Source organism: Arachis hypogaea, chromosome 11 (genome assembly GCF_003086295.3).
Source record: "Arachis hypogaea cultivar Tifrunner chromosome 11, arahy.Tifrunner.gnm2.J5K5, whole genome shotgun sequence".
Taxonomy (NCBI): domain Eukaryota; kingdom Viridiplantae; phylum Streptophyta; class Magnoliopsida; order Fabales; family Fabaceae; genus Arachis; species Arachis hypogaea.
In genome coordinates, this window is record NC_092046.1 from 120881382 (window position 1) to 120953470 (window position 72089).

The 72089-nt window shown below is 35.0% G+C and overlaps 3 protein-coding genes across 5 annotated transcripts; 2 read left to right on the forward strand and 1 right to left on the reverse strand.

The window, feature by feature from the left end:
* Positions 1–28704: 28704 nt before the first annotated feature.
* LOC112722453 (protein NRT1/ PTR FAMILY 4.6) lies at positions 28705–34794 on the forward strand. The gene is made up of 5 exons (XM_025773472.3): positions 28705–28873; positions 28982–29084; positions 29175–29392; positions 32284–32730; positions 33479–34794. The coding sequence occupies exons 1-5, from the start codon at positions 28871–28873 to the stop codon at positions 34484–34486; spliced, it is 1779 nt and encodes a 592-aa protein (XP_025629257.1). The 5' UTR covers positions 28705–28870; the 3' UTR covers positions 34487–34794.
* Positions 34795–35511: 717 nt separating this feature from the next.
* LOC112722454 (hypersensitive-induced reaction 1 protein) lies at positions 35512–38438 on the forward strand. Of its 3 annotated transcripts, none has more exons than XM_025773476.3 (6): positions 35512–35565; positions 36642–36840; positions 37124–37244; positions 37345–37436; positions 37528–37624; positions 37759–38438. In XM_025773476.3, exons 2-6 carry the CDS (start codon positions 36652–36654, stop codon positions 38124–38126), a joined length of 867 nt encoding a protein of 288 aa, XP_025629261.1. In that variant the 5' UTR covers positions 35512–35565; positions 36642–36651; the 3' UTR covers positions 38127–38438. The 3 variants fall into 3 exon arrangements, with proteins under 3 accessions (XP_025629261.1, XP_025629259.1, XP_025629260.1); XM_025773474.3 differs by lacking the exon at positions 35512–35565 and adding an exon at positions 35608–35900; XM_025773475.2 differs by lacking the exon at positions 35512–35565 and adding an exon at positions 35921–36077.
* A 1490-nt stretch (positions 38439–39928) lies between these two features.
* Positions 39929–41257, reverse strand: LOC112721697 (uncharacterized mitochondrial protein AtMg00810-like). The gene is made up of 2 exons (XM_025772735.1): positions 40784–41257; positions 39929–40687 (listed from the first exon to the last, which is right to left on the reverse strand). Exons 1-2 carry the CDS (start codon positions 41255–41257, stop codon positions 39929–39931), a joined length of 1233 nt encoding a protein of 410 aa, XP_025628520.1.
* Positions 41258–72089: the final 30832 nt, after the last annotated feature.

Below are 72089 nucleotides of genomic sequence, written 5' to 3' on the forward strand. Positions count from 1 at the left end.
ATGGTTGGACTCACAACCTAAAGATAGCCTGAACTCTTGGGAAAAGTTGGTCAATGCTTTCATGGCCAAATTCTTTCCACCTCAAAAATTGAGCAAGCTTAGAGTGGAAGTCCAAACCTTCAGACAGAAGGAAGGTGAATCCCTCTATGAAGCTTAGAAAAGATACAAGCAATTGATCAGAAGGTGTCCTTCTGACATGTTTTCAGAATGGAGCATCATATGTATATTCTATAATGGTCTGTCTGAATTGTCCAAGATGTCATTGGACCACTCTGCTGGAGGATCTCTTCATCTGAAGAAGACGCCTACAGAAGCCCAGGAACTCATTGAAATGGTTGCAAATAACCAGTTCATGTACACTTCTGAAAGGAATCCTGTAAATAATGGGACAACTCAGAAGAAAGGAGTTCTTGAGATTAATACTCTGAATGCCATACTGGCTCAGAACAAAATATTGACTCAACAAGTCAATATGATTTCTCAGAGTTTGTCTGGAATGCAAGCTGCAACAGGCAGTACTAAGAAAGCTTCCTCTGAAGAAGAAGCCTATGACCCTGAGAATCCTGAAATGGAAGAGGTGAATTACATGGGAGAATCCTATGGAAAAACCTATAATCCTTCATAGAAGAACCATCCTAATCTCTCATGGAAGGATCAATAGAAGCCTAATCAAGGCTTCAAAAATAATAATGGTGGAAGAAACAGGTTTGGCAATAGCAAACCTTTTCCATTATCTTCTCAGCAACAGACAGAGAATTCTAAGTAGAGCCACTCTGACTTAGCAACTGTAGTCTCTGATCTATCTAAGACCACTTTCAGTTTTATGACTGAAGCAAGGTCCTCCATTAGAAATTTGGAGGCACAAGTGGGTCAGTTGAGTAAAAGAGTTACTGAACTCCCTCCTAGTACTCTCCTAAGCAATACAGAAGAGAATCCAAAAAGAGAGTGCAAGGCCATAACTATAACCTACATGGCCAAACCTGGAAAGGAAGAAAAGGCAGTGATTTCCAGTGAGGAAGGCCTCAATGGACGTTCACTGGACTCCAAGGAGTTCCCTAATGAGGAACCAAAGGAATCTGAGGCTCATACAAAGACCATAAAGATTCCACTGAACTTACTGTTGCCATTCATGAGCTCTAATGAGTATTCTTCCTCTGAAGAAGATGAAGATATTATTGAAGAGCAAGTTGCTCAATATCTAGGAGCAATCATAAAGCTGAATGCCAAGTTATTTGGAAATGAGACTTGGGAGGATGAACCTCCATTGCTCATCAAAGAACTAAATGATCTGGTTCAACTGAAATTACCTCAGAAGAAACAGGATCCTGGAAAGTTCTTAATACCTTGTACAATAGGCACCATGACCTTTGAGAAGGCTCTGTGTGACCTTGGTTCAAGTATAAACTTCATGCCCCTCTCTGTAATGGAGAAACTTGGGATCTTTGAGGTGCAAGCTGCAAGAATCTCACTAGAGATGGCAGACAATTCAAGAAAACAGGCTTATGGACATGTAGAGGATGTCTTAGTGAAGGTTGAAGGCTATTACATCCCTGCTGACTTCATAATCCTAGACACTGGGAAGGATGAAGATGATTCCATCATCCTTGGAAGACCCTTCCTAGCCACAGCAAGAGCTGTGATTGATGTGGACAGAGGAGAGCTAGTCCTTCAATTGAATGAGGACTACCTTGTGTTTAAGGCTCAAGGATCTTCTTCTGTAACAATGGAGAAGAAGCATGAAAAGCTTCTCTCAATACAGAGTCAAACAGAGCCCCCACACTCAACTTCTAAGTTTGGTGTTGGGAGGCCAACATCAAGCTCTGAGTCTTTGTGAAGCTCTCTAAGAGCTTCACTGTCAAGCTACTGACATTAAAGAAGCGCTTGTTGGGAGGCAATCCAATGCTATTTAATTATATTTATTTATTTCCATTACTATTTTATGTTTTCTTTAGGTTGATGATCATGTGAAGTCACAAAAACAACTGAAAAATCAAAAACAGAATGAAAAACAGCATTAAAAATAGCACACCCTGGAGGATAGGCTTACTGGCATTTAAACGCCAGTAAGGATAGCAGAATGGGCGTTTAACGCCCAGCCTGGCAGCATTCTGGGTGTTAAACACCAGAATGGGCAGCACTCTGGGCGTTTAACGCCAGAAATGGGCATCTGGCTGGCGTTTAACGCAGAAATGGGCATCTGGCTGGCGTTTAACGCCAGAAATGGGCAGCAGACTGGCGTTTAACGCCAGAAATGGGCAGCAGACTGGCGTTTAACGCCAGAAATGGGCAGCAGACTGGCGTTTAACGCCAGGAAAGGTAGCAGGGCTGGCGTTTAACACTAGAAAAGGTAACAGAGCTGGCATTAAATGCCAGAATTGGCAAAGAATGGGCGTTTGAACGCCAGATTAGTGCAGGGACTCAAATTCCTTGACACCTCAGGATCTGTGGACCCCACAGGATCCCCACCTACCCCACTTCTTCTTCTCTCCTCTTCACACATTTCCATAACACTCTTCCCCATACACCCTTGACCAATCACCTCAATACCTCTTCCCCAAACACCATTCACCTATCAAATCTTACCCTCTTCTCCATACTCTCTTCACCACTCACATCCATCCATCATAAAACTCCACCTACCTCACCATTCAAATTCAAATCATTTCCCTCCCAAACCCTCCCCTTCATGACTGAAACCCCCCCCCCTCTCTCTTACCCTATAAATACCCCTCCTCACTACCTTCAATTTCACACAACATTCACACTACAACCCACCTTGGCCGAACCTACACCAACCCTCCATCTCCTCCTTTTCTTCTTCTTCTACTCTTTTCTTTCTTCTTTTGCTCGAGGACGAGAAAATCTTCTAAGTTTGGTGTGGGAAAAGCTAAAACTTTTTGTTTTTCTATAACCATCAATGGCACCAAAGGCCGGAGAAACCTCTAGAAAGAGAAAAGGGAAGGCAATTGCTTCTATTTCCGAGTCATGGGAGATGGAGAAATTCACCTCAAAGGTCCATCAAGACCACTTCTATGAAGTTGTGGCCAAGAAAAAGGTGATTTCCGAGGTCCCCTTCAAGCTCAAAAAGAGTGAATATCCAGAGATCCGACATAAAGTTCGAAGAAGAGATTGGGAAATCCTCACCACCCCCATTCAACAAGTCGGGATCTTAATGGTTCAAGAGTTCTATGCTAATGCATGGATCACTAAGAACCATGACCAAAGTGTGAACACAAACCCAAAGAATTGGCTCATAATGGTTCGGGGAAATTACTTGGATTTCAGTCCGAAAAATGTGAGGTTGGCATTCAACTTGCCTATGATGCAAGGAGATCCTCACCCTTTCACTAGAAGGGTCAACTTTGATCAAAGGTTGGACCAAGTCCTCATGGACATTTGTATGGAAGGCGCTCAATGGAAGAGAGATTCAAGAGGCAAGCCGGTTCAACTAAGAAGGCTTGACCTCAAACCAGTGGCTAGGGAATGGTTGGAGTTCATCCAACGCTCTATAATTCCTACTAGCAACCGGTCTGAAGTTACAATAGACCGGGTCATCATGATCCATAGTATCATGAATGGAGAGGAAGTAGAAGTTCATGAGATCATATCCCTAGAACTCTACAAGGTGGCAGACAAGCCCTCTACTTTGGCAAGGTTAGCCTTCCCTCATCTCATTTATCACTTATGCAATTCAGCTGGAATTGTCATAGAAGAAGACACCCTCATTGAAGAGGATAAGCCCATCACTAAGAAAAGGATAGAGCAAACAAGAGAGCCCACTCATGGACCTCAACAAGAGCATGAGGAAATTCCTTATCATGAAATCCCTGAGATGCCTCAAGGGATGCACTTTCCTCCACAAAACTATTGGGAACAAATCAACACCTCCCTAGGAGAATTAAGTTCCAACATGGGACAACTAAGGGTGGAACACCAAGAGCATTTCATCCTCCTCCATAAAATTAGAGAAGACCAAAGAGCCATGAGGGAGGAACAACAAAGGCAAGGAAGAGACATTGAGGAGCTCAAGCACTCCATAAGATCTTCAAGAGGAAGAACTAGCCGCCATCACTAAGGTGGACCCGTTCTTTAATTTCCTTGTTCTTTATTTTTTATTTTTCATTTCCTATGCCTTATATTTTATTTATGTTTGTGTCTTTATTACATGATCATTAGTGTCTAGTGTCTATGTCTTAAAGCTATGAATGTCCTATGAATCCATCACCTTTCTTAAATGAAAAATGTTTTAAATTGCAAAAGAACAAGAAGTACATGATTTTGAATTCTGTCTTGAAATTAGTTTAATTATTTTGATGTGGTGGCAATACCTTTTGTTTTCTGAATGAATGCTTAAACAGTGCATATTTTTGAATTTGTTGTTTATGAATGTTAAATTTGTTGGCTCTTGAAAGAATAATGAAAAAGGAGAAATGTCGTTGATAATATGAAAAATCATAAAATTGATTCTTGAAGCAAGAAAAAGCAGTGAATACAAAGCTTGCAGAAAAAAATAGCAAAAAAAAAGAAAGAAAAAGAAAAAGCAAGTAGAAAAAGCCAGTAACCTTTTAAACCAAAAGTCAAGGGTGGAAAAAGGATCCAAGGCTTTGAGCATTAATGGATAGGAGGGCCCACAGGAATAAAATCCTGGCCTAAATGGCTAAACCAAGTTGTTCCTAACCATGTGCTTGTGGCGTGAAGGTGTCAAGTGAAAAGCTTGAGACTGAGTGGTTAAAGTCGTGGTCCAAAGTAAAAAGAGTGTGCTTAAGAGCTCTGGGCACCTCTAACTGGGGACTCTAGCAAAGCTGAGTCACAATCTGAAAAGGTTCACCCAGTTATGTGTCTGTGGCATTTATGTATCCGGTGGTAATACTGGAAAACAAAATGCTTAGGGTCACGGCCAAGACTCATAAAGTAGCTGTGCTCAAGAATCAACATACTGAACTAGGAGAATCAATAACACTATCTGAATTCTGAGTTTCTATAGATGCCAATCATTCTAAACTTCAAAGGATAAAGTGAGATGCCAAAACTGTTCAGAAGCAAAAAGGCTACAAGTCCCGCTCATCTAATTGAAGCTAATCTTCATTGATAAGTTTGGAATTCATTGTATATTCTCTTCTTTTTATCCTATTTTGTTTTCAGTTGCTTGGGGACAAGCAACAATTTAAGTTTGGTGTTGTGATGAGCAGATAATTTATACCCTTTTTAGCATTGTTTTTACATAGTTTTTAATATGTTTTAGTTACTTTTTATTATATTTTTATTAGTTTTTATTCAAAAATCACATTTCTGGACTTTATTATGAGTTTGTGTGTTTTTCTATGATTTCAGATATTTTCTGACTGAAATTGAGGGACCTGAGCAAAAATCTGATTCAGAGGCTGAAAAAGGACTGCAGATGCTGTTGGATTCTGACCTCCCTGCACTCGAAGTGTATTTTCTAGAACTAAAGAAGCCCAATTGGCGCTCTCTCAATTGCGTTGGAAAGTAGATATCCTGGGCTTTCCAGAAATATATAATAGTCCATATTTTTCCCGAGATTTGATGGCCCAAACAGGCGTTCAAAGTCAGCCTAAAACATCTTGGCTTAAAACGCCCAAACTGGCACCAAAATTGGAATTAAACTCCCAAACTGGCACCAAAGCTGGCGTTTATCTCCAAAAACAGCCTATGCACGTGAAAGCTTCAATGCTCAGCCCAAACATACACCAAGTGGGCCCCAGAAGTGGATTTCTGCACTATCTGCACTTAGTTACTCAGTTTCTATAACCCTAGGCTACTAGTTTTAGTATAAAAACTACTTTTAGAGATTTATTTTGTATCCGTTTTCATATTTCAAAGTTAAGATCATTGTACACGTTTGGAGGCTGGCCTCACGGCCATGCCTAGACCTCTTTTCACTTATGTATTTTCAACGGTGGAGTTTCTACACCCCATAGATTAAGGTGTGGAGCTCTGCTGTACTTCATGAATTAATGCAATTACTACTGCTTTTCCATTCAATCCACACCTACTTCTTCTCCAAGATATACTCTCGTACTCAATTCAGTTAAGTCAGAATGAAGGGGTGACCCGTGACAATCACCCAATCTTCGTTACTCGCTTAGCCAAGGTTGCGTGCCTGATAACCACAAAGCGATCTACATGATGTTCAACGTAGTCATTGGACAACAGCTGGAGTATACTCTCTTGGGTTTCTAATCTAAGATTCGAACCTTCGTGGTATAGGCTAGAATTATTGGCAACCATTCCTGGGATCCGAAAAGTCTAAACCTTGTCTGTGGTATTCCGAGTAGGATCCAGGATCCGAAAAGTCTAAACCTTGTCTGTGGTATTCCGAGTAGGATCTGGGAAGGAATGACTATGACAAGCTTTAAACCTGCGAATGTGGGGCACAAGTGACAGTGTGCAAAAGGACAATGGTCCTATTCCGACGCTAGCGGGAACCGACAGATGATTAGCCTTGCGGTGACAGCGCAGATGGATTTGTTTTCATCCGAGAAGATCATACAGCTTGCCATGGAAGGAGGTAACGCATGGTTGGAAGAAGGCAGTAGGAAAGCAGAAGTTCAGAAGCAACAAAGCATCTCCAGACGCTTATCTGAAATTCCCACCAATGAATTACATAAGTATTTCTATCTTATTTTATATTTTATTTATCTTTTAATTATTAAAACCTTATAACCATTTGAATCCGCCTGACTGAGATTTACAAGGATGACCATAGCTTGCTTCAAGCCGACAATCTCCGTGGGATCGACCCTTACTCACGTAAGATTTATTACTTGGACGACCCAGTGCACTTGCTAGTTAGTTGTGCAAAGTTGTGAAAAAGAGTTGAGATTACAATTTTGCTTACCAAGTTGTTGGTGCCATTGAGATCACAATTTCGTGCACCAATTGTCATTTTGATGAATCAAAATTTTCAACATTAGGAGGAGAGAATAAGCTTCTTGAAAAGGAACTTAATTGGAATGCATCATCCTTGATGCATTTAGATCCTCGATCAGGGCAATGTGAACTAGAAGTTCAAAAGATTATACATTTGCAAAGAATAGCAAATGAATTGCCTGATGCATTTCTGATACAAAGAGGATAACCAAATCCTATATACCAGCTGAAAATTCTCCAATTCAAATTGAGGTCCCAGTCGAACAAAAAGCCATCGAAACAAATTCACGCCAGAAGCGTAGCAGGCCTATCGGTTCCAAATACAAAAATCCTCGAAAAAAAAAGAGGTAATCCTATTGAAAAAGATATAGTAGAGACACCTACAGTTGTCCGAAATTCTGATGTATTTTTAACGCCAGAAGACGTTCAGGTATCTGAAAATTGTGAAAATGACGAGATCTCGATTATGTCTTTATAGGAGAAAAATGGGACCAAAATAAGACAATTATCAATGAAATATTTGCATATAATGTGGCATTAAATATCATGCATGAAAGTAAGGATCTTGAGCCAAGATCAGTCGAAGAATGTTGACAAAGGAATGATTTGCCAAAATGGGAAGAAGCCATGAAAGCTGAGTTAGACTCACTTGCAAAACGTGAAGTTATAGTCTGTACACCAGAAGATGTAAAACCTGTTGGATACAGATGGGTATTTGTGAAAAAACAAAATGAGAAAAATAAAGTTGTACGCTACAAAGCTTGACTTGTGGCACAAGGTTTTTCACAAAGGCCCGATATAGATTATGAAGAAACATATTCCCCGGTAGTGGATGCAATAACATTGTGTTATTTGGTCAGTTTATCCGCATACCATAAACTACATATGTACCTAATGGATGTGGTAACAGTCTATTTATACAGATCATTAGATTGTGATATCTATATGAAATCCCTAAAGGACTAAAGATATCTAAACCACCCAATGAATATTCACAGGGGTTATACTCAGTCAAATTGCAAAGATCTTTATATGGTCTAAAATAATCTGGACAAATGTGGTATAATCGTCTTACTAAGTATCTTGCCAAAAATGGATTCAAGAATGACGATATCTGTCCATGTGTTTTCATAAAGAAATCTGCATCTGGATTCATTATAATTGTTGTGTAGGTTGATGATTTAACTATTATTGGAACTCTTGAAGAGATTCCAACAATTATAAAAACTCTAAAAGAAGAGTTTGAGATTAAAGATCTTGGAAAGACTAAATTTTGTCTCGGCCTACAAATCGAGCATATAAAAAATAGGATTTTTATTCATCAAACAACATACACAGAAAAGATCTTGAAGATATTCTATATGGATAAGTCACATCCATTAAGTACCCCAATGATCGTAAGGTCTTTGGATGTGAAAAATGATCAATTTCGTCCTAAAGAAGAAAATGAAGATATCCTTGGTCCTGAAGTACCATATCTTAGTACCATTGGAGCGCTAATGTATCTTTCTAATAATACAAGACCCGATATATCATTTGCTGTGAATTTACTAGCAAGATATAGTTCCTCTCCAACTAGAAGACATTGGAATGAAATCAAACAAATCTTTCGATATCTTCATGAAACGGCTGATGTGGGATTGTTTTATCCCTATAAATCCAAGTCACAATTAGTTGGCTATGTAGATGTTGGATACTTGTCTGATCCACACAAAGGGAGATCTCAAACAGGATACATGTTCACATATGGTGGTACAGCTATATCATGGAGATTCACAAAACAAACAATTGCGGCAACATCCTTTAATCATGCTGAAATACTAGCGATACATGAAGCTAGTCGCGAGTGTTTTTGGCTCAGGGGTTTGATCCAATATATTCTGTCATCATGTGGACTGATTGACTATAAGATAGCTCCAACTGTCCTGTTTGAAGATAATACAGCATGTATTGCTCAACTTAAAGGCGAATATATCAAAGGCGATAAAACAAAGCATATTTCTCCCAAATTCTTCTTCACTCGTGATCTTCAAAATTAAGGGACAATTGATGTCCAACAGATCCGCTCAAGTGACAATCTGGCAGATTTATTTACAAAGTCATTTCCAAAATCCTCCTTTGAAAAATTGGTACATCAGATTGGAATGCACCGATTTCGAGACATTAAATGATGTCGACAAGAAAGGGAGACTATACTCTTTTTTCCTTGGTCAAGTTTTTTTCCATTGGGTTTTCTTGACAAGGTTTTTAATGAGGTAGTCCCATCATAAAAGATTTTGTACTCTTTTTCCTTCACTAAAGTGTTTTTCTTTAATAAGGTTTTAACGAGGTATAATGCTAAATGGACATCCAAAGAGAAGTGTTATAATATGGATGCCCATTCAGTGTCTACTCAGCATAATTCATTCCTCTAATCAAGCACTTTTGGGCGATAGAAACATTAAAGAATAAACAGTGCAAGATTTCCAACATTTGAAAAAGTTACACCTTGCACGTGTATAAATAGGGACATAAGCTGAGACATTTGGAAACACACAATTAATAAAATCTCTTCTCTCTCTTTTTTATACTGCTAAACACTCTTCTCTCTTTCTCTCTTTTATATACACTACTATATATTGGCAATATATATAAATAATTTCTATTATATTGAGATATTAATTGTGGTGAATATTAATACTAGAGTTTTCTACTTATATTTTTTTATTTTATATTTATTATATCTTTCTTATTTATTTATTTTACGACAGTTAATTTTGTTGAAGTAGGTCTCGTGTTTCAATTTATCAGCAATAATGAGTTACAAAATTTTGAAAGAATTATATATTATCACATCAAAAATTAGTTCTTATAAATTATAATTTTTTTTTAAATATTCGCCTCCGGTTTAAGACTTTTTTTTTTTTAGATATTGATCCCGCGAGACTCATAATATAGACATATAGTATTCTCTTGTAAGAATTTAGATATTAGTCCCGCGAGACTCATAATATATTATTCTCTTTTAAGATTCTTAAAAAACAATACTAATATAATGAGTTATAAAACTTTAGAAGAATAATCATCATTATAAAAACTAGTTCATATGACAAATTAAAAAAATCCAAGACTTTATAAAACTCTTTCTCAAATAATAACCCTCGATGTGAGACTTCTTTTTAAGTATTAGTGCTGCAAAAACTCATAACATCAGTCTCCTCTGATCACATATCAGTATTATGCAAAGCAAGGATTGATTCCTATTATTCTCGCTGACACGAACAAATTATTACACACTCTAATTTGGAATAACTAGTTAAAAAATCCTGGTATTATTGGATGATTGGTACATTATCTACATATCTAGTGGCCTTGAAGGGGTCCACGGTGAAATAAATGTAGATTAATCGCTCAAAACACGCTTAACTCTTGATTCGTTGTGTTTTTTATACCGAGTGTGGAAGGCAAGTTATATGGAGTCACACATTAACAATTAACAACTTATAATCTTAGTTTGGTAACTATTCTCGTGAATATATTTTTATATGAAAATAATATTATCAATTGTTTAATAGTTTAATAAATTTTATTAAATTATTTTTATATAAAAATATCTTTATTAAAATAACCACCTTTTAGTTTTCACTCATACCGTATTTACTACAAATAAAACTCTCCTTTTAAGTAGAATAATTTTAATTATCGATAAAAAAATATAATTAATATACATATATATTTGGATAAAACACACGATTAAACCAAATCCAACTCAATATTACACAATTCACTTAAATAAAAAAATGTTACATGAATCTCTCCAATCACCTCTCTATGTAAATCGAATGAGCCAAACTAGATTTAGATGCTCTATGTAAATCGAAACAAACTGGTTCGATTTATGCAAACATGCATACTGTCCTAGTAAATCTAATCATCATGTTTCGATTTAGCATGTCCTAGTAAATCTAATCAACCTGTTTTGATTTAGTCCTGCACGTGAGCCCATAGTAATTCGAAACAACCTGTTTCAATTTACACCCAGTGTGTTGTCTATAGTAATTTGACTATGGCTGTTTCGAATTACACACGATTTCTTGCCCATGGTAATTCAAATGAGTCTAATTAGATTTACTAGGAGGATTCCTATAAATAGAGTTCGAATTGAACTCATTCGAATCACGAATTCAAAATTCTGCCCCACAAAATCCTAGAGAAACCTCAGCCCAAATATTCCAACATTTGAAAAATCACCTGATGGGGGATAACCCGAATCGTCTTTATCGTTTGGACGGAGTTGTCTATATTACTGGTGTCATCAATGAAGAGGTTAGTACATACATTTTTTTTAAATAATTAAATATTTTACTTTAATGTTTTTTTTAATCTCTTTTAATGATGCTCATTATTACAATTGTTAAACTAGATAGAGTGGTTAGATTAGTGGCTTAATAATCTCTAGAGGTTTGACCGAACAAGTTCTAATTTAGATAGTGGTTACAAATAAGTAGAAGAATATGAGTAGTAAAGATAATGTCTAGTAAAACTTAGTTAGAGTAAGAATAGTCAATGGAATCGATGTTGTGATTTGGGTTGTTAGTAAAAAAATTTTATTAGTATTAAACTTATGTTTACTCGACCCAATTTGATAAATATATGATTTTATTTTGTGTTTGTACCCGTAACATTATTTAGTTGCATTTATGGCATTATTTGGATTAAGAGATGCATTAGATGCTATTGTTATGTAAATATATTTTGATGTGGTCATAAGAGACAATTTGTTATGTTGTTTATGCAGCCTCACCGATGCATTGGTAGCATGAGACGACAGCAAGGTATGCATCTAGACGGGAGGATTGTTCCATACTTGCAGATGACCGCTTTATACCATATTGCGAGGCTGAACGAGACTTGGTTTAGGTTGGATGAGCTGTTGGTGAGTGCATTCGTGGAAAGATGGCGTCCGGAGAGGCACACGTTTCATATGCTGTTTGGGGAGCGCACGATTACATTACAAGACATGACGTACTAGTTAGGGCTACCGGTTGATGGACAGTACGTCAGTGGATGCCTGACGGAGTTTGAGCGATACATCGAGGGTGGTTGCCCAGCTTGGGTGTGGTTCCAGGAGCTGCTGGGTGTTTTGCCTCCTGTGAACTGCATCAACAAGTTTACGGTGAGATGCAGTTGGATGTAGGACACATTCGGAGAGATTACTGATGGCGCCAACGACACCACTACTAAGTCCCTGAACTAGACGCTCCATCACGCCCCCGCATGATTACTAGCTGCTATGTCATCACTACTATTATCGACAATGATGTCCGTCTCGACATCATCCCGTAGTACATCCTCTATACCATCTGGGGTTCCACCTTGTAATGAAAATGATGTCGTATCAGTAATACATACTTCTCGTCACCACTGTGGGTTAGATCTGCTACGAAGGACGGTGAGGCAACCAACATTGCCTCAGGTGCAATCACAAGCACAGATGAGGAGCCACCACTATGCCTGGAACTAGAACAGGCTACCGTTGCTGGAGCTTGGGGATTCCGGTTCGAACCACCTGAGTTAGAGACCATGTCTACAAGCTTGGCTAACAGCTCAGGGGTCCTGACCTCGGGAAACTAACAACGACAATGGAATAGAACTTCCAAATTTTTGTCACTCCCTATGACGAACGAATCATACTTCACGTCATCCTGCAAAATTGAAATCAAAATTCTATAGAATAACTTCTCAACCCGTTTCACGCCTTGCAACCCCAGTTTTTGGATTATAGAGTTCAGGAACTCAGTGAAACTCGTTGAAGGTTTCAAAAAAACACTAAGAAAATTCTTATCAGTAAACTTAATTCCAGAACGTGTTTTTTTCTTAATCGACCCTCTATAGTGCACCAATAATTAAAAACTATCCTCATTAGCCATTGTGTTTCACTTTCATACAGAATTCACGTTCATATCATATTTATATAGGTTGGCCTCATAGTAAATATAATTTGCCTAGTTCGATTTATGTATGCATGGTAAATCTAATTAGTACCATTCAAATTATATAAGGACAATAGTAGGATTAAATCGAAACAGGTTTATTAGATTTACTAGGACAGGCTAAATCGAAACACGGTGATTAGATTTACTAAAACAGCATGCATGCATGCATAAATCAAACTAGTCTGTTCTAATTTACATAGAACAGCTAAATCTAGTCTAGCTCATTTGATTTACATAAAAAGATGATTAAGGAGATCCATATAACTTTTTTTATTTAGGTGAATAGTGTAATATTGAGTTGGGTTAGATTAATTGTGTGTTTTACCCTTAAGTTTTCATTGTAATAAAGGTTAAACAAGAATGAAATAATTTCTCCAACAAATTTATTGTGATCTATATTTAAATAAACAAAGTCTCTGCCTAAAAGAAACAGAAAATGTAATCAAACAAAGACAAAGGTGAGCAACGGCAGAAAAATCAACGTCCAAAGGGATTAAAGTTGTTATATTTATTTCTCTCACTAGAATAAAATTCTTTTTAGTTTTAACTAAAAAATAATTAAAATAATAAAACACATAAATCAAAATAATTAAAATAATAAAACACATAACTAAATTTAATCTGCTTATTTCGATTTATGCATACATGCATGCTGTCCTAGCTAGTAAATCAAATCATCCTATTTCGATTTACTGGGACAACATGCATGTTTGCATAAATAAAAACAAGGTGATTAGATTTACTAGGACAGCATCCATATATGCATAAATCGAAACATGCTGATTAGATTTACATAGAGAATTAAATCTAGTCTGACTCACTCGATTTACATAGAGAAGTGATTGGAGATATCCATGTAATATTTTTTTTATTTGGTTGAATTGTGTAATATTAAATTAGATTTGGTTTAATTGTGTGTTTTACCCAAAACTTAAGCTTCAATGGTGAAACCTGTATCTTGTTATTCTTACTAAGAGAAATTCAAAAATTTTTGGCCGAGAAATATATTTGAATAGCATACGAGTTTTGTATAGTGAGAGATAAATCCATAGTCACCAAAAACATGAAAAATCATGGACAAATAAAAGAGATATGGTTGTTGGCCCGTTTCTTATTGGTTGAATCACAAATCGGATCTAATCACCCATCTAAAGGTTGAAGATGATGTTACTATATTGTGTGAATATCAGTTACGAGCAATAGCGCGTGAACATGTAGATATTTATTATGGACTCGAAATTTGAATTTTTTTTTTTCCAAAATTAAATCATAGTTGAACTTAAATTATTAGTGAAATTTATCTAATTTTTTCAAATGCCAAAAATATGTTTTTGTGTATTTTAACTCTTTATGTAAATCTAATTAGTCTGTTTCAATTTATGCATACATGCATGCTGTCCTAGTAAATTTAATCACCCTGTTTCGATTTATGCATGCTAGCGTAGTAAATTGAAATAGGGTAATTAGATTTACTAGGACAGCATGCATGCATAAATTGAAACAGGCTGATTAGATTTACATAGAGAGCTAAATCTAATCTGACTCATTCCATTTTCATAGAGAAGTGATTGGAGAGATTCATGTAACGTTTTTTCATTTGGGTGAATTGTGTAATATTGAGTTGGGTTTGATTTAATGGTGTGTTTTACCCTAATTATTTTAGATGTTGCTTATTTAGTGTTATATATATTGAATAATTTGATAATTAATTTTTAGTATGTATAAAATATTTTTATAAATTTAGTCAATATATATATACACCAATAAATTTATAAAAATATTTTATGTTCATTAAAAATAATTATTAAATTAATTAAATATATATAATATTTTAAATTTTAAATTCTAAATTTTAATCATAGATTCTAAATTATTTAAAAATTAATTCTTTATATTATTTATTTATATTTATATTTATATTATGACGAAACAAGTTTTTTCTTTTATTATTATTTTCATAAGACTTGAATAAATTTGAATATAAGTACTACTGCCCGAGAGGAATCCAATATGCAACCCTTGAATTAACCAAATTGATTCCAAATCCATATGGATATATTCTAATCGGATAAATAAAATTCCAAGAGATAAAATATATTTGATCCGGCATATATATATATAACACAGATAATTAATAATGAACTTTATCCACAGTACAATAATGCAACAAGACATTGCTATCACTATATACTGTGGCATGGGTTCAAGGGACAGATGGAATGGCACCCATTAGCCCGCTAAAAGAGTGGGAAACATTGTGGGGAAGAAGACAAATAGTTTCAGGCTATTCATCTGCAACCGTGTTCTCATGCTTCCCACAAATAGTTTTAATTATGTCAAAAGGCAAATGCTTTCTCGTAATAAAATGAAGTTAGGACAATTTATTTAAATAAAACAATTAGAATTTATATTTATGTAAATACACTAATTTTACCACCATTTATGAAGAGATAAATTTACACATAAACTGAAAAACTTCTATTACGATTTATGAAAAGACATGTTTAATTTGATCATAAACTGTCTATTCTTATCATAGTTTATGAAAAACTACGTCTTTATCACTTTATGTATAATAGCTGAAGAAAATTATTTTTTTCTTAACATAAAGATAATATCACGGTAAAAAAAAATATTTTGGTAAAAGGTAAAGATCATTTTTTTTAGAATAAAAGGAAAACCTAAAAAAAATTATAATATACGATTCATATATTTTTTAAAAATTAAGTATAAATTTTTATTTTTCACTCCATTTTATTTTTTATCAAAAAGTTTCTTTAAAATAAACCTAAGTATCCAAAGTCTAGAACAATTAAAAAAAACACAGCTAGAAGCTAAGCCTAGAACAATTAAAAAAAAAATAATATAGTTCTTTATTCACAAGAAGATCATTTCCTATCTGAAATCATAAGATAAAAACCAAATGAACCTATTCATGATTTACTAGTACATAATCACTCACCTAAATTCAAAAAATCCCTACTACTATCACTTTAACATGGTTCATGGTATTTCATTTTTACGTTACAATAACTAATTATAGTTTAGTAAGATGGTTCGCACTTACATTTTTTATTGATTGATCCTAATAAACACTCTTTACACAATAATTACTAAGAGAAAAATTACAATTAATTTATCTCAATAAACACTTTTTTATTGTTTATTCATTATATATCTAGACTTATTTATATCAACAACAATAATAACAAAATCTTATCCCATTAGGTGGGATCGATTACATGGATCAAATGACGCTATTGAATTATATTATGATTTAACCATTTTATGGATGATCTTCCTAGGTCTTCTTCTACCTTTTATCCATTGTTCATCTTTTATCTCATCTATTTTTCTGACTGAGTGCTCTGTTGATTTTTTTTTTTACATGTCTAATCTACCTGAGATGTGATTTTATCATTATTTTTATAATAGATGTTACTCCAACTCTCTATCTTATATAGAGATGTAGTTCTTCGTAAATAGTAGTAGAAATTTTATAATTTATATGTAAATCCATCTTTTCATAAACAATAGTAAAAATTTCATAATTTATGTGTAAATTCGTTTTTTTATAAACCATGATAAAAATTGTACGGTTTATGTGTAAATAGTAAAATATAGTAAAAATTTTGCGATTGGTATAAATTTAAAATAAGACTCGCATATAATCAATTTGAAATTATTATATTTACATAAATATAAATTTTAATAATTTTATTTAGATAAATTCTCTTTGATGAGATAGAAGAAACTATTGCATATGGATATATAGTAGAAATAATGGGGTAGGGTCAATGACTCAATGGTGAGGTACAAGCCATTTATGTGAGGGGCTTTTAGCCACTCAACTTGGACATGACATACATAATGAAAATAATGTGTGGAAAACAATAAAAAAAATTAGTCTAAATAATTTAAGTTAATTTATTTAATATTTATAAATTATTATTAAAATAATGATATAATTTTAAATATAATAAATATATAATTATAAATATTATGTGTATAAAATTATAATATTATATTATATATATAAGATAATTTTAGATATTATTTTTTAAATATTATTAAATAATAAATCAATCATATATAGAGTAAGTGTTATTTAAGCACAAAGTAAGGGACATTAATTATGAAATTTGAAGTGTACGGATCTCCTTAAATATTAATTGGTGAAAGAAAAAGAAAATATTTTCCAACAGGGATGACAATTTGATATGATCGCTTTAAATGGGGTGAGTTTTTGAACGATTATTTAAAGCTTTGGGATGGGCATAAACCTGATAATAATTGCTGGGGTATAGAATGAGTATAACTGCATAAGTAACAAGAGAAAAGTAGAGGAAAATAACGTTTTTTTTTGTAATGTAAACAATAAATTAAAAAAATTAATTTTAATTTTAAAATTTAAATTTTAAATTAATTAGATTTATTCGTGTTTAGTAAATTTAGAATGTGGTTTATGTTAGGAAATTATTTTAATTTTTTAATTTGTTTGTGGACAATATATATATTAGTTATAATCACATATATGCTATTTTAAATTAAATAACTTATATAATGGTAATCTCATTTATTATTATAAATACTAAATTGAATAAGTCATTATTACTTTTGATTTGGAATTAAATGAGAATAAAACCGGATATTATCTTTTGTTCCTTAGATAATTATCATTTGGATTTTAGATATATTATCTTTTGGACTTTAGATACTATTTTATTTGGGTTTTAAGGTTTAATGGTACCATACTCAAATATAAATAAGCCTTCAGGTTTCGATCCCCAATATACCAAAGCCGCCTTTGTTACTCTTTTTTCATCAAAAGAGTTGCAGTTCAGCCACCTAGAAATACAGAAGGCTTTGGTTGAGGAAGATCGAAAGAACCACAAGATCTAAATTATTCCATTAGTTTCTGACTCTTATGAATAAAGGTACGCTTTTGCATTATGTTATACTTTTTGGTGATTTAATATAGATGATCTGGATTATTGAAAATTAATTTATTCCAAAAAAATAATATCGGAGCCATCCATAATTTAATCATTAAAAATATCAGTTTTTTGTATTATTCTTTCGATCGATATATATATATATATATATATATATGTATGTGCGCGTTATATATATATGGTACTGAGGCACAAGCACAAGGATTAATTTTTTTTAATGCAAATATTCTGTATTGCAATTCTCTGAATACATACATTTATTATGGGTGTGTTACTGTGCATATATGTATGGCTTTAATATGATTGCGTGTATATATATATTATTGTCGGCGCATATATATATTTTACTGTATCTATTTTTTTAAATTTGATATGATAATTAATTTATTCTAAAATAAAGTAAAGAGTATTAATATGATTGTTTCATATTTAATTATGTGTGTTATTAAGTTAGTATACAATTAATTAATAATTTCTTTTGAAATATAAGGATTATTATGTATATGTTACTTATGCGAATATTCATCTACTTAAAAAAAAGATATATATATATATATATATTTGAATAATAATAAAAATAAATTATTATTTAATTGTTACATAAGGACACTAGTAATAATTTGGATTATTATACCCACCTATTTTATAAAGATTTAGTTTTGAAATAAATTGATTGAATATTATGCTGCCAAAGTAGCTTCTTTTGTGAAAATTGATTTATTTAAAACATTAAGAATATGGTGATATGTAATTTATGCGAATATTGGTAAGCCCAAAGGAATTACATACACATATTAATGGTAAATAAATATTTGGGTAACTGATTAAGAATAAAGTAATACTTATTATTTATGCGAACAATAATCGGCCCAAAGAAAGTTTATTGTTTTGCCAAATAATAAGCATTACACACTTTTGTTTATTTTCTATTAATTATGCGGTCAATAATCGGCCCAAAGGAAGGTTATTGTTTGGCCAATTAATAGAAAATATATGTGATAATAAATAAGTTGCGAAGTTTAAGTCTCCATGTGCGCATTAAGTCGGTCCAAAGAAAAGTTTAATGTGTGACAGAAATTTTGACAATATTTGATTACTGCAATTAGAGTATCACTTACAGTTAATCTTTCTATCCAAAGATTGAAAAATTAATGTTGTTCTAGATATCTCAATATGGATTTTTTCTCATTATTTAACTAATGTTTACTGCATGTTATTTGTTCTAATCCAGAAACTATGGCTTTAGCTACCAATGTTTCTGCACAAATTAGCAGTATTCCTATGTTGAATGGTTCAAACTTTAAAGTTTGGAAGGATACCGTGGAGATTGTCCTCGGTTGTATGGATCTAGATATAGCTCTTCGAGAGGAGAAACCCACTTCCACTCCGGAAAACCTCAATGAGGTTAAAATAAAGAAGTGGGAGAGATCCAATTGAATGAGCATTATGATAATGAAACGTTCAATTCGTGAGGCGTTTCGAAGCTCAATTACTGAGGATAAAGATACCAAACAGTTCCTAAAGGATGTTGAAAAATTATTTACTAAGAATGAAAAGGCAGAGACAAGTAGTCTTTTGAGCAAACTTGTCTCCATGAGGTATAAAGGTAAGGGGAACATAAGGGAGTACACTATGGAAATGTCTCATCTTGCTTCAAAATTGAAAGCACTAAAGTTAGAGTTGTCTAAAGATTTACTCGTACATTTCATTTTGATTTCCCTTCCTGCACACTTTGGGCAATTCAAAGTTAGTTATAACACTCTGAAGGACACTTGATCGTTAAATGAGCTTATATCTCACTGTGTGCAAGAAGAAGAGGCTACAACAAGATAAGACTGAAAGTACTCATATGGCTTCATCTTCCCAGTATAAAAGAAAGCGTGATACTATTGTGGATGTGCCTTCTCAGCAGAAAAAGGCTAAGAAACAAGATCAAGTTTCAACTTGTTTCTTCTGTAAGAAGGTGGGACACATGAAGAAGGATTGTACCAAATATGCCACCTGGCATGTAAAGAAGGGTATAATTCTTACTTTCGTTTGTTCTGAGACTAGTTTAAGTTATGCACCTATTGATACTTGGTGGGTAGATTCTGCTGCTACTACTCATGTAAGTGTTACTATGCAGGATTGTCTATGGAGCCGACCGACAAGTGATGCTGAAAGATACATCTATGTGGCAGAAGGAAATATAGTTGCAGTCGAAGCTATAGGAACCTTTAGATTATGTTCCACGAGTGGATTTTACTTGGATTTATTAGAGACATTTTATGTACCGTCATTTAGACTGAATTTGGTTTCTGTTTCTCGTTTGGACAAATCAGGTTATCTTTATTCGTTCGGAGACAATAAAATCAGTCTCTTTTATAATTCGAATAATATTTGTTCTGGTCATTTGGTGGATAATCTATATAGGCTTGACTTAAATTCATATAATAATGAAATACTACAAATGGGTACAAAACAAAAACTAAATGAGAATTCGGCATCATTATGGCACAAACGCCTAGGTCACATCTCTAAATAGAGAATTCAGAGGCTCGTGTCGGATGGAATTCTTGGACCCCTAAATTTGGTGGACTTTGAAGTCTGCATTGAGTGCATAAAAGGAAAAAGACAAGCAAAAGAAAATTAGGTGTCGAGAGAGCTAAAGATGTGTTAGAACTGATACATACCGATATATGTGGCCCATTCCCTACTGTCTCTTGAAATGGACAATGCTAATTTATTACGTTTATAGATGATTACTCTCGTTACGGGTATCTATATTTAATTCATGAAAAGTCCCAAGCCTTGGATGTTTTCAAGTCTTTCAAAGCTGAAGTTGAACTTCAACTTGGAAAGAAAATTAAAACTGTCAAATCTGATCGTTGTGGTGAATACTACGGAAGATATGATGGTTCAGGTGAGCAATGTCCCGAGCCTTTTGCTCTTTTCCTAGAGGAGTGTGGTATTGTTCCGTAATACACCGTGCCAAGCAAACCTAGCATGAATGGTGTTGCAGAGCGAAGGAACCGAACTCTTAAGGACATGATGAGAAGTATGACTAGTCATTATTCCTTACCTGAATCACTTGGGGAGAAGCTTTAAAGACCGCAGTGTACATCCTTAATAGGGTGCCAAGCAAAACAGTTAACAAAATCCCATATAAAATTTGTACTGGGAAAAGGCCCAGTATAATGAAAATTCTACTGTAGATCCAGTTACAGTACAAAAGAACAATGAGAATATCGTTGTTGCTCAAGATACTGCTACAGTAGAGGCAAAATAATGAGAATCCTCGTCAACCCCAACCCATACAGCAAGCTCAACAACCTCAAGAAGTACCATTAATGAGATCCAACAGAAAAAAGGAGAAAATCCATCTATGATCTCAAACAAGCTTTCCGTTAATGGTATCACAAGTTTCATCAAGTTATTACCTCATATGGTTTTGAGGTAAATATTATAGAGAAATGTGTATACCGCAAGTTCAGTGGGAGTAAATACATCTTTTTGGTCTTATATGTTGATGACATTCTACTTGTCAGTAACGATTTAGGCTTGTTGCATGAAACTAAGAAATTTCTATCGAACAAATTCGAAATGAAAGATCTTGGTGATGCCTCTTTTGTATTAGGAATCGAGATATAAAGAGATCATTCTCAAGATATTCTTGAATTATCACAAAAGAACTATATCGAAAAGATTTTAAGTAGATATAGAATGGAAAATTGTAGACCAATGGACACACCCGTAGCTAAAGGAGACAAGTTCAGTCTCAAACAATGCCCTAAAAATGATATTGAGAGGACAGCAATGCATGATAAATCTTATGCATCAGCACTAGGGAGCTTAATGCATGCTCAAGTCTGCACACGTCCCGATATATCACTTATAGTGGGAGTGTTAGGTAGATACTTGAGCAATCCATGCATAGATCATTGGATAGCTGTTAAACGCGTAATGCGTTATTTAAAGAGAACAAAGGATTACATGCTTACTTATCGGAGATCAGAAAATTTGGAGATTATTAGGTACTCTGATTCCGATTTCATGGCATATGATTGTGAAACTTTGTCACTGAGCTTCGTATAGTAGATGACATTGAAAGGTCATTAAAGATATTTTGTGACAATAAGTCAACCGTATTATATTCCAACAACGATAAGAGCTTGACAAAATCGAAGCATTCAGACATTAAGTTCTTAGTTGTCAAGGAGAAAATTTAAGAAAAACATATTTCCATAGAACATATAGGAACAGAATATATGCTAGCAGACCCATTAACCAAGAAATTGATCCCTAAAGTCTTTCCATGAGCACATTGCTGGATGTGTGTCAATATTAGTGATGCCTTGGTTTAGTGGGAGTTTATTTTATGCTATATGTCCTATGACAGATATTGAGTTATTTTTCTACAGAATTAAGTTGATGGTTTATTTCATGTTATGTGAAATGTTCATTTTACAATATTTGTATTGTGTTTGATCTCAATAAAGTTGGACCAGCTGAAAATAGACATGCATGAGATCACTTGGCATGTAATTTCCATATTACTCATCCAAATTTGGTATATGTCGTTAAGTATATTAGGATGGTGATTGGCGTGGTTAAGTCACGGCATTTAATGTGATAAAAGTTGCGGTAGTTCCATATCTAATGTATGAGACGGACCAGATTGTTAAAGTAATGAGAGAAATAGCATTCAGATGCGCGCATAAAGTTTGTAAGATGTGATTATGTCAAGAAAGAATATATGTATAGTCCAAGTGGGAGATTGTTAGGAAATTATTTTAATTTCCTAATTTGTTTGTGGGCAATACATATATTAGTTATAATAACATATATGCTATTTCAAATTAAATGACTTATATAATGGTGATCTCATTTATTGTTATAAATGCTAAATTGAATAAGTCATTATTACTTTTGATTTGGAATTAAATGAGAATAAAAACTGGATATTATCTTTTGTTCCTTAGATAATTATCTTTTGGATTTTAGATATATTATCTTTTGGACTTTAGATACTATTTTATTTGGATTTTAGGGTTTAATGGGTGCCATGCTCAAATATAAATAGGCCTTCAGAATTTCGGTCCCCAATATACCAAAGCCGCCTTTGTTGCTCTTTCCCCATCAAAAGAGTTGCAGTTCAGTCGCCTAGGAATATAGAAGGCTTTGGTTGAGGAAGATCGAAAGAACCACAAGATTCAAATTCTTCCATTAGTTTCTGGCTCTTATGAGTAAAGGTACGCTTTCGCATTATATTATATTTTTTGGTGATTTAATATGGATGATCTAGATTATTGAAAATTGATTTATTCCAACAGTCTATTGTTTATATTATTGTCTATCTAGTAAAATTGGACATACAAAAAATACTAAATAATTTTTAAAAAATAAAAAGAGACAGAAGATACGAGATTAATGAAAACTCCAAATCAAAGCAGATTTTTTTTAAGATAGATGATAAAAACTTTGATGATATCATGCTCTATATATATATATATATATATATATAAAAGTTCATTAAACAATAAAAAAGAAAAAATGTTATAAGTGAAACGGTTTAATATTCAAAATGTTGTTGGAATTTGATTTTTGATTTAATTTGGCTTTTTAATTTTTAATTGATTCAATTTATATTTTGAAATTTTAAAATGTGATTTAAGTTAGTCTTTTTGTCTATTTTTATCACTAAAAATATAATGTGGCACGCATCGAACTTTTTTTAAAGTGTCGTTTTTAATTGGGTTATTCTCTTCTCTTCTCATTCGATTAATTTATTACTCTCTCAATTTGTGAATTTAATTTACAACAATGTTAGGGAATCAAGAGGGTACCAACTAAAAACCAGCCAAAGGCCTCTGAGTGAATTCAAAATTTTTACGTGGATGGTGCTTATGCTAGACATTAGGATGTTTCTTTTCTTTCTAAATTGGATAGTTCTGAATCTATTTCCTTATTTATCATGTTTTAGGCATTTGAAGAGGGAAGGAGCGTGAAGAGACGGAAGCTAATTGAATCAGTTTTCGTGATTCACGTTGCTAACTTTTTAATGGGCTGGACCTCGAAGCTCATCTTAATAAAAATAAGTTAATATATATGGATGTTTCTTCTGCTAAGGATCAAAATGTTTCTTTTTCATACTAAATGGATTTTTTTATATATTTTTTGAATTTTTTTATTACAAATGTGAATGTCTTTATTTCTTTAAAAATTTCATAGTTTTTTTTAATTTTATAGATATCTAATTATTTTTGTCAAAATATAACTGGATATTTCTTTTGTTAAGTATTAGGATTTTTTTTCATATTAAATGAATGTTTTTTTTATATTTCTGTAATTGTTCAACAACAATTCGTGCTCCACCACTCCTTCCTTAAACAATTCCTGAAGCTGAACCAAGTGCAAGGTAGAGACCGATTGAATGTGATGGAATCGCAATTTGACCGATTCGAAGGGAGATTGGATGTGATGGAATCACGATTTGACCAATTCAAAGACCTGTGATAGAAAGCACTATGACCAATATGAAACCTGACAAAGTTTTGATACTTTCCCAGTTTTTGGAGCATATACATGTCATTGAACAGCAGTTGACCATTGCTGGTATTAAATATACTGGAATGTATAGCCCAAATGCATTCAAGCAGTAAGAAGAAGTCATTAGCCACATTCCAGCATGATTCAAGTTGTATGAAACTTGTGACGGATGGAAGCGCTGCATTGGGGCTTGACTTGAGTTTCATTACGCATGTATTTTTGATGGAGTCAATTTGGGACAGAAGTATGGAGGAGCAAGTAATTAGCCGTGCCCATCGCATGGGTGCTTCTCGTCCTATTCATGTGGAAACCTTGGCAATGCATGGTACTATTGAAGAACAAAACATGATGCTGATAAATGTAGAAGATTTTCTAGTCAAGATGTTCCCAAATCTGAGAAGTTGCAGAGTCTTAGGTGGGGCAAGGGCAAAGAGGACCTGACGGTGAGAAAAAAAAATTTGTGTGTCATTGTTGGAGGTGGGTATGTTAATGTGGGAGAGAAGAGAAATGTTTTTATAGGCTTTAATTAAATTTAGTTAATCAATTTTAAATTTTTAAATTTTGAATTATAAAATTTAAAATTAATTATTAATAATTACAATTAATTGAGTTGTTTATTTTTTGACTAGTTAGATACTTAGTTTCCTATACTTTTCCTTTAATTTAAGATATAATGACACTCTCCACAAGATTAAGACCTATAATAATGGTGGATAAAGGTGGAATCATATCTCGGTTTCAGTACCATCTCTTTCACCTCCTCCAACTTATTTACAAAAAATTTCCAATTTTCGAACATATCAAAGTAATAGTTATACAAGACATAATTTATTTGATTCGTCTACTTAACCTTTTTGTTGAATATGTTAAATCAAGCTTCAACAATGAAATTTCATTATTCTTTTATTGATCTTTAATATGAAAGTCCAAAAGTCTTTACTTGAATACTCTTTTCTTTTGTTATATTCTAATCAAATTCATAAATCAATCAACAATAAAATTAATAAAAATAACATCAATAAATTAACTATTAAAAATTAATATAAAATATTAGAATAAGTGAAAATAAAAGCTTACCTGTTCATTGTTGTTGCAGTGACAGAATCAAGCAATGCAGACAGACGAACAATGCAGTGCAAGCAGCAATAACCACGGGCGACGAGCAACACAACAACCATGCACAATTCGAGCACTCATTGATGGAGGGAGGCGCGGTGAGACGCAAACAGCTGAGGCGATTTTCGCAAGCAAACGAGGCATTTGGTTGTATGCAGTGATGGCATACAACAACAACACGCTGCAGGATCTAAGAAGGATAGTTCGAGGCTTCGAACAGTCACTAACAAAGGTGCAATGAGGCTGAGACGCTAGTAGTCGAGCACAGATGGAGAAGAGTGGTGACACCTGAACACGCGACACGGAGGATTCAGTGAGAGACACGAGGACAGAGGCGAGTGTGCATTGGTAGTGAATGGAGATGGGCCAAGCTGCTAAGGTGAGCTCTGATGACAGTGACAAAAATAGACCGAAAGGCCAACTTGAGTCACGCCTTAAAATTTTAATATATACAAATTGAATCGATTGAAAATTGAAAGACCAAACTGAATTGATAGGCAAATTTCAAGAATCGTTTTGAATATTAACTCTAAATGAAACTCTTTGTAGTATAAGTTCGTAAAATGTATATATAACAGTCTCTAACTATCTAATTAATATTAATATCTTTAATAACATAAAGAGTTCGGATATCAATTTTGGATGCCAAAAAGCTACATCCACATATTTTTTTTGTATGATCATGGATAGAGATTACTCACTAGTGTCCTAAAAAAGGATACTCTAAGCAGAAGGGAATACCATATATTGAATACGAAAATGCTGTTCAAGTGACCCCATATAGATAGAGAACAATCCATAACTGAAAGCCCTTCTCTTTAAGAAAATTGAAAATGAGACAAAATTCACATGACCTTCAATGGCCTCTTGACAAATACAATTCATAGTCGCCATCACTATTTACGTACCCAAATTCAAACAAATATTATTAATTAATTAATTTTCAAGGTTGTGTATTATTTTACATTTTAGAATAAGGATGGTCCCCTCTTCCATTATTATTAAATTTCCTATTGGTCAAAAAGACATAAATGTGAGCCTAATTAACAGCTTCTGATCTGAAGCAGACAAATCTATCATATCTCCAGCTTATCATAAAGCCACACATTGGACTAACCACTATATAAGGGCATATATATGTGTTGTGTGGCAATTTTTGAATAAAATGTATTATTATATGTTATTTTAATTATTAAAAAAATAAATACACACATTAAAAATATAATTATTTATATATCTCTTTTATGAATTTAAATTTAAAAATTTTATAATATGATATATATCAAAATTTTTATAATTAAAAGATTTAAAATTTCATTCTTTGTAAATTCTAACGTTGCATTTAAAAAAGAGACGGAGACTAAAAGACATAAATTAAAAGACTAAAATTAAATTAAATTTTTATATTATGTTTGATGTAAAATATACAATACTGAATATTGTCTTAGTATTTTATTTAATTCAAGATAAATACAGAAATAAAATAATAATATTTACTAAAATATTCTTAATTATTAAAAAAATATTATTAAAATTTAAGTTTCTGTTTTTAAAAATTTTAGTTTGTTGTGTTTTCACTTTCTAAAAATATTAAAGAAATTAAAATTTTGTATCTCAAGATTAACATTTTAATTAATTTTAATCTCTAGTCACCAAATATAATAGTGAGTTTCAATATCCAATCTCAATTACACTACATAAAAAAAAAAAGAATTTAGCATAGTATAAGACAAATTAAGAAAAACAAGAAAAATTTATACAAAAAATTAAAACAAATCCAAAAAAAAAGTTTTTATATAAAAAAATATATTAAAAATATAATCATTTATATATATCTTTTAATTTTATCAGTTAAGTTTGTTTTTGAAGAGAGACCTTTCATAAAAACACAAGATTTCTTTCTTTCTAACTTTACCCTCACAAACAAAATCATCATACAATTATGACCATTTCTAATTTGTTGTCCACTTAGCTTGCAACCATTGAATTTGTGTATCTCACTTTGTGATGCTCTAATATTGAATTGGGTTATGCTAGGTAATTAATTACTTTTTTGGACAACATGAATAATGAATTTTAAAATTAGTTCAATTTAAATAAAACATACTACACTCTAAATTATTTACCTAAATTTTAATATTAGAATAATCATTCGTATACCTAGTAAATTAAATATCTAATATATCTATTATTTATATTATTTAATATTTTCATTGTCTACTTATACTTTTTTTTATTGAAATATTTTTGCTGCATGGTTTTGGACTTTTGGTTCACGCAATTATGTAATGCCACCTTTTAACTCCCAACAACACATGCGCATATGCATATATAGCATAATAGCATATCATCCGTGAACACCTCATCATGTCTCAACAATTTTCTAGCTAATTGAGTTTTATTTGCTATCATTTCGTTTAATTTTTGTTCTCCAATAGTAATAATCATAATCTTATCTTATCAATAAGCAACCGAAATTAACAGGTAACATATATAAGAAATATACATAATTAAATAGACATATATGGAATATATATTTTTTAACTTTTTACAATATTTTTTAATATGACAGGTTAATAATTAATTTTATACAAATATGAATTTTATTTAAAAATTTATTATTGACCAATAAATTATTATATACATAAAATTAAACAAAATTTAAATTTTTAATAAATAAGTGAATGAATTGACTACTTAACCATTCATATACAGAATATAATTATTATTTTACTAATGACATAATATATAAGGAGAACACCCACGCACAAATATAAAGCAAATGCAAAAAAAAAGGGTGCCAGCATATTTTATTATAAAAAAATATTAAAAATTATCAGAATTTATTATTTTTTATTATTATTTAATTATTAATTTAAATTTTTTAATTTAATTTTTTAATCTTTTAATTATTTGATAATATATTTTATTCTATACTTTTAAATATTAATAACTAATTAATAAAAAAAAAATTTTGATAACCCATTAATATTTTTCTTTTTCATGCGTGTTACTTTTTCTCTCTAGATCAGACCAATATGAAAACCAAGATTAGAGTACAGTAGAGGTTGAGACACAGTAGAAAAGTGTCAAGATCACCAACAAACACACAACGTAAGGGTGAAAAGATCAGAAAGGTTGCTTTCATGAAGTCTAGAATCTAGATCTTTCCATGGATCTTTCTGTAATAAATTCCATTTGCCACAGCTATAAATGCAAGATCTGTTCACCACACTTCCAAGATATAACAGAAATAAATTAAAGCACATTCTTGAAGAATATATATCAAGAACTAGTACTAGAAGTAGCAGTATTATAATTGTGCATGCCACCACTTTATATCTTTTTTCCTTATTATTAGCTTCATAAACATTAATTAAGATAAACTCACTGGATATATTAGCCATGGTAACACACTTCAAAACCTTCGCTGATCGATCCTTTACTCTTATATCTTAGTTCTTATTATAATAATTAACACCATATATATATATATATATATTGTAAACTGTTTAGGATGAAGCACAGATGCAGGTATGGGAAGGGTACATAGATTGGAGGAACAGACCTGCCATAAGAGGAGTTCATGGTGGAATGCTTGCAGCTTCCTTCGTTTTAGGTTAGTTACTTTTGCTGACGTCATAATATATATCGTCTTTCTAACAAAATTATTAAATACTTTATACATGAGAAATTAATTAAATTACAGCGGTGGAGGTATTGGAGAACCTAGCATATATTGCAAATGCAAGTAATCTTGTTATGTACGTGTCCAAATTCATGCACTTTTCACCATCCAGCTCTGCCAACATTGTCACAAACTTCATGGGAACAGCTTTTCTTCTTGCTATTCTTGGTGGATTCCTTGCAGATGCTTTTTTCACCACTTATTCCATATATCTCATAAGTGCTGCTATAGAATTCGTGGTAATTAATTCTTATTACAACTAATATAATAGTTATATAACCTTCTTCTCTTATTCCCTCAAGTATTAGTAGTGTTTAATTATGTTGGCCAGTAATATTGTTGATTTTGTAGGAAAATGCTTCAAGATTATTTCCGTTATTACTAGGTGCTTGAATATCATATGCATACATAATCATTGACAAAGTAAAAGCAGGGTTAAATAAGTTTCTGTCATACCATAATAACTCATCTAAGACTATTTGTTATTGGTCAATTAGCTTAAACTATAAAACATATATAGTTATAATACGAATAGAATTTTATTTTCTATTTATAATAATGTTTTTAGAAAATAAATGATGAATCTAATATATATAATTAGTGATACTTATTTTATTAAAAAAAATACTAGGTAACCAATTTTTTATTTATTTTATATTTAAGACATTATTAGCTATTTCTTTTTAGTAAAAATATTAGCTCTTAATATTTTTGAAATACTATTAATTATATATAGAATGAAAAATTATTCTGTTAATTTCTATAATTTGATCTTTATATTTTTTTTCTTTTAATTAGATCTTTACATTACTTTTAATTTTGTAATTATATCATTTTTGAGTCGAAAATATTAAAATTAATGAAATATTATTTTTAAAAAATATGTAGTTAAAGATATAATTAGTTAGATTTTTAATTGTAAATACTTTTAATTTATAGAAAAGTATTATGTTAATTCTAATATCTTTTATACTAATAATAATCTAATTATAAAATTAAAAATAATATAAAAATTTAATTAAAAATATATAAAAATTATATTATAAATTTAATAAAATTATAAAAACTAATAAAATAATTAAACTAATAAAATAAACACATACACATACTTGGTGTTTAATTACCACCCAACAGATCATGCTTTTAGATAGATTAGTATTTATTTTGAAGTTCATTATACTCAGAATGAAAAAGAAAATAAATAAAGAAAGTAAATAATAATAGTTGTATAATAAATATCAAATAGTGACTTAAAATATTCTAAAAATAAGATCAATAAGTTTCCTAATAAACGAAATTAACCAATTAAAAAAGGAATATAGGAAGAATCAGCTATGAAATATCTAGAAGTAGGGGTGGTAAACGGGCCTAAATTCGTCGGGTTGGTCCGTGTAACCCGCTAAAAAAGGCGGGTCGGGCTGAAAAATCGGGACCGCCAAATAGCAAAAGTCCGCCTAACCCGCACCGCTTAAACCGCGGGCTTTGGTGGGGGCAGGGTGGGCTTCTCCGCAGGGCTAAGGTTTTTTTTAGTGAAGGGGTATTTTTGTAATTTTTTGGCCAAAACGTAACTTCCCCGAACCTAACTTACAAGAGTATGAAGATAAAAATTGAGTGTTTTGGATTATGTTTATGTTACTTTGGAGACAATATTTATAATTATGTTTTAGATTATGTTTATTTTACTTTGGAGAGAATATTTATACTTATGTTTTGGATGAAAACTTGGTTTATAATTATATTTATTAGATATTTATAATTACAAAGACTTTAATGTTTGTGAATATAAAAATATAATTTTTTATGCCATTAAAATTATAAATTTATTAATATAGTTGTGAAATTATATATATTATTTAGTAGTTAATAGTAAAAAAAAAAAAAGAAGAGCTTTGACGGACTTAGCCCGCCAGCTCGCCAACCCACAATTAAGCGAGACGGAATAGAATGGGACGAGATTCTAGAACCGCCTCATTAGGCGGGGCGGAACGAGCCAGCCCACCAAACGGCAGGCTTCTGGCAAGACAGGGTGGGGTGGACTTTCCCGCTTGCCACCCTATCTAGAAGGTCAATTCTAGATTAATGATTCAACCAATTAAATATATTAAAGCACGTGATAACCATATGTAGTCCCCATTTTGATAGGTTCCACATAGTAAGGTGCCTAGCCCCACCTTGATGTATGTTGCCCTGCTTCAAAAGTACTCAACCTAGCTAGCTCACTATTAAGATAAGTTAGTTGCTCACATACACAGTGAGAGTGTGAAAAGATATAGAAAAAGAGAAAGAGAGAGAAATAAATGATATATATGGGTTTTTTCTCTTTTTCTTTTTTTTATTTAAATACTTACCTTTATTGTATTATTTGGGAGTTCAAATTTCATTAAATTTATGTAATAATTCATTAATCAGTAATAAATTTTTAAACAAAACTCAAATTTATGATAAATTAGTTTTTAACTTAAAAGATAACGTGATCAGACACATAATATATATACAAATGTGAACCAAGATATAAGTAAAATTGAAGAACAAAATTAATGAAAGACAAAAGAATCATGATAAATTACACATACCACAATATACACACATATGAAAGTTCCGAGCCCCACACTTGGTTACATTATGCTCAAGCTTGACATAACCCAGCTAGTGTCCCCATTTTTATGTGCAAAATTGATAAATATTTTGATATTAATTTTAGAAAATATTAGAGAATCAATAGTTTTTAGTGAAAAACATAGAGAATCCATTAGTATTGATTCAAGCAAAAATTAAAAAAATATTAGTCATCTAATATTCTCGTTATTTTTGCTCTTTTATATTTATGTATTAAACTTTTATTTTTCAATTACAAGATAGAGAATGGGATTTAATTAATTTTGGTTTCACACTATATTCAATGATAAAAAAATAGTCAACTCGATATAAGAGAATGTAGAACAAAATTCCAATTGAATCAATTTTTAAATTATGTTAGCCTCTTCATTATAATTAGCAAAACCCTAAACTTAACCAAGAACCATGGATTAATCAAATCAAGATCGATCACATAATTTTCGTTTGAGTTCATCAAATCTTGATTTAAACATCAATAGTTATACATGATTAATGAATGCATGCATGGAAACAGGGTCTACTAATTCTAACAATACAAGCTCATATACCAGCACTGAAACCACCAGGCTGCATCATGGGAACCACCAACAGTGGTGCATGCGAGAAAGTTGACGGTGGTGGAGATGCAGCTATGCTATTTGCAGGGCTGTATCTGGTGGCGCTCGGCGTCGGCGGCATCAAAGGATCGCTTCCTCCGCACGGTGCAGAGCAGTTTGACGAGAGCACAGCAGAGGGAAGGAAGCAGAGGTCTTCATTCTTTAATTACTATGTGTTTAGCCTCTCATGTGGTGCTTTGATTGCAGTCACTGTTGTGGTTTGGATTGAAGACAACAAGGGTTGGCAATGGGGTTTGGGTGTCTCAACTGCATCAATATTGATCTCTATTCCACTTTTTCTTCTTGGTTCTCACAAGTACAGGAACAAGGTTCCTGTTGGAAGCCCCATCACAACCATGCTCAAGGTTTATATACTCTAACCATTTATATTTCCAATAATATTAATTTACTTCTTACAATTATATCACTATAATAGTCTTTGAAAAAATTTACGTGTATCGTTATTGTTTTGCTAATGTAAGTTTGAGATGACATTGACCGAATATTACATTTCATGTCATATCATTAAACTGCAACCATTGCACAATAAATTAATAAAATATATATGACTAATTTAATGATTAATATTTTATGTACACGTGATAATTTTAATATTTGACATTTGAATTAGTTAATTTCATATATATGAGATAAAATATAATAATAAAAATATTATGTGAATAATATTTGTTTCACACATTTCTAATATATTTGTTTTATACATTTTTAATAATATAAATTGTTTTTTAGTACGTATTATGTGTGAATTGTTAATTTCACGATTAATTTTTAGTTGGTAGGATGGTTGATAATAATTAAATAATAATTGATTCGGAAAAAACTAAAACAACCTACCATATATATATATATATATATATGGATAATGATAAATAACCAATAACTTTCTTAAATAACATGAACAACTACCAATTAAATCGAAACATACTGGACTTTAAAATTATCCACCTAAATCTTAATATTAACTATCCGCACACAAAATAAATATTCAATATATTCATTATTCATGTTATTTAATATTTTTATTATCTGCCTATACTTTTTCTATGTATATAAATAAAGTTCACTGAATAAACTAAAATGAAACACAATCAGGTAATTGCAGCAGCAATTTGCGACAAGTGGTGCAAAGCAGGGAAGAACTCAAGCAATGCTATAATGAACATGAGCATGTCCACAAGCCCATCTGAAATACTTGAAACAGAGGAAACCAACAACAATGTCAAGGAAGCTCATCAATATCATCATCAAAGCCCGTTATCCGAAAGCCTCAAATTCCTGAACAGAGCAGTGACATCACAACCATGCCACCCAATGCTCCAATGCAGAGTGAAGGAAGTTGAAGAAGTCAAAGTAGTCCTAAGAATCCTCCCCATTTTCATGTCAACCATAATGCTAAACTGTTGCCTAGCTCAACTTTCCACCTTCTCAATCCAACAATCATCCACCATGGACACAAATCTTGGTTCCTTCAAGGTCCCACCAGCTTCTCTCCCTGTATTCCCAGTTCTCTTCATCATGGTTCTTGCCCCCATGTACGACCACGCCATCCTCCCATTCGCAAGAAAAATAACCAGAACCGAAACTGGAATCACGCATTTACAAAGAATTGGAACAGGGTTGGTTCTTTCCATAGTGGCCATGGCAGTTGCCGCGTTAGTCGAAACAAAGAGAAAGAAAACGGCGTTGATTCATGGTCTAACGGATTCAACGGAGCCTCTTCCCATAACGTTCTTGTGGGTGGCGTTACAGTACTTGTTTCTTGGCTCTGCTGATCTTTTCACTCTTGCTGGGATGATGGAGTTCTTCTTCACTGAAGCGCCATGGAGCATGAGGTCTCTTGCAACCGCGCTTTCTTGGGCTTCTCTTGCCATGGGTTATTACTCCAGCACTGTTCTTGTTTCGCTCATTAACAAGGTCACAAGTGTGGTTGGACACACGCCATGGTTGTTGGGTTCCAACTTGAATCACTATCATCTTGAGAGGTTTTACTGGTTTCTCTGTGCTCTTAGTGGAATCAACTTTCTTCATTATCTATTCTGGGCTTCTTCCTACAAATACACAAATATGATAATAATACCACCACCTAGATCAGTGCTTTGATTTCTTGTAGCTTCTTCAACTTCATCATATCAACTTTAGACACGGTTATTTACAATAATAATGAGTTTCATGATTAGCTTTATTTACGATGCATTTGCTATTCATGGATTCATCAGTTTTTATGTGAACGTGTCTAGAAAGTAATATGATAAATTTAACATGTTTAAAGAAATTTTTCGAGACTAGTTATTTATGTATTAGGTGTGAATCCTTACTAGCTTCCATGGAATGTTGAATAATAAGGGCAAGAGATTTGAGAGAGTTGAGAGGTGTTTGCATGGAACAATATAATTGATGGTTTGGTATTATACCTTGCTTGTAACTAATATTATTATACCTTATCTTAGCTTGTGGCCATTTGAGAAATATTATCCAATCCAACTACAAATTTACTAGCTAGTGTTGGAAATAGAATTCTAAATTTCTAACACTAAAAGTTCAAATTTTTTAAATTAATTTTAACTTTTTTTTTTAAAAAAATTAACTTATATTTTTAGCTTTCATTAATTTATAATGCTAATATCAGTGTGTGGTTTGATTATTCTGATTCAGAGACGATTCACACTGATTTTATTGAAGTTGACCAGTTCACTTGTTTCAATTATCAAAATATTAAACCGAGCCATTGTTTTCCGGTTAAACAATCTGGTCCAATCCGAATTTAATAATTATGGTTCCGCCAAAGACAATAAACGTAATCCTCAACCATATTAGGCAAAGTAAACTAGTTTATCCAATACAAAACTATATATTTTTTTTTCTTTTAGAGTGAGAGATTAAAGATCACGGATTTTTTTTTTGTTTAAAAAAACCCTAGTAAATAACTCATAGCTACCTTGCATTGTAGCTCAATTTCACTATGCGCTGCACTGTTTGTTTGCAGTGAAAAGATGCTTTATCTGATTTTGGGCGAATCTTAACAATTTAATTATGCTTTGCCACCTTTGTCATTTAGCTTCAATTGCCTCTAATAATCAGTACATAGGTTCAATTATTCGGCAGATTATTTAAACAATCACAACTGTCATATACCTCTATCCCTTTGAAGTTTTCATGTCCAAGTGCCTATACTTTTCTAGGTTGTTGTGACAACATGATAGCTAACTTAGCTGGATTTGTTTGTCATTTTAGTTAGCTATAAAATTTTATTCATAGACAGTGCTACTAATTTGTTTTTTATATGCATTCCATTAGAATAATATATGGTTAGAAAACAAATTTTGCCATAGTTAATGAACATGAATATCAAGAATAGGATTAGGATGTAATGTAATTGTCGATTAGCTTGTAATTTAAGTTAACTGTACATGAAATTCTCTCTTTCCCAAATCCCAATTAAGTAGTTAGCAAAGAGAAAGAGCCTTCTCAGTTCTTTCATCAAATCAGCTTTTCAAAGCCTATCTATAGTTTTGAGGTATTGTTTTGATGAATCTTGAGTCATTAATTATGTTTGTCTGTTAAATTCTTATGTACAGTTTTGGATCAACATAATCTCACTAGTGCAGATAACTCGAGAGTTAAGATGCAATGATTATATGAGATTGCTAATGGTTTCATAACTTGTTAAATATTTGGGAATCCTTGTCGGAAGGTGAACTTTGATTTGCCATTTTGTTTTCTTTCCTGCATAACAGTTCATTTTATTTATTGTTTTGTTCAAACTTTTTCTTTATTTCTTTCAACTAATTCCTATCTGATTTTGGTGATCTTTGGATTAAACTCTCAAAGTTTATTCATGTTCCCTTCTGTTTTGTTGAATGGTCCAGTCAATTATTCCTTGATAAATGTACCTCACTTCTAGTGCATGAATACACCAACTGAAACAAAAGGGGTTTTTGTAGGGATTTTATTTTATTACCATGATGAACATTTATTTGGTTGGGATTTTGTAGGCAACATGACTCTAACACGGTTTGCTTGATTTTTGCGGCTTTTTTTTCTCTTTTTAATTGTTCTTATGCTATTTTTTACATTTTTGGGTTCACCAAAAATTGAACTCTTAATTCTTCGGACATAGAATTTTAATATTATTTCATAAAATCATTCATTCCAAAAGCATAACCTCATCAGAGGAGGCAACATGAATAATTATTTTTAAGCTAATAGGAGTAGGCAACATGATCCTAGAAATGATAGGATTTTTGAATTGTTACAGTTAAGAGCAAATGGGAAATCTTTTCTGTTGTGTGGTAGTTGAACAATCAACGGTGGTTATAAAAGAAAGATTTGGAAAGTTTGAAGAAGTTCTCGAGCCAGGGTGCCATTGCATACCATGGGTGACCGGAGACCGGCTTGCCGGTCATCTCTCTCTCCGCCTGCAGCAGTTGGATGTTCGCTGTGAGACTAAGACAAAGGTTTTGCTCTTGTTTCATACTTTGGTTGTAACTAAATTATATTGCAAAATTAAAAAGGTCATACTTTTAACATTTTTACAATATTTTTTATTAACCACAATATTTTGTAGTTAATAAAAGTGTTTTTGTTAAATTTTCTTAACAAAAAGAAATCAATTTGAGAAATTGTCAATCTACTTTTTTGAATGATATAATTCTATGCATAATAACATGTTGTTCTGTATAAATTTCTATTGAATTACACTTGATTGGTTTTGGCCTTTTTGTTTTGTTTTTGCTACAGGATAATGTATTTGTCAATGTTGTTGCTTCTATTCAATATCGAGCCCTCGCAGACAAAGCCAGTGATGCTTTTTACAAACTTAGCAATACCAAGAGCCAAATTCAAGCCTATGTTTTTGATGGTATAAATCATAACACTACTATACACTAAGAAGCACATTGTGGTTAAGAAGATAAACTATCATCTATTGTGATATTGTGACATTGCTATTTTGATTGCAGTGATTAGGGCGAGTGTTCCAAAACTCAACTTAGATGATACTTTTGAGCAGAAAAATGATATTGCCAGAGCTGTGGAACAAGGACTTGAGAAGGTTTCATGATTTTATTTAATTAGTATTTTAGTGATATTGTAAAGTATGGACTAATGCGAATATGAATCTGATGATTTCATGGCTATAACAGGCTATGTCAGCTTATGGATATGAAATTGTTCAAACATTGATTGTTGATATAGAGCCAGATGAGCATGTGAAGAGAGCTATGAATGAAATCAATGCTGGTATAGCTTTTTGTTTTTCAATTCTTATTTTATTTTATATAAGATAGTGAGTTTTCTTACAGCATGTTTTTTTGTCATATAAAGTTTCTGTCTATGCCTAATACTATATGCTTGTTTATTCTGTCTTTGATCAGCTGCAAGATTGAGGGTGGCCGCGACTGAGAAAGCCGAGGCAGAGAAGATCTTGCAAATTAAGCGAGCCGAGGGCGAGGCAGAGTCTAAATACCTCTCCGGGCTGGGTATTGCGCGCCAACGCCAAGCCATTGTGGATGGTTTGAGAGACAGTGTTCTTGGATTCTCAGTTAATGTACCGGGGACAACTGCAAAAGATGTCATGGATATGGTCCTTGTCACTCAATATTTTGACACCATGAAAGAAATTGGTGCTGCCTCCAAGTCCTCTGCTGTGTTCATTCCACACGGACCTGGCGCGGTTCGAGATGTAGCTACGCAGATTCGCGATGGACTTCTTCAGGCTTCTCATCATCAGACACATGATTAGTTTGCATGGAAACAGTGGCGGAACTTGAAACAAAATTTTGGGGGGGCCAAATAGAAAATAATTGTCAAAATATTTTTTTATATGGATCTCGTTTAAGATAAGTTCGTCTAATCTCATCTCTCTGGTTTGGGTGATACTGCCAAATTTAAAGCCCTTTTTTAAGATCTCGTTCCAAAAAGTTAAAGTTAAAGTCATCAGATATAACTTTTTGAACTTTTGAAGGTTATATCTCACTTTCTTCGTAATTCATTAAAGTAGAAGAACTATCTACATGTGTTGATATTGTAAAAGTTATATGTTCTCCTTCTTAAATATTAGCCTTCCTCTTAAAAAATGTATCAATTCTTTGATTTTTCATTATTATTTTATATAAAAATTTGAATATATATCCTGTAAAATATATAAAGAAAAAGTTAGAAGGACAAATATTAAAATTTATAATATTTATTGAATTTTTTTATCAATTTATACAAATACAATAATATTAATACTTATTGAATATTTTATTATTTTTTATTATATAAAAAATTAAATTAAATAAATAAAAGATATCTAATTTTTTATATTTAAACCTAAAGATAGAGAGGATGTTGTTTATTGAACTTATTAGATACTTTAAGTCATAAAGTATTTAAGTCAATTGAACTATTTTTTATCTTTTGAAAAAGTACTACTAAATTTTTTATAAAAAATTTGGGGGGCCATGGCCACCCCTTGTCTGAACTAAGCTCCACCACTGCATGGAAATATGGTGATGCAATATATATACCTATGATTTTCTTTTATGTGCAGTGTGCAATGTGATATAGTTTCATACTCAGTAACAAGGTTCTGATTGGTGCTCAACCAGAATGTAACTAACTATATATAAAATGATAATATAAGGAATGATGCACCATCTAGTATCCATAAAATTAGGCTAATTGTTGAATTAAGTAGTATGCTACTTCACAATCAATTTTTTTGCACAAATGAAAAATGCTTCTGGGTGGCCAATGCATCTATTTAAATTCGGCCAAAAGGGATAGAAGTAGTAGCGCCGAATCTGGAGAGAATCAACAAAATCGGATCGGAATGGAAAGTAAAGCAACAACTCTGTTTTCATTAGCGAAGTCAAATTAAGTTGTATTTGAAGGTATCAGTGCCTTAGGCACACAGAAGATGAAGAACATAACTGAGCTTAGTAGAGAAGCATGATGAAGATCGAGAGAAGGGATGAGAATGAGATTTGAGAGAAGAATTAAGAGTTCTGTTATTGAGCAGAGTGAAAGTGAATAAGAAAAGTGTAAATTACAAGTAGACTTTAGCTATTTATAGCTGAGAGATAACACAGCTAAATTGATAACTAACTGAAGCTTCTGGAAGCTAGTAACTAACTAACTGAAACTTGCAGCTGAAGCTTGTAACTGATTCTAACTGAATTGACTTCACAGCAGTGCACATGCTTCTCAACTGACTTGATCACAATGCTTAATACACTCATCATCATCTCTAGTTTTCTTCTTCCTTGTTTTTCACAGCAACTGTATCTTGTTTCTGGGACACGGCTGTAGCTTCAACAATACTTAACCGATCCCTAAAGTGCAGAAAAGCCTTTGAAGGGATAGATTTAGTTAGGATGTCAGCCACTTGCACTGATCCTCGAATGTGACTTACTGCTTTGTCCCTGTTGTTAACATGATCTCTCACAAAGTTAAGATTAATCTCAAAGTGCTTAGATTTGGAATGTAAGATGGGATTTGCAGCCAGCAACACTGCACTTTAGTTGTCGCAGTAGAGCAGGGAGGCTCTTTTGGTGGAAATTAGAGCTCAAAAAGTAGGTTCTTCACCCAAATCAGCTCAACAACAAGGTCTGCGACGCTTCTATATTCTGTCTCAGTACTAGACTTTGCCACTGCAGTTTGCTTCCTCGAACCCCAGGACACCAGATTTGATCCTAGGAAGATGCAGTAGCCACTGGTGGATTTTCTGTCATCAGGATCCTCAGCCCAATCTGAATCACTATAGGCAGTGATCGTCATCGAGCCTTCCTTCTTTAGATGCAGCCCATGGTTAAAAGTTCCATTCAAGTACCTAAGCACCCTTTTTATCATTTTCCAGTGAGACTTCAGTGGGGATTGAATAAATTGTGCTAGCTTGTGTACACTATATGATATTTCAGGTCTTGTCACAGTAAGGTACTGAAGGCTGCCAATTATGGACATGTAAAGTGCAGAGTCATGAAATTTGGCACTACCACAAGCTGATAGTTTGACTGTAGATGGCAGGGGAGTGTGGCACGAGGTGCAGCCCACCATGTTGGCCTTCTTCATAAGTTCCTTTATGTATTTTTGCTGGGTGAGAATCAAACCACCATTGCTTGTATTTGTCACTTGAATTCCAAGAAAGTAGTGTAGGCTTCCCATGTCCTTTAGAGCGAATTTTGCATTCAACTGCTCGATGACTTGCTTTATTGTATCTTCAGACTCACCAGTGACTATTATGTCATCTACATAAACCAGCACAAACGTTTTTGTTCCATTAAGATCACTTTGAAAAACTGACACATCAGATTTTGTGGGCTTGAAATCAATGTCACTTAGACCATTAGCCAGCTTGTAATGCCATTCCCTTGGTGCTTGTTTTAGGTCATAGAGAGCCTTTGTTAATTTTCAAACTAGTGATGAATCTCCCTGTTCGAACCCTTGAGGCTGCTTCATATACACTTCCTCCATCAGGTCACCATAAAGGAAGGCATTGTTGACATCAAGTTGCCTTATTAGCCATGAGTTTGCCAAGGCAATAGACAGTATTATCCTTATGGAGGTGGGTTTTACTACAGGGCTATAGGTTTCTGTGAAGTCGAATCCTGGTCTTTGTGCATAACCTTGAGCAACTAGCCTTGTCTTGTATTTTTGAAAAGGCCCATCTGAGTTGTACTTGGCTCTGAACACCCATCTACTCCTTATCGCACTTCTGTTTGGAGGCAGCTTCACTAGCTCCCATGTGTTGTTTTTCATCCAGGCATCATACTCCAAGTCCATAGCTACTTTCCATTCAGGCATGTTGAGGGCCTGTTTCACACTCCTTGGTTCTAGGCTTGCCTGAAATGCCTTAGGCTTTACTATCCCTGCCGTACTTCTGGTTGTCATAGGATGCACATTTGTAACTATTGTGCGAGGTGGTTCAGAGATTAGAAGTACAATCTCTATGTCATTAATTGGAACTGGTGTTGGAATTGAGGACACTGCTACTGGCCTTTGAGTGTTGCTGGCTGATTAAGGCTATTGTTGAATTGAAGCTGGCATTGTTACTTGTTGAGCTGATTGAGGCTGTTGTTGAATTGAAGTTGGCATTGTTACTTGTTGAGTACTCAAGAATTGTTGTGATGATGTTTGAAGAAGATTGTCTCTTATTTGATGAGAAAGGACTCTTGAGGGGTTATTCGTTGTGGTTGGACTTGAATGAGGTGTTGAGGGTGAAGGTTCTGGTGTTGGTGTTGAGATTAAACTTGAGTGACTTTGAGCTGTTGATACTGGGAGTTTAGGAATAGTTGGCACCTGTGGTGTGATAAACCGCTATTTTACGATTTATTTTGTATTGAATTGAGTGGATTTTATCTATTATTCTCACACTTATTCATATAATTCGCATGTTTTACATTTTCCTTCCCAATTTCGTGCTATGATTGAAAACATGCTTCTTTGGCCTTAAATTTGCTAATTTTAATCTTCTCTTATTTTCATTTGATGCCGTGATATGTCTGTTAAGTGTTTCCAGGGTTTATAGGACAGGAATGGCTTAGAGGATAGAAAGGAAGCAAGCAAAAGTGGAAGGAACACAAGAAATCAAGTATTTCAGAATCAGGTTTCAACGCGCACGCGTGGACGACGCGTATGTGTGACCAGCGCAGCAGACATACGATGCGCACGCATGGCTGACGCCTACGCGTGGCCAGTAAAAAGCCCATCGATGCGTACGCATGGTTGATGCATACGCGTGACAGAGCGTCACGTGCTGCAGATATCAGAAAATGCCGGGGACAATTTCTGGGCTGCTTTGGACCCAGTTTCAGGCCCGAAAATACTGATTAGAGGCTGCAGAGTGGAGCTGGAAGGGAGGAATCAATCATTCATACTTTCATACACATTAGTTAGGTTTTAGATGTAGTTTTCTAGAGAGAGAGAGGGTCTCTCCTCTCTCTAGGATTTAGGTTTTTTATTTTTATTTCTTCTTCAATTTAGATTTCCATCTTGCTTTTAATTTAGTTTCTATTCTACATTCTATTATTCTAGCATCTTAGTTTATCTTTTCTAGTTGATTTCTTTATTTTTCCAATTTAGTTTATGAACCATTCATGTTAGATTCAATTTCCTATTTAATGCAATTTGAGGTATTTCATGTTTATTGCTTCTTTCTTCATTTGTTATTATTGATTCCTTGCAATTGTTGGTTTTAGATGTTATATTCTCTTGTTAGTTTTCTATGTTTTTATGTTATGCCTTCCAAGTGTTTGATAAAATGCTTGGTTGGATTTTAAAATAGATTTTTATGTTCTTAACTTGGATTGATTAATTAGAGACTCTTAAGTTATCAAAATTATTTTGTTGATTGGTGATTGAAAATTGCTAGTTGGCTTAGGCTTCACTAAATCTAATCTTTGATTAGGACTTGTGAACTTAAGTTGATTTTGCTCACTTGACTTTCCTTCATTGTTAGAGGTTGACTAAGTGGAAGCAAAAGACAATTACCATCACAATTGATGATGATAATGAGGATAGGAATTCCAATTCTCAATCCTTGTTAGGACTTTTCTTAGTTGTTATTTTATTTCCTTGTTATTTACATTACTTGTTTCTTATTTCAAAACCCAAAAATATACTTTCCCACAACCAATAATAACTACACTTCCCTGCAATTTCTTGAGAGACGACCCGAGGTTTAAATACTTCGGTTAATTTTATTGGGTTTGCTTAAGTAATAAACAATTTAAACGTTGATTGAGGTTGAATTGTTGGTTTAGAACTATACTTGCAACGCGACATTTTTGTGAAATTCTTTACCGACAATTTTTCTCCGTCAAGTTTTTGGCGCCGTTGCCGGGGAGTTGCAAATGTGTGCCTTATTATTGGTTATTGTGAATATTGTGAATATGTTTGCCTTTTTGTTTCTTTGTTAGTTGTTTCTAGTTTTAAGAGTTTATTTTCATTATTTCTTATTAGTTTTTGTTTTTATTTTCTCCTTTCATTATGAATTCTCACCCCTTTGGCTATGAGTGTGGTTACAATTATGTTGTAGGAAGTGGAGATTACAACGAAGGCTTGCATCAAGGATGGGACAATCAAAGATGGGAGGGGCCACAAGGATTTGATCAACCCTCTTGGCAACAACCTCCTCCAATGCACTATGAGCAACAACCATTCCATGATGCATACTAAGACAATGGTTATGGTGGACCTCTTCGTGACAATCAACAACCATCACCATATATGAATCCCCTCTTCAACATAGCTTTGAACCACCATACTCACAAGCCCCTTTCCACCAGTCACCTCCATATGACCATAACCCTTATCCACTATACCAACCACCATATGAACCATATGAACCATATATAGAACCACCCACATTCCAACACAATTACTCCCAAGAACCACCACCTTGATATACACCATCTCCATATCCGTATCAAGATGAACCACCCTCCTATTATGAGCCCTTTCTCCCAACAAATGAACCTTCTTATCCACCCCAAGCTCCTATAGATGATATCTTTAGTGTTATTCACCAAGGGCAACATGAGCTTCAAACTGCATTTACCTCTACTCTCACCAGTCTCACCTCTACTCTCCAAGCTCTTATATCTTGTGTGGATCCATCCTCTACCCCCAATACTCAACCCTCAAGCTCTAGTGGACTTCTTTTTATTCATATCCATCAATCTAAGAGCAATATGATCCCAATTATGCTATTGACATGGAACAAGAGAGAAGGGATCATCTTAGGGACTTAATGGATCGGGTTCACGCATCCATACTTCAAGAGAAGCAAGAGGAGGCCCAAAAGGTGGAGGTAGGAGAGACCCTTGAAAATGAAGGAATATTTGAATAATTAGGGGAGGTTGAACAAGAGGTGGAAGTCATCAAAGAGGAGCTGGATTTTGTACTAGAGCAGGTGGAGAACGCCGAAATTATTGAAAAAGAGGAAGTGGTTGAAGATTTAGGAGATGCGGAACCTCCATGGGAACTTCAAGTCATAGAGCCCCTTTCCAAGACGTTTGAATTTGATGTTGAGAAGGGTGTACAACCTCCAAAGCATATCATGGTTGAAGACTTTGAAGAGGTTAATCATGAGATGGATTCAATAATTGATGAGTTTTTATCTACAATTGAATCCTCTCCCATTGGACTTGAAGAAGAGGTTATTGTTGAAGAAGCTTGTCAAGAGGTGGAGATCATCAAAGAGGCGTCGAAGAGAGTGAAGCATACATTGGCAAAGCCTCCATTGGAGACACCTCTCCCGAAGCCATCACCATCCATCCTTTCATTCAAGTGGGTAACTCTCTACTCCTTAAGCTTTAATTTCTCGCTTGCATACGGGTTGCTTGAGACGGATGGACAACTTAGAGCTCTTTGTGGTTTAAAGAGTAAAAGGGGGTGATTAGTGGTTGGCAACACAATCCTAGGTTCGTTATGGTTGGATATTCAAGGTCTAAGTGCAATGGTTGGTATAGTTCTCAATTGATTGGGTATAGGAAGTTGTTGGGATGCCTCAGTGAGAATTCAGATTGCTTGCCACCCGGTTGGAACAATGATACAACTTAAAGACGGGTGTAGAAACAAGATTTGGAATCCCGGCATACAAGATGATCAACTTAGGGAGCTCAAAGCTTGTGAATAATTTCATCAAGGCTTGGTGAATTCACTTGGAAATGTCGGAGCTTATTGGAAATCCAAGCATTGGTAGAAGTTTCAAGATGAGTTCAAGCACAAGCCACCATGACAATGAGCTCACCAATTGTCCAACTTAAGGACTTTAACTAAAAGTACTAGGTAGGAGACACCCCACCATGGTAAATTCTTTCTAATTTTCCCTTTTGTTTATATTAGTAATAAGTTAAAATTTCATTTTTTTAGTTATATTTATTTTGTTTAATTTATGGTTTAGTTGTTTAATAATTTCTGGCGATGATATATATAAAAAAAGCTGCATCTGACGCGTAAGCGTCAATGACGCGTACGCGTCGTATGGAGGCTCGCTCTCTAGTATAATGAACAGAGAGAGTTACGCTGGAACTATGCGGGAGGGGTGCCTGGCGCACAACCCACCCCACACGTATGCATCACAAGCTATTTTGTGACTCCACGCGTGTACGTTAGCGACGTGTACGCGTGGTATGAAAAATCGGCGTCTTTTGGTACAACGAATAGAGACTTGTGCTGGAGGTGTGCCACAACGGTGCGTCTAGCACGATGAGTAGTCACGCGTATGCATGACCAACGCTCGCGCGTAACTATTCATTTTGGGCCATCTACGCATACACGTGGACAACGCTCACGCATCACCTGCTTGTTTCTGTTTACACACGTACGCGTGAGCCATGCGCGCGCGTCGCGTTCGCGCCTTGTTTATGCCTTTCTTCTTCTTTCTTTTTTCTTTCTTCTTCTTTCTTCTTCCTTTGTTACTTTCTTCTTCTGTCACTTTTCAAAAGTTCACTTATCATTTTTCTTATCCGTCATTCTCTTTTACAAATTACATTTGCATACTATCATTCATTGTATTTTCACTTTGTGCATTTTTTTATTTTCTTTTCTAAGTCTGTTATTCTTCCATTGGTGTTAAATGTTCTTACTCATCTGTCGAATATTTCTTTCATTGTCTTGGTGCTTCGTGACTTATTTTATATTATTGGGTGATATTATTTATAAGTCAACGCTAATCTTTTATGACACTTATATTCTTTTTGCATTGATATGAACTTATATTGTTTTTCATGCCCCATTCTCTCTCCCTCATTGTTGAAATTTTTGCACTATTGATATGCCATTTCCTTATATTATTTTCTCACTTGCATGTTGTAGCAACCATGCAGTTGAGAACCTCATTATTACTTGGCATTAGCACACCCGTATTTTATCTGTTTGTATATCTTTGTTTGTGGGTTATTCTTCTTTCTTTTTTCTCTTCTTTCAGGATGGCCACTAAGAAGGGGAACGGAAAATTTCTACCTGGGGGGACAAACAAGTTCCTGTGCACAATATTTGGAGAACAAGCATCAATTGTAGCCACCCGTACGTCTACTTGCATATCTTTGCATGCACCGAGGACGGTGCAATCTTTAAGTGTAGGGAGGTCGATACCGACTTCCGTGGGTTAGTTACTTTCTTTCCAACACCAATGTTTAATTTTCTTTGTAGTCAGTGTTGTATTGCATGATAGATTGTATGTGTAGTTAGTTTCTTGCATGTATGTACTACTTGGTTGAAGTAATGATTTTCTTTTCAAGAAACTATTTAGATCATTTCACTAATTTGAATTAAAATTTTTGTTGAACTTGCTTGAAGAAATTTAATTTGGAACATGGTTTGGAGCTCGAACACACAAAAACCAGTGAGATTTTGAGACTATTTAATTAGTTGCATTTTATCAACCAATGCTTTGTTTTGGTGTGTGTTGTTCTCTCTATAATTGTGATCTTTGTCTTGCTTAATTCTATATTTCCATTGTTTGATGTATGCATACACTTACGTGATTGAGGCCTTGTTTCACAATAGCTCACATACCCATATGGCCTTACCCTTTTTATTATCCTTTGCAACCCAATGTTGAGCCTATTTTACCTCATTTGTTCTTTACTTTAACTCATCACTAACTCTAAGCGGAAAATAATAATGTCCTTAATTTGAATCCTTGGTTAGTTCTAGTGAGAGTGCTCATGAATTAAGTGTGGGAAAATTGGGTTTGAAAATATTTGGTTTGAGAATTGGGTGTTGTATATTTTTATAAAAATGTGAAAAAAATATTGAGGACATGTTCATGCATTCAATACCTTAATCATATGTATTGAGAAAAAAACAAAAGGAAAGAAAAATAAAAACAAAAAAAGAAAGAGAGAAAAAAGCAAAGAAAAAAAATAAAAAAGGGGACAAAATGCCCCAAAGTAAATGGTGATAGCAATGCATATGAGTTGTACTCAAAATTGGGATGCATGAATATGTGGTCCACATTGTTAATGGGTAGTTAGACTTTATATTCTAATTACATGGATTGTCTTAAGTTAGGTGGAGATTTTGGGTTAATCAAGGATTCAGATTTTAGTCCACTTGACCAATTACATTCCTATCTTGACTCTAACCCCATTACAACCCTTAAAAGATCTCTTGATATGTATATTTGTGCATTAAATTTTTGTTTATTGGTAGAAGAAGAGCAAGCCTTAGAAAGCAAGGTTAGTAGTGTATTGAGAGAATAGAACCCTAAACACTTGAGTGATTAGAGTGTATACACTTCCGGTGAGGGTTTGATGCTCGATTCTTTGTTCCTGGCTTTCATGAGCTACTTTCTTCTTGCAATTCTATTTGTACTTCATTTTATGATTTGAATTAGTGGAATCCAGTTCATATTTGTTCTTGGCAAATTTGATTTACTTTTAACAAAGTACGTAAAAGCACTTTGCATTTAGTTGCATTCATATAGATAGGTTGCATTGCATAAATTCTCCCATTCCTCTTCACTTCTTTATAGCTTCTCTTGAGCTTAGCATGAGGACATGCTAATGTTTAAGTAGAGAGATTGATAAACCACTATTTTACAGTTTATTTTGAATTGAATTGAGTGGATTTTATCCTTTATTCTCACACTTATTCATATAATTCAAATGTTTTACATTTTCCTTCCCAATTTCGTGCTATGATTGAAAACATGCTTCTTTGGCCTTAAATTCGCTAATTTTAATCTTCTCTTATTTCCATTCGATGCCGTGATATGTCTGTTAAGTGTTTCCAGCGTTTATAGGGCAGGAATGACTTAGAGGATAGAAAGGAAGCATGCAAAAGTAGAAGGAACACAAGAAATCAAGTATTTCATAATCTGGTTTCGACACGCACGCGTGGACGACGCGTATGTGTGACCAGCGCAGCAGACATACGACGCACACGCGTGACTAACGCCTAAGCGTGGCCAGTAAAAAGCCCATCGACGCGTACGTGTGATAGAGCGTCACGTGCTGCAGATACCAGAAAACGCTGGGGGCAATTTCTGAGCTTCTTTGGACCCAATTTCAGGCCCGAAAATACTGATTAGAGGCTGCAGAGTGGAGCTGGAAGGGGGGAATCAATCATTCATACTTTCATACACATTAGTTAGGTTTTAGATGTAGTTTTCTAAAGAGAGAAGCTCCTTCATCTCTCTAGGTTTTAGGTTTTTTAATTTTATTTCTTCTTCAATTCAGATTTCCATCTTGCTTTTAATTTAGTTTCTATTCTACATTCTATTATTCTAGCATCTTAGTTTATCTTTTCTAGTTGATTTCTTTATTTTCCCAATTTAATTTATGAACCCTTCATGTTAGATTCAATTTCCTATTTAATGCAATTTGAGGTATTTCATGTTTATTGCTTCTTTCTTCATTTGTTATTATTGATTCCTTGCAATTGTTGGTTTTAGATATTATATTCTCTTGTTAGTTTTCTATGTTTTTATGTTATGCCTTCCAAGTGTTTGATAAAATGCTTGGTTAGATTTTAAATTAGATTTTTATGTTCTTAAGTTGGATTGATCAATTAGAGACTCTTGAGTTATCAAAATTATTTTGTTGATTGGTGATTGAAAATTGCTAGTTGGCTTAGGCGTCACTAAATCTAATCTTTGATTAGGACTTGTGAACTTAAGTTGATTTTGCTCACTTGACTTTCCTTCATTGTTAGAGGTTGACTAAGTGGAAGCAAAAGGCAATTACCATCACAATTGATGATGATAATGAGGATAGGAATTCCAATTCTCAATCCTTGTTAGGACTTTTCTTAGTTGTTATTTTATTTTCTTGTTATTTACATTACTTGTTCCTTATTTCAAAACCCAAAAATATACTTTCCCATAACCAATAATAACTACCCTTCCCTACAATTCCTTGAGAGACGACTCGAGGTTTAAATACTTCGGTTAATTTTATTGGGTTTGCTTAACTGACAAACAATTTAAACGTTGATTGAGGTTGAATTGTTGGTTTAGAACTATACTTGCAACGCACCATTTTTGTGAAATTCTTTACTAACAATTTTCCTCCGTCATGGTGTTGTTTGATCAACTGCTGCTGCTAAGGACTAGTTTTGCTTGTTGAGTTCCTTGAAAGGGAATTTGGTTTCAACAAATACCACATCTCTGATAATTATTATCTTTCCATCTTGAATGAGACATTTGTATCCCTTGTGAGCTGTGCTATAGCTAATGAACGTGCAAGGTGAAGATCTAAAATCCAGCTTGTGTCTGTTATAAGGCCTTGAATGAGAGAAGCAAAGACATCCGAAAACTCTGAGACTTGAGTAAGAAGACTATTTTCCAAACAGTTTCTCTATAGGGCACACTCCATCTAGCACTGGAGTTGGCAGGATATTGATCAATTTTACAGCTGTGGTGAATGCTTCTCCTCAAAACTTGGTTGGCATAGAGGCACCAGCCAATAGTGTGAGACCCATTTCCACTATGTGCCTGTGCTTCCTCTCTGCAGATCCATTTTGTTGATGGATGTGAGGACATGAGAACCTATGATACACTCCTCTTTCATTTAGAATCTTTGATAAGCTAACTGGTGTGGAATTTATAACCCACAAACTAACCGGTAAGTGCACCGAGTCGTACTAAGTAATATCTCAGGTGAGTGAGGGTCGATCCCACGAGGATTAATGGACTAAACAACAATGATTGAATGATTTACGTAGTTAGACAAACAGAAAAGAGTGTTGAGATTTCAATATCATCAAACAGTAATTCAGAGAATAAAAAAACAAGCAGTAAATTGATGTGAATAATATATGGAGAAAACAGTTAAGGCTTCAGAGATGTCTATCTTTCGGATTAACTTTTCTTACTAACTATTTTAATCATGCAAGATTCAATACATGGAAAACTATATGTGACTAAACCCTAATTTCTTAGACCTTTTTGGTCTCCTCTAACCTTCATCAACTGCCAATTCCTTGGTCACTTGATTCCAATTAGAGGGTGAAGTTCAATTCTAGTTTATATGCCACAGAAATCCTAATTACCCAAATATAAGAGAATTATATGTCACGTATCCCGTTAAGTCCAGATAATTAGAAATTTAGGAGAAATTATTTTCAAGCTGTTGTTCAAGTAAAGAGCTTTTCCAAGTTATACAAGAACTCAATTAGAACAAGGGTCATATTTCCGTTCCACCCAGATTCATAAGATAAAGAACGAAAACAATTTTTGAAATAGAAATTAGTACATGAATTAAAATAGAAAAATAATAGTATCAATCCATACAATTGACAGAGCTCCTAACCTTAACAGTGGAGGTTTAGTTGCTCATGGTTCAGAGAGAAAAACTAGGATTTCGAAAAACTGTAAGTGCAGAATAAGGTAGAAGTGAAGAGAAGCACCTGAATGGCTGATTCTTTTTCCTTTTATATCTAATCCTAATTAATGTAAAATATATTTTCTAAAACTAAATAATATCTTTTCCTTTTTTTAAATAAAATAAAGTTTAATAAAAAATTAATAAATAATAATAATAATCAATCTGTGCTCTTTTCTTCATCGTGGGGACCACTATGCTTTTTATCATGGTTGGTGCCAAACTTGGAGATTGCCAAGTTTGGCACCGTTGAGGCAGCAAGCAATTCTTCATTGTTCTCCTTAGCTGGCGCCAAACTTGAGGTATCTCAAGTTTGGCTTCAAATGAACGCCCTATACTTCCTGAAGTCTGTGAGTGTGGTGCCAAACTTGGAGAATCCCAAGTTTGGTGCCGTTGAGGCCGAACACAATGAGGACTTGCAGCACTCCTGGCGCCAAACTTAGATCCTCCAAGTTTGGTGCCACCTCCTGTTCTTCTGCAACTTCGTTTCTTCACGCAAACTCTGCCGAATTTGTCCAAAATGCTATCTGAAACAAACAGAATTGCACACACTCAAAGTAGCATTGATAGTGGCTAAAAGATAATTAATCTTGATTAAACTTAACAATTTAAATACAAATTCACTAGGAAAAGATATGAAAGATGCTCACGCATCACAACACCAAACTTGAATTGTTGCTTGTCCTCAAGCAACCAAAACTAATACATGATTAAGATGTGAATTTGCATGAGATGTGAGAGTTCAATTAGGCTCATGTCTCTTCTTGAAGTGGGGTTTATCTATTGTGATACTCAATAATTTTAGCATCTCAATCTCCTTTGAATCAGAGGAATGTCACTGTCATTCGGAATTAGAATCCGGATAATATTATCAATTCTCTAATCTTTTATACTTCAGTTTAATCCTTGAACACAACAAATTCCCTTTTATTCTATTTTCTTGGGTGCTTTGCACCTTGAGTCTAGCCGTGACTTTAAATGCTTTGTCTTAAGCTTTACTTGACACAAAAACACCACAAGCACTTAATTGGGGAACTCTCTTTCAGTTCTGATTTTTCTTTCAGTTACTCCCAGATAGTGGTGCTCAAAGCTTTTGGCATACTCTGTTAATTTCATTTGATCTCGACTCTGAGTGTTATGTATCAAGGATTACTTGACACAAAAATACCACAAGCATATGACTTGGGAAATAACTCTTTGAGCTTTTAATCATGTCTGACTTCCCTAGTCATTGATGCTCAGAGCCTTGGATCTTTCCTTTTTATTTTTCTTATGCTGTCTCTTTTGCTTCAAGGATTAAGCTTTCACCAACTTTAGAGAATTCATAATAGTTCTCTAAATTCCTGTTCCTTATACATCAACATTCCTTGATTCAAATTCAAATATGCACGGTTCATGTCATGCATTCAGAATCACAAGAATGCCACCACATTTAAGTAATTAAGACTACTCTTTATTGTAAACTCTATTTCTCATGCAATACATCTTTTTCTTCTTCCTTTTCTTTTGAATTCAACCTTAGTGAGCAATACATGAGACACTTTTTAGAATTAAAAGCAAACAACAGAATAAAAACAGCAAACTAAACTAGAACCTAGGAATTGAAATAACAAATGATCATGCAATAACTAAAACAAAACAGCAGAAAACAGGAACCTAACATAAAAACGGTAAAATAATATATGAAGTGAAAGGAACTGGACCACCTCAATCTCCCTGGTGGGGATCTCTCTCCTCCGACTGTGATCCATATGGTCCTCTCAGGTGCCCATAATCCTGTCTCAGCTGATAAATCTCCTGGCGCTGAAAGTTTTGAGCAGCTCTCATCTCATCAAGGGTGGTAGTAAGATGCTCCCAACATGTGTTCTGTGTCACCCTCATCTCCTCAATAGACGCAGTGTACTGCTGCTAGCGGCTATCCTACGTGATCTTCATATGCTCAATGGAGGATGTGAGCTGCTGCCAGTATTCTTAGGGTGGAAAGTAGAGTCCTTGAGGCAGTGGTGGCTGATCCTGTTGGGCTTCTTCTTCAGCTTGTTCTATTCTAGGGAGCCTCTGGTATTCCCTGACCAGTTTCATAGTCTTCTTCGTGATAGGTATCTCGACTGGAATAGGGAAGTCATTCTCTATCTTTACCCTAGCAGCCTTACAGAGACGGTAGATAAGATGTGGGAAGCCTAACCTGGCATTCTTAACAGTGCTGGTGGCGACGTGATAGATTTGCTGAGCAATAACGTCCTCCACTTCCACTATCTCTCCCTTTATAATGCAGTGAATCATAATAGCCCGGTCCACAGTCCACTCGGATCGGTTGCTAGTGGGCATGACAGACCTTCAGATGAAGTCTAGCCATCCCCTATCCAAAGGATTCATATCACTGCTCTTGAGATAGTATGACTACCTCTCTGCACCCAATCTCCACTGAGCCCCTAGAACGCATATATCAGCGAGCACTTGCTCCAATTGTTGATCTCTGTTTACCCTCTCACTGTAGTATTCCTCTTCTTCACGGTCAATGAGTGGTAATCGGAGAGTCTGTCGGATAATCTCTGGGCTAAAATCAATGATTCTTCTCCTCACAAAACTTCTGTGGTTCCTTTCATTAACTCCAGAGATGTCCTTGTATGTGATCCACAGATTCCTATAAAATTCCTGAATCATTAATAGTCCGACCTTCATATGCGGATTACATAAGAACTGCCATCCTCGTCTTTGAATTTGGTGCTAAATTTTTGGATATTCATCTGGAGGGCAAATTGCACTTCCAGGAGTACGGACCTCTTGCTAGTGACCTCAAAAAAATGCTCTTCATTCAATTTAGAGCGAAATCTTTGTGCATCATGAGAACCAGTGGTCGGTTCCTTTCCTTTCCTCTTTTTGGAGGGTTGAGTGGTCTTTGGTTCCATGAAAATAAACAGAAGAAAACAAGCAGAGTGACAACACCAAACTTAGTACTTTTGCTCGTCCCCGAGCAAATTAGAGAAATACAAAGGGGAAAAAAGAGAGGGTGAAATAACAAAGGAAAAAAGAAAAGTAGAAAATAAAATTCAATGCTAAAAGTTTTTGTTTTTGTTTTTTTGACCAAATAAAGAAGAGGAAGGAGAACAGAGGAGGGGAGGGAGTACGATTGGGGTGGAGGATTGTGTTTGAAAGGGAGGGTTTGGGTATGGTGGTAATGGCTAAGGGAATTGGGCTAAGTGTAGTTGGTGGTTGAGAAGGGAGGAAGAAGGGATGTTGTTGTGTGTATAGAGGGAAAGGGAAAGGACGAAGAGTAGAAGGGTGGTTGTGTATAGGAAGGGTTGAAGTGTTGTGGAGGGGGACTTATATAGAGGGTTGGGAATGGGGATTCGGTTGGGGTTTGGTGGGAGGGGTCACGGGTAGGGGGACACAGGTGGGGTGTAGGGAAGGGAATGAAAAAGAGAGTGTTGCAGGGCTAGGAGGGGGCACGGGTGTGTTGGGGCTTAGGGAAGAATATTTGGAAAAAGGGAGGGGAGTCACGGGTTTGGGAAGGGAAGCAGGGGTTGTGGAATTTATGTAGGGGAGGGGGGTATCTTGGCATTGAATGGAGAAGGATTTGATGGGATTTGGTTTAGAATCAGGAGATTGCTTTTGAAATTGGACATAATTCAGAAGCTGGCGCCAAACTTGGAAGAACTGAAGTTTGGCGCGTAGGTCCCGTGAAGAGTAGCTTCTCCTGGTGCCAAACTTGGTGCAACCCTTCTCTCTTTTTTTATTTTTTATTTTTTTAATATTCCATGCCAAACTTCAGGGGGTCCAAGTTTGGCACCCCCCTGGCAGAGAGTGTAAGCTTTGGGATTCCTTATGGTGGCTCCAAACTCCAAGAAACCAAGTTTGGCGCCACCTTCTTCCCCTTTTCTTCATTGTTATGTCGTTCCTAGCGCCAGACTTGGAAAAGATGAAGTCTGGCACCAACCCTCCAGGACCAAACTTCAAATTGTGTGTGTCATGTTGCGCCAAACTTGGATCCTCCAAGTTTGGCAACACCCTTCCAGAGTTGTGTTCCCTTGTATGCGCCTCATGTGGTGCCAAACTTGGAAATCCCAAGTTTGGCACCACCCAATCCGAAATTAACCTCTCCAGGGTGGTAAAAAATTCTTCTAAGTGTACTGGTTCCTGTTTTTAATTTTCTGCATGATCAAAACACATGTAAAACAAAGAAAAATAGTATAAATTTGGTGTACGAAATCGTGATTGTTCATTCCCCATCAACGGCGCCAAAAACTTGGTGCGCACATTCATAATCTTAATTCTTTTTCACAACTTCGCACAACTAACCAGCAAGTGCACTGGGTCGTCCAAGTAATAAACCTTACGTGAGTAAAGGCCGATCCCACGGAGATTGTTGGCTTGAAGCAAGCTATGGTCACCTAATAAATCTCAGTCAGGCGGATTCAAATGGTTATGGAGATTTGATAATTAAAATATAATTAAAATATAAAATAGGATAGAAATACTTATGTAATTCATTGGTGAGAAATTCAGATAAGCGTATGGAGTTGCTTTTGTTCCTTCTGAACCTCTGCTTTCCTACTGCTTTCATCCAATCATTCATACTCCTTTCCATGGCAAGCTGTATGTTGGGCATCACCATTGTCAATGGCTACTTCCCGTCCTCTCAGTGAAAATGGTCTAAATGCGCTGTCACCGAATGGCTAATCATCTGTCGGTTCTCGATCATGTTGGAATAGGATCCAGTGATCCTTTTGCGTCTGTCACTACGCCCAACACTCGCGAGTTTGAAGCTCGTCACAGTCATCCCTTCCCAGATCCTACTCGGAATACCACAGACAAGGTTTAGACTTTCCAGATCTTAAGAATGGCCGCCAATAATTCTAGCCTATACCACGAAGACTCTGATCGTGAACCAGGAGGCTAAGAGATATGCATTCAAGCTTGTTTTCATGTAGAACGGAAGTGTTTGTCAGGCACGCGTTCATAAGTGAGAATGGTGATGAGTGTCACATAATCATCACATTCATCATGTTCTTGTGTGCGAATGAATATCTTAGAATAAGAATAAGCTTGAATTGAATAGAAAAACAATAGTACTTTGCATTAATTCATGAGGAACAGCAGAGCTCCACACCTTAATCTATGGTGTGTAGAAACTCCACCGTTGAAAATACATAAAAACAAGGTCTAGGCATGGCCGAATGGCTAGCCTCCCCAAACGTGATCTCTGAACATAAAATATCCAAAAGATATAAATACCATAGTAAAAAGTCCTATTTATACTAAACTAGTTACTAGGGTTTACAGAGATAAGTAAATGATGTAGAAATCCACTTCCGGGCCCACTTGGTGTGTGCTTGGGCTGAGTATTGAAGCTTTCACATGTAGAGGTCTTCCTTGGAGTTAAACGCTAGTTTGTAACTTGTTTCTGGCGTTTAACTCTGCTTTGCAACTTGTTTCTGGCGTTTAATAGAGCAGAAAGCTGGCGTTAAATGCCAGTTTGCGTCATCTAAACTCGGGCAAAGTATGGACTATTATATATTGCTGGAAAGCCCTGGATGTCTACTTTCCAAATAAATTCAGAGCGCGCCAATTGGGTTTCTATAGCTCCAAAAAATCCACTTATAGTGCAGGGAGGTCAGAATCCAACAGCATCTGCAGTCCTTCTTCAGCCTCTGAATAAGATTTTTGCTCAAGTCCCTCAATTTTAGCCAAAAATTACCTGAAATCACAGAAAAACACACAACTCATAGTAAAATCTAGAAATGTGATTTTTATTTAAAAAATAATAAAAATATACTAAAACTAACTAAATCATACTAAAAACTATGTAAAAACAATGCCAAAAAGTGTATAAATTATCCGCTCATCACAACACCAAACTTAAATTGTTGCTTGTCCCCAAGCAACTAAAAATCAATTAGGATAAAAAGAAGAGAATATACTATAAATTCCAAAATATCAATGAAACTTAGCTCCAATTAGATGAGCGGGACTAGTAGCTTTTTGCCTCTGAACAGTTTTGGCATCTCACTTTATCCCTTGAAGTTCAGAATGATTGGCATCTATAGGAACTCAGAATTCAGATAGTGTTATTGATTCTCCTAGTTCAGTATGTTGATTCTTGAACACATCTACTTTATGAGTCTTGGCCGTGGCCCTAAGCACTTTGTTTTCCAGTATTACCACCGGATACATAAATGCCACAGACACATAACTGGGTGAACCTTTTCAGATTGTGACTCAGCTATGCTAGAGTCCCCAATTAGAGGTGTCCACGGTTCTTAAGCACGTCCCTTTTTCTTGCTTTGGATCACGATTTTAACCGCTCAGTCTCAAGCTTTTAACTTGACACCTTCACGCCACAAGCACATGGTTAGGGACAGCTTGGTTTAGCCGCTTAGGCCATGGTTTTATTCCTTTTGGGCCCTCCTATCCATGATTCTCAAAGCCTTGGATCCTTTTTATTACCATTGCCTTTTGGTTTTAAGGGCTATTGGCTTTTTCTGCTTGCTTTTTCTTTATTAATTTTTTTTTGCCAATTTTTTTCTTTTTTTTTTCTGCAAGCCTTGTTATTCACTGCTTTTTCTTGCTTCAAGAATCAATTTTATGATTTTTCAGATTATCAAATAACATTTCTCCTTTTTCATTATTCTTCAAGAGCCAACAATTTTAACATTCATAAACAACAATTTCAAAAGACATATGCACTGTTCAAGCATTCATTCAGAAAACAAAAAGTATTGTCACCACATCAAAATAATTAAACTAATTTCAAGGATGAATTCAAAATTCATGTACTTCTTGTTCTTTTGTAATTAAAACATTTTTCATTTTAGAAAGGTGATGGATTCATAGGACATTCATAGCTTTAAGACATAGACACTTAGACACCAGTGATCATGTAATAAAGACATAAACATAAATAAACATAGAGCATATTAAACGAAAAATAGAAAAATAAGAACAAAGAGATTAAGGAACGGGTCCACCTTAGTGAGGGTGGTGTCTTCTTCCTCTTGAAGAACCAATGGGTGTTCGTGAGCTCCTCTATGTCTCTTCCTTGTCTTTGTTGCTCCTCCATCATAGCTCTTTGATCTTCTCTAATCTCATGGAGAATGATGGAGTGCTCTTGGTGTTCCATCCTTAGTTGTCTCATGTTGAAACTTAATTCTCCTAGGGAGGTGTTGATTTGCTCCCAATAGTTCTGTGGAGGAAAGTGCATCCCTTGAGGTATCTCAGGGATTTCATGGTGAGGAATTTCCTCATACTCTTGTTGAGGTCCATGATCTCTTGTTTGCTCCATCCTTTTCTTAGTGATGGGCTTGTCCTCATCAATGAGGATATCTCCCTCTATGTCAATCCCAACCGAATTGCAGAGGTGGAAAATGAGGTGAGGAAAGGCTAACCTTGGCAAAGTGGAGGACTTGTCAGCCACTTTGTAGAGTTCTTGAGGTATAATCTCATGAACTTCCACTTCCTCCCCAATCATGATACTATGGATCATGATGGCCTGATCCACAGTTACTTCGGATCGGTTGCTAGTAGGAATGATAGAGCGTTGGATGAACTCCAACCATCCTCTAGCTACAGGCTTAAGGTCCGGTCTTCTCAATTGAACCGGTTTGCCTCTTGAGTCAACTTTCCATTGAGCTCCTTCCACACATATGTCCATGAGGACTTGGTCCAACCTTTGATCAAAGTTGACCCTTCTAGTGTAGGGGCGTGCGTTTTCTTGCATCATTGGCAAGTTGAATGCCAACCTTACATTTTTCGGACTGAAATCTAAGCATTTTCCCCGAACCATTATAAACCAATTCTTTGGGTTTGGGTTCATACTTTGATCATGGTTCCTAGTGATCCATGCGTTTGCATAGAACTCTTGAACCATTAAGATTCCGACTTGTTGAATAGGATTAGAGAGTACTACCCATCCTCTTTTTCTAATCTCTTGTCGGATCTCCGGATATTTGCTCTTTCTGAGCTTAAAAGGAACCTCAGGGATTACCTTTTTCTTGGTCACAACTTCATAGAAGTGGTCTTGATGGACCTTTGAGATGAATCTCTCCATCTCCCATGACTTAGAGGTGGAAGCAATTGCCTTCCCTTTCCTCTTTCTTGAGGTTTCTCTGGCCTTAGGTGCCATTAATAGTTATGGAAAAACAAAAAGCAATGCTTTTACCACACCAAACTTAAAAGGTTTGCTCGTCCTCGAGCAAAAGAAGAAAAAAAGTAGTAGAAAAAGAAGAAAATTGAGGAGATGGAGGGAGAAGGTGTATTCGGCCAAGGGGGAGAAGTGGTGGATGTAGTGTGTGAAAATAGAGTAGTGTTGAGGGGTTTATATAGGTGTGGGGAGAAGGGTAGGTTTCGGCCATTAGGGTTGGGTTTGAGAGGGAAAAGAATTTGAATTTTGGAGGTAGTTGGGGTTTATGGGGAAGAGGTATGGAAGTGATTGGTGAAGGATATTTGGGGAAGAGTGTTATGAAAAGGTGTGAAGAGGAGAGAAGAAGAAGTGGGGTAGGTGGGGATCCTGTGGGGTCCACAGATCCAGAGAGGTCAAGGACTTAGCATCCCTGCTCCATTTAGGCATGCAAAACGCCCTTAGAATGCATGTCTGGCGTTAAACGCCAGCTTGCTGCTTGTTTCTGGCATTTAACGCCAGCTTTTCTCCCATTCTTGGCATTAAACGCCAATTCCATGCTCTGTTCTGGCGTTAAACGCCAGTCTGGTGCTTGTTTCTGGCGTTTAACGCCAGCTTGATGCTTCTTTCTGGCGTTAAACGCCAGTTTGATGCTTCTTACTGGCGTTTAAATGCCAGTAAGCTCTTCCTCCAGGGTGAGCTATTTTTAATGCTGTTTTTCATTCTGTTTTTGATTTTTCAGTATTTTTTGTGACTTCACATGATCATCAACCTAAAGAAAACATAAAATGGCAATGGAAAATAAATAGATATAATTAAATAGCATTGGGTTGCCTCCCAACAAGCGCTTCTTTAATGTCAATAGCTTGACAGTGAGCTCTCATGGAGCTTCACAGATAATCAGAGCAAGGTTGGGGCCTCTTAACACCATACTTAGAGTTTGAATGTGGGGGTTTTATTTGACTCTGTATTGAGAGAAGCTTCTCATGCTTCCTCTCCATGGTTACAGAAGGAGAACCTTGAGTCTTAAATACAAGGTAGTCCTCATTCAACTGAAGGACCAACTCTCCTCTGTCAACATCAATCACAGCTTTTGCTGTAGCTAGGAAGGGTCTGCCAAGGATGATGGATTCATCCTCATCCTTCCCAGTGTCTAGGATTATGAAATCAGCAAGGATGTAAAGGCCTTCAACCTTCACTAGCACGTCCTCTACTAGTCCATAAGCCTTTTTCATTGATTTGTCTGCTATCTCTAATGAGATTCTTGCAGCTTGTACCTCAAAGATTCCTAGTTTCTCCATTACAGAGAGTGGCATGAGGTTTATCCCTGACCCAAGGTCACATAGAGCCTTCTCAAAGATCATGGTGCCTATGGTACAAGGTATGAAGAACTTTCCGGGATCCGGTTTCTTCTGAGGTAAAGTTTGCCTCATTAAGGTACTCAGTTCATTAGTGAACAAGGGGGGTTCATCCTCCCAAGTCTCATTACCAAATAAACTGGCATTCAACTTCATGATTGCTCCTAGATACTTAGCAACTTGCTCTTCAGTGACATCTTCATCCTCTTCAGAGGAAGAATAATCATCAGAGCTCATGAATGGCAGAAGAAAGTTCAATGGAATCTCTATGGTCTCTGTATGAGCCTCAGATTCCTTTGGTTCTTCAAAGGGAAACTCCTTTCTGTCCAAAGAACGTCCCATGAGGTCTTCCTCACTGGGATTCACGTCCTCCTCTTCCTCTGGGAATTCGGCCACACCAAGTAAGGTTGTGGCCTTGCACTCTCTCTTGGGATTTTCTTCTGTATTGCTTGGGAGAGTACTGGGAGGAGTTTCAGTAATCTTCTTACTCAGCTGACCCACCTGTGCCTCCAAATTTCTAATGGAGGACCTTGTTTCATTCATGAAATTTAGTGTGGTCTTGGATAGATCAGAGACTATGGTTGCCAGGCCAAAATAGCTCTGTTCAGAATTCTCTGTTTGTTGCTGAGAAGATGATGGAAAAGGCTTGCTATTGCTAAACCTATTTCTTCCACCATTATTATTGAAGCCTTGTTGAGGCTTCTGTTGGTCCTTCCATGAGAAATTTGGATGATTTCTCCATGAAGGATTATAGGTGTTTCCATAGGGTTCTCCCATGTAATTCACCTCTGCCATTGCAGGGTTCTCAGGATCATAAGCTTCTTCTTCAGAAGATGCTTCTTTAGTACTGTTGTGTGCAGCTTGCAATCCATTCAGACTCTGAGAAATCATATTGACTTGCTGAGTTAATATTTTTTCTGAGCCAATATGGCATTCAGAGTATAAATTTCAAGAACTCCCTTCTTCTGAAGCGTCCCATTGTTCAGAGGATTCCTCTCAGAGGTGTACATGAACTGGTTATTTGCAACCATTTCAATGAGTTCCTGAGCTTCTGCAGGGGTTTTCACGTTAAGAGATCCTCCTGCAGAATGGTCCAATGACATTTTTGACAACTCAGATAGACCATCATAGAATATACTTATGATGCTCCATTCTGGAAGCATGTCAGTAGGACACCTTTTGATCAGTTGCTTATATCTTTCCCAAGCTTCATAAAGGGATTCTCCTTCCTTCTGTCTGAAGGTTTGGATTTCCACTCTAAGCTTGCTCATCTTTTGAGGAAGAAAGAATTTGGCCAAGAAAGCACTGACCAGCTTATCCCAAGAGTTCAGGCTATCCTTAGGTTGTGAATCCAACCATGTTCTACCTCTGTCTCTTACAGCAAAAGGAAAAAGCATAAGCCTGTAGACCTCGGGATCAACTCCATTGGTCTTGACAGTGTCACAGATTTGCAAGAATTTAGCTAAAAACTGATGAGGATCTTCCATTGGAAGTCCATGAAACTTGCAATTCTGCTGCATTAGAGAAACTAATTGAGGTTTAAGCTCAAAACTGTTTGCTCCAATCGCAGGAAGTGAGATGCTTCTTCCATAGAAGTTAGAAGATGGTGCAATAAAGTCACCAAGCATCTTCCTTGCATCTCCACCATTGTTATTATTTTCGGCCATGTCTCCTTCTTTTTCGAAACTTTCTGTCAGGTTTTCGCCAGAGAGTTGTGCTTTAGCTTCCCTTAGCTTCCTCTTCAAAGTCCTTTCAGGTTCAGGGTCAGCTTCAACAAGAATGTTCTTATTCTTATTCCTGCTCATATGAAAAAGAAGAGAACAGAAAAGAAAATATGGAATCCTCTATGTCACAGTATAGAGATTCTATATGTGAGTATAAGAGGAGAAGAATAGAAGGAGGAGAAGAGAAAAACTCGAACACAGAGAAGAGGAGAGGGTTCGAATTTTGAGTGGAAGAGGAGTGTTAGTAAATAAATAAATAAATAGAAAGAGATGAGAGGGGGAAGAATTCGAAAATTAAATAAAATGAAAAAAATATTTTTGTTTTTATTTTGACTATTAATTAGAATTCGAAATTTAAGAAGGAAAATAAAATTAAATTAAAATTTAAAACAATTAGTTAATGAAAAGAAATTTTTTTGAAAAAGAGGTTAGTGATTTTCTAAAATAAGAAAGAGAAAAGTAGTTAGGTGATTTTGAAAAAGATATGATTGAAATAGTAAATTTTTAAAATCAAACAAAAAGTTAAGTGGTTAATTGAAAAAGATTTGAAAATCAAATTTGAAAGGGTGAGAAGTTAGAAAAGATTTTGAAATTGACTTTGAAAAAGATATGATTGAAATTGAAAAAGATATGATTGAAATTTAATTTGAAAAAGATTTGAAAAATAAATTAAAAAGATTTGATTTTGAAAATTAAAGTTGATTACTTGACTAGCAAGAAACAAAAAGATATGATTTTAAAATTTAAAGATTGAACCTTTCTTAATAGGCAAGTAACAATCTTTAAAATTTTTGAATCAATCACATTAATTGTTAGTAAAGATTTTGAAATTATGAAATGAAATTAAGAAAGAGATTTTGAAAATCATTTTTAAAATTTTCAAAAATCATAAAAGAAAAAATGAAAAAGATTTGATTTTTGAAAAAGATTTGAAAAAGATAGAATGTTTAAATTGAAAATTTGATTTGACTCATAAGAAACAACTAAATTTTGAAAATTTTTTGAAAAAGTCAACTCAAATATTCGAGATTTATGAGAGAATATGGGAAAGATATTTTTTTGATTTTTGAATTTTTAATGAAGAAAGAGAAAAACACAAAAAAGACACAAGACATAAAAATTATGAATCAAAATACACAATGCATGCAAGAACACTTTGAATGTCAAGATGAACACCAAGAACTTATTTTTGAAAATTTTTAAGAAAAGGAAAAATATGCAAGACACCAAACTTAGAAATGTTCAAACTTTAGACACTAACAAATTGAAAATGCATATGAAAACAAGAAAAGACACAAAACATAAAAATGCAAAAATCAAACAAAGAAGATCATCAAGAACAACTTGAAGATCATGAAGAATAGTTTCATGCAGGTGTTCTTCGAAAATTAAAGGAAAATTAAAAAGATGCAATTAATACCAAACTTAAAATTTAACACAAGACTCAAACAAGAAACATCAAATTTTTGGTTTTTATGATTTTATTAAAAAAATTTTTGGTATTTTTCGAAAATTAATTGGAAAAGAAAAAATAAGGATTTTAAAATTTCTAATGAGAATTCCAGGAATCATGCAATGTTAGTCTAAAGCTCCGGTCTAGGAATTAGACATGTCTTACTAGCCAGCCAAGCTTTCAGTGAAAGCTCCGGTCCAAAACACTAGACATGGCCTATGGCCAGCCAAGCTTCAGCAGAACATTACATACAACATCTAATTTGCTGAGAAAGACAAAGAAGCTCTTCTCAAGATATTTGAAACCTCGGTCCAAAAGATTAGACATGGCTTAACAGCCAGCCAGGATTCAACATATCTCATGAAACTCTAGAATTCATTCTTAAAAATTCTGAAGAACACAGAATAATTTATTATTTTTTTGAAATATTTTTATTAATATTTTTTTTTGAAATTTTTTTCAAAAATAAACAAAAACAAAGAGTTAAAATTAAAATAAAATTACCTAATCTGAGCAACAAGATGAACCGTCAGTTGTCCAAACTCAAACAATCCCCGGCAACGGCGCCAAAAACTTGGTGCACAAAATCGTGATTGTTCATTCCCCATCAACGGCGCCAAAAACTTGGTGCGCACGTTTATAATCTTAATTCTTTTTCACAACTTCGCACAACTAACCAGCAAGTGCGCTGGGTCGTCGAAGTAATAAACCTTACGTGAGTAAGGGCCGATCCCACGGATATTGTTGGCTTGAAGCAAGCTATGGTCACCTTATAAATCTCAGTCAGACGGATTCAAATGGTTATGGAGATTTGATAATTAAAATATAATTAAAATATAAAATAGGATAGAAATACTTATGTAATTCATTGGTGAGAAATTCAGATAAGCGTATGGAGTTGCTTTTGTTCCTTCTGAACCTCTGCTTTCCTACTGCTTTCATCCAATCATTCATACTCCTTTCCATGGCAAGCTGTATGTTGGGCATCACCGTTGTCAATGGCTACTTCCCGTCCTCTCAGTGAAAATGGTCTAAATGCGCTGTCACCGAATGGCTAATCATCTGTCGGTTCTCGATCATGTTGGAATAGGATCCAGTGATCCTTTTGCGTCTGTCACTACGCCCAACACTCGCGAGTTTGAAGCTCGTCACAGTCATCCCTTCCCAGATCCTACTCGGAATACCACAGACAAGGTTTAGACTTTTCGGATCTCAAGAATGGCCGCCAATAATTCTAGCCTATACCACGAAGACTCTGATCGTGAACCAGGAGGCTAAGAGATATGCATTCAAGCTTGTTTTCATGTAGAACGGAAGTGTTTGTCAGGCACGCGTTCATAAGTGAGAATGGTGATGAGTGTCACATAATCATCACATTCATCATGTTCTTGTGTGCGAATGAATATCTTAGAATAAGAATAAGCTTGAATTGAATAGAAAAACAATAGTACTTTGCATTAATTCATGAGGAACAGCAGAACTCCACACCTTAATCTATGGTGTGTAGAAACTCCACCATTGAAAATACATAAGAACAAGGTCTAGGCATGGCCGAATGGCCAGCCTCCCCAAACGTGATCTCTGAACATAAAATATCCAAAAGATATAAATACCATAGTAAAAAGTCCTATTTATACTAAACTAGTTACTAGAGTTTACAGAGATAAGTAAATGATGTAGAAATCCACTTCGGGCCCACTTGGTGTATGCTTGGGCTAAGCATTGAAGCTTTCACGTGTAGAGGTCTTCCTTGGAGTTAAACGCCAGTTTGTAACTTGTTCCTGGCGTTTAACTCTGCTTTGCAACTTGTTTCTGGCGTTTAACGCCAGAATAGGGCAGAAAGCTGGCGTTAAACACCAGTTTACGTCATCTAAACTCGGGCAAAGTATGGACTATTATATATTGCTGGAAAGCCCTGGATGTCTACTTTCCAAAGAAATTCAGAGCGCGCCAATTGGGTTTCTGTAGCTCCAAAAAATCCACTTCGAGTGCAGGGAGGTCAGAATCCAACAGCATCTGCAGTCCTTCTTCAGCCTCTGAATCAGATTTTTGCTCAAGTCCCTCAATTTCAGCCAGAAATTACCTAAAATCACAGAAAAGCACACACCTCATAGTAAAGTCCAGAAATGTGATTTTTATTTAAAAACTATTAAAAATATACTAAAAACTAACTAAATCATACTAAAAACTATGTAAAAACAATGCTAAAAAGCGTATAAATTATCCGCTCATCAAAACTCAGACAAAACAAAATCAAATAAATAAATAAAAATGAAACAACAGAATTCAAACTAAAGGATACAAAGATATCGGGTTGCCTCCTGAAAAGCGCTTCTTTAACGTCACTAGCTTGATGGTTATTTCTGCTAGTTCAGCAGATGAGCAGACCTTTGGCGATCAATCTTGCCTCCAAGATAGTGCTTCAACCTCTGGTCATTGATTGTAAATTTTCTGTCAGAATTTACTTCTTGAATCTCCACATGACCATATGGTGATGCTCTGATAACCACAAACGATCCTGACCACCGGGATTTTAGCTTCCCGGAAAAGAGTTAGAGCCTTGAATTGAACAGAAGTACCCTCTGACCTGGCTTAAAGACTCTGATGGCTATCTTCTTGTCATGCCATATCTTAGTTCTCTCCTTATAGAGCTTGGCATTCTCATAGGCTGAATATCTAAATTCATCAAGCTCATTCAATTGAAGCATTCTCTTTATTCCTACAGCTTGAGCATTAAAGTTTAGAAACTTGATTGCCCAGTAAGCTTTATGCTCCAGCTCCACTGGCAAGTGACAAGCTTTACCAAAGACCAACTGATAAGGGGACATGCCAATATTAGTCTTGTAAGCTGTTCGGTATGCCCAGAGAGTATCATCAAACTTCCTAGACCAATCCTTCCTTGAGACACTGACGGTCTTCTCCAGAATCCTCTTAAGTTCTCTTTTAGAGACCTTGATGAGCGGATATTTCATATGCTTTTTGGGGTTAATTTCATGTAGTTTTTAGTATGTTTTAGTTAGTTTTTAGTTTATTTTTCATTAGTTCTAGGAAAAATTCATATTTCAGGACTTTACTATGAGTTTGTGTGTTTTTCTGTGATTTTAGGTAATTTCTGGCTGAAATTGAGGGAGCTGAGCAAAAATCTGATTCAGGCTGAAAAAGGACTGCTGATGCTGTTGGATTCTGACCTCCCTGCACTCGGAATGGATTTTCTTGAGCTACATGAGTCCAATTGGTGCGCTCCCAATTGCGTTGGAAAGTATACATCCAGGGCTTTCCAACAATATATAATAGTCCATACGTTACTCAAGGATAGACGACGTAAACTGGCGTTCAACGCCAGTTCCATGTTGCAGTCTGGCGTTAAACGCCAGAAACAAGTTACAAATTGGAGTTAAACGCCAGAAACAGGTTACAACCTGGCATTTAACTCCAAAAATATCCTAGGCATGTGTAAAGCTTAAGTCTCAGCCCCAGCACACACCAAGTGGGCCCCAGAAGTGAATTTCTGCACCATCTATCTTAGTTTACTCATTTTCTGTAAACCTAGGTTACTAGTTTAGTATTTAAATAACTTTTAGAGATTTATTTTGTATCTCATGACATTTAAGATCTGAACTTTGTACTCTTTGATGGCATGAGTCTCTAAACTCCATTGTTGGGGGTGAGGAGCTCTGCTGTGTCTCGATGAATTAATGCAATTATTTCTGTTTTCTATTCAAACACGCTTGTTTCTATCTAAGATGTTCATTCGCACTTCAATATGATGAATGTGATGATCCGTGACACTCATCACCATTCTCAATCTATGAACGCATGCCTGACAACCACTCCCGTACTACCTTCGATTGAATGAGTATCTCTTGGATTCCTTAATCAGAATCTTCGTGGTATAAGCTAGAATCCATTGGCAGCACTCTTGAGAATCCGGAAAGTCTAAACCTTGTCTGTGGTATTCCAAGTAGGATTCAGGGATTGAATGACTGTGACGAGCTTCAAACTTACAAGGGTTGGGTATAGTGACAGACGCAAAAGGATCAATGGATCCTATTCCAGCATGAGTGAGAACCGACAGATGATTAGCCGTGCGGTGACAGCGCACCTGGACCATTTTCACTGAGAGGACGGATGGTAGCCATTGACAACGGTGATCCACCAACACACAGCTTGCCATAGGAGGAACCTTACGTGCGTGAAGACGAAGACAGGGGGAAAGCAGAGATTCAGAAGACAAAGCATCTCCAAAACTCCAACATATTCTCCATTACTGCATAACAAGTATTTATTTCATGCTCTTTTATTTTTCGCAATTCAAACTGATAATTATAATTGATATCCTGACTAAGAATTACAAGATAACCATAGATTGTTTCAAGCCAACAATCTCCGTGGGATTCGACCCTTACTCACGTAAGGTATTACTTGGACGACCCAGTGCACTTGCTGGTTAGTGGTACGAGTTGTGAAAAGTGTGATTTACAATTCGTGCACCAAGTTTTTGGCGCCGTTGCCAGGGATTGTTCGAGTTTGGACAACTGACGGTTTATTTTGTTGCTTAGATTAGGAAAAATTTTTCTTTTTGGTTTAGAGTCTTCTATTATTGTTTTTGGTTGAATTTTTTTTAAAAAATCCTTATTTTCTCTTTTTAATTGTTTTCGAAAATTTTTATAAGCTAAAAATTGAGTTTTTCTGTTTGAGTTTAGTTTCGTATTTTAAGTTTGGTGTCAATTGCATGTTTTTATTTTCTTTTAAATTTTTGAATTTGTGTTCTTTGTTCTTTCTTAATCTTCAAGTTATTCTTGTTTATTTTCCTTGTTTGATCTTTAGTTTTTCTTGTTCTGTGTCTTTTCTTGTTTTTCTTGTGCTTTTTTAAAATATCAGTTTTCAAAAAAAAATCTTTATTTATTAAATACCTTATTAAAACACGTTAAATTTATAGCTCAATTGGCTAGAGCGTTGTACTTATGTTCTTGGTAATTGGCTATCTTCTTTTTAAAACTTTTTCAAAAATAATTTTTCTTTGAATAAATCTTGTGCCAAACTTTAAGTTTAGTGTTCTCTTGTTGATTTTTCTTTAGTTTTTGAAAATTTTATTTTGGTTTTCTAAAAATTTTAAGTTTGGTGTTCTACCTTCATGTTCTTGTTGTTCTTGTGAATCTTCAAGGTGTTCTTGAGTCTTCCTTGTATTTTGATCTTAAAATTTTTAAGTTTGGTGTTTCTTGGTGTTTTCCCTCCAAAATTTTCGAAAATAAGGAACATTAGATCTAAAAATTTTAAGTTGTGTGTCTTTTGTGTGTTTTTCTCTTTCATCATAAAATTCAAAAATAAAAAAAATATCTTTTCTCTCTATTTTAAAGTGAATTTTTGAAAATTGCTTTTAAAATTTAGATTTCTATTTCAAAATCTAAAATCTTTTTCAAAAATCATATCCAAAGTTTTTCAAATCTTCTTAATTAAGTAATTATTTTAGTTTTAAAATTTTTTATTCTTAATTTTCGAAATCTATATTTAATTTCTAGTTATTTTATTTCATTTTTTTATTCGTTCTCTTTTTATAAAATAAAAATAAAAATATATTTTAATTTAAATTCACATCAATTCCCTTCTCTCCATCATGGACCTAAGTGGAAATGAACAGTACAGAAGGACTCTGGAGTCATATGCTAATCCCACTACTGCTTCATATGGGAGCAGTATCTGTATACCCTCCATTGGAGTCAGTAGCTTTGAGTTGAATCCTCAGCTCATTATCATGGTGCAGCAAAGTTGCCAGTATTCCGGTCTTCCACAAGAAAAACCTACAGAGTTTCTGGCCTAATTTTTACAAATTGCTGACACAGTACATGATAAGGAAGTAGATCAGGATGTCTACAGATTATTACTGTTTTCATTTGCTGTAAAAGACCAAGCTAAGAGGTGGTTAAATAACCAACCTAAGGCTAGCATAAGGACATGGAAACAGCTGTCAGAAAAATTCCTGAATCAATACTTCCCTCCAAAATGGATGACACAGCTAAGGCTGGACATCCAAGGCTTTAAACAAGGAGATAATGAATCTCTTTATGATGCCTGTGAAAGATACAGAGAGATGCTAAGAAAATACCCCTCTGAAATGTTTTCAGAATGGGTGCAGTTAGACATCTTCTATTATGGGCTTACAGAGAGAGCTCAAATTTCTCTAGATCATTCTGATGGTGGATCTATACACATGGGAAAGACAATATAAGAGGCTCAAGAGCTTATTGATACAGTTGCCAGAAATCAGCATCTGTACCTAAATAGTGAATCTTCCATGAAAGAAGAGGCTAAAACAGTAACTGCTGAACTCAGTCCTGCAGAACAAATTACTGAATTCAATCAGCAATTAGACTTTCTAACAAAACAGCTGGCCGAATTCAAGGAGATACTACAAGACACAAGAATGGCTAATATAAATATGGAGGTACAGTTGAAGCAAACAGAACAACAGTTATCAAAACAAATAACAGAAGAGTGCCAAGCAGTTCAATTAAGAAGTGGAAAAACATTAAATACCTCACTTCAAGGCAGCAGGAAGCCAAGAAATGAACAAACTGCTATCCAAAATCCCTCTGAGGACAGTAAGAGCCCAGAGAGGAATAACTCTGGCGTTCAAACGCCAGAAACAAGCAAGGAGTTGGCGTCAAACGCCCAATGGAAGCTCAGTTCTGGCGTTCAAACGCCAGGAACAAGTAAGGAGTTGGCGTCCAATGCCAATCCAGCTTCTAACCCTGGCATTCAAATGCCAGTGAGGGATCAGACATACACAAGTGCTGATAACAACCCCTCTAAAAAGGCTTCTCCAATCACCTCTGTAGGAAATAAACCTGCAGCAACTAAGGTTGAGGAATATAAAGCCAAGATACCTTATCCTCAAAAACTCCGCCAAGAGGAGCAGGATAAGCAATTTGCTTACTTTGCAGATTATCTCAGGACTCTTGAAATAAAGATTCCGTTTGCAGAGGCACTTGAGCAAATACCTTCTTATGCCAAGTTCATGAAAGAGATCTTGAGTCATAAGAAGGATTGGAGAGAAACTGAAAGAGTTCTCCTCACTGAAGAATGCAGTGCAGTCATTCTGAAAAGCTTTCCAGAAAAGCTTAAAGATCCCGGGAGCTTTCGAATACCATGCATATTAGAGGGTAATTACACCAAGACAGCTTTATGTGATCTTGTGGCAAGCATCAACCTAATACCTGCATCCACTATCAGAAAGCTTGGTTTAATTGAAGAAGTTAAACCAACCCGGATATGTCTCCAACTTGCTGATGGCTCCATTAAATACCAATCAGGCGTGATTGAGGACATGATTGTCAGGGTTGGGCCATTCGCCTTTCCCACTGACTTTGTAGTGCTGGAAATGGAGGAGCACAAGAGTGCTACTCTCATTCTAGGAAGACCTATCCTAGCAACTGGACGAACTCTCATTGATGTCCAAAAGGGGGAAGTAACCCTGAGAGTCAATGAGGATGAGTTTAAGTTGAATGCTGTCAAGGCCATGCAGCATCCAGACACACCAAAAGACTGCATGAAAGTTGATCTCATTGACTCTTTGGTAGAGGAGGTCAACATGGCTGAGAGTCTCGAATCAGAGCTGGAAGACATCTTTAAAGATGTTCAGCCTGATTTGGAGGGTTCAGAGGAATTGAAAGAGCCTCTGAGACTTCCTCAGGAAGAGGAGAAATCTCCTAAACCCGAGCTCAAGCCATTACCACCATCCCTGAAATATGCATTTCTGGGAGAAGGTGACACTTTTTCAGTGATCATAAGCTCTGCTTTAAACCCACTGGAAGAGGAAGCACTAATTCAAGTGCTAAGGACACACAAGACAGCTCTTGGGTGGTCCATAAGTGACCTTAAGGGCAAAAACCCAGCTAGATGCATGCACAAAATCCTATTTGAGGATGATGCTAAGCCAGTGGTTCAACCACAGAGGCGGCTAAATCCAGCCATGAAGGAAGTGGTGCAGAAAGAGGTCACCAAATTACTGGAGGCTGGGATTATTTATCCTATTTCTGATAGCCCCTGGGTAAGCCCTGTTCAAGTTGTTCCCAAGAAGGGAGGCATGACAGTGGTTCATAATGAAAAAAATGAACTGGTTCCTACAAGAACAGTTACAGGGTGGCGCATGTGTATTGACTACAGAAGGCTCAACACGGCCACCAGAAAGGATCATTTCCCTTTACCATTCGTAGACCAAATGCTAGAGAGACTAGCAGGTCATGAATATTACTACTTTTTGGATGGCTATTCAGGTTACAACCAAATTATAGTAGATCCTCAGGACCAAGAGAAAACAGCATTCACATGTCCTTCTGGAGTATTTGCTTACAGAAGAATGCTTTTTGGTCTGTGTAATGCACCTGCATCCTTTCAGAGGTGCATGCTTTCTATCTTCTCTGATATGGTTGAGAAGTTTCTGGAAGTCTTCATGGATGACTTTTCAGTATTTGGAGACTCATTCAGCTCCTGCCTTGACCATTTAGCACTTGTTCTGAAAAGATGCCAAGAGACCAGCCTAGTTTTAAACTGGGAAAAATGTCACTTTATGGTGACTGAAGGAATTGTCCTTGGGCATAAAATTTCAAACAAGGGAATAGAGGTGGATCAAGCTAAAGTGAAAGTAATTGAAAAATTACCACCACCTGCTAATGTTAAGGCAATCAAAAGCTTTCTGGGGCATGCAGGATTCTACAGGAGGTTTATAAAGGATTTTTCAAAAA

Coding starts and splice junctions, on each gene's coding strand:
- LOC112722453 (XM_025773472.3), top strand. Junction 29,085..29,174: donor TGCAGCTTCCTTCGTTTTAG/GTTAGTTACTTT, acceptor ATTAAATTACAG/CGGTGGAGGTATTGGAGAAC. Junction 32,731..33,478: donor CCATCACAACCATGCTCAAG/GTTTATATACTC, acceptor AAACACAATCAG/GTAATTGCAGCAGCAATTTG.
- LOC112722454 (XM_025773476.3), top strand. CDS start 36,652: ATGGGAAATCTTTTCTGTTGTGTGGTAGTTGAACAATCAACGGTGGTT. Junction 36,841..37,123: donor GCTGTGAGACTAAGACAAAG/GTTTTGCTCTTG, acceptor TTTTTGCTACAG/GATAATGTATTTGTCAATGT. Junction 37,437..37,527: donor TGGAACAAGGACTTGAGAAG/GTTTCATGATTT, acceptor TGGCTATAACAG/GCTATGTCAGCTTATGGATA.
- LOC112721697 (XM_025772735.1), bottom strand. CDS start 41,257: ATGACAACCAGAAGTACGGCAGGGATAGTAAAGCCTAAGGCATTTCAG. Junction 40,688..40,783: donor AACAGGGAGATTCATCACTA/GTTTGAAAATTA, acceptor ATTGATTTCAAG/CCCACAAAATCTGATGTGTC.